Below are 72,089 nucleotides of genomic sequence, written 5' to 3' on the forward strand. Positions count from 1 at the left end.
TTCCTAAAAGCATAATATCTGGAGCCATTGTGTCAGCACGGGTGCAGGCACACAGATTGGATTTTGGAACTGAACTGCACTGAAATCCACACAGTGTGCCTGGAACAAAGGCACATGTTGCAATAGCCTTACCCTTAGAAAAATTCCTGGGTTCGATAATTGGCTCAGAGTAAAAACTTTTTAAACTAATTTGTTGGTGGTTGCCTAACATTTTGGCATCAGTGAATTGGCCTCACTGTCTCAATAATTAACTTTTGCCAAACTTACTAATAAAGTCCTTGACAGAATTCTACACATCATTGTAAAATTCCCGTGCCAACAGAATTCAGCTACTATAAATTGCCGCTTTTAAGCAAAAAGACTGTTTCTAATTGTTTTTATATATGGCAAAATGTTTAAAATTTTGAAGATCCTAGCGAGAAGCCATTGTAATTATATGGGAACATGCAAAGAATATGTTAGAAATCTCAGTTGAACTTTGATAAATCCTCCACTATTTCTTCTCTGTCCCATTCTAATTGTGTTTGTTTCTAGAAACTAGCAGTAGTTTAGAACTTTATAGTTCTTCAAATGTTGCAGTCAAATTTTCACAAAATAAACATCACAATTAGAAAATGCATTTTGCATACAGTCAGATCAAGTGTATGTAAATAAAGTCTAATTAAATGATCTGATCAAATCTCTGATTAAGAATCAAAGGTGAAAATACAGAATAATAATAAACAATAACAAATCAAATATGGAACACATAGCTTTACAATAAATGTTGAAAGCTGATATGCAATTATTTTCCCATACTTTGTTAACCACAGATGTTTATTGAGCTAAGGTAACAAAAACAAATCAGCAACAATGAAAACAGAACATTCGTACAAGCATGTGCTTTTATTACAAGGCAGATTTATTGCACATTGGAATTTTTGCTGACCAGTAACAATGTCTACAGCTCAGAAAAAAAATGACCAGTGCTTTCAGATTTACCAAGCACTTCCATGCACTGCAACGATTTGTTTCAACATGGAAAATAACTTTTTCTGAATCATTAATCTCCCATTAACTTGCATTGATAAATGTGTCAATTCACTGAAAATATTCCAGACAGTAAGGGAAGTGTTTAATTACTGTTCTAAAATTCAAACTTCTGCAAATGCATTAAGATTTCACAATTTAAATGTTTTAAAACCCATATCCCTAAGTAACAGTGGTGCCAAAACTATAGCTCAAAGATTAGGGCAATGCCTAGGTGGTATCTGTCTGAAGAACAAGTAGTGTTACATATAAGGGCTCATTTACTGATGGGGGGCTAGGTACAAAATGTGAAAAACAGACACAAGCCACCATGTTTTTTTCATTTTGTACCCTGCCACACCATTAGCCCTTTTCCTGCAGGTCTTGTATTTCAGAATGAGGGGCAGGCAGGGGGAAGCAACAGACACCACCCCCTTACTCACTCCCAAAATTGAGTGTCATTTAGACTACCAAGGTAAGATTTTTTTGTATCAGTATGTTCATAAGTTCTTAACCCCTAAGTTAATAGCACACATGGAGTATTTCAACCCCAGAGAATTACTCAAAACCATAACTGGGGCTTAGACTGATGTAAATAGCCAAATATTTTCTGAATGGAGCTGCATTATAATTAAAGGTAGTAACATTGTACATACCATTGTAGGTGTAATCAAAATGCTCTTGTACCACAATCCTTGTGTTACAGAAAAGTGTATATATAGGCATGGGATCTGTTATCCAGTATGCCCAGGACCTGGGTTCTTTTGCATAGGGGGTCTTTCCATAATTTGCATCTCCATACCTTAAGTCTACTGAAAAATAATTTAAACATGAATTAAGCCTAATAGGATTGTTTTACCTCCAGTAAGGATTAATTACATCTTAGTTGGGATCAAGTACAAGGTACTGTTTTATTATTATAGAGAAAAAGGAAATCATTTTTAAAAACGTAAATTATTTTTTTAAAAAAGAGTCTATGGGACATGGCCTTCCCGTAATTTGAAACTTTTGGATAACGGGTTTGCAGATAATAGATCCCATACCTGTATTTAAAAATGCCGATAATAATAACAGGATTCTGAAATATTTATTAAAATGCTAACCAATGCTCTAGCTCAGCCTAGACCTCTGGGGCAAAAGACCTCTGATCTGTGGTCCTCCAGTTGGATTTCACTGGTCTTGCCTGCAACCTTGTGTGTTTAAGGTTGGTCTAAACCCTAACAGAAAGTTAATATAAACTCTAAATTTTAGACTGCTAAGACAGGGCTTATTGGCTACCCAGCTCGATTTTAGAGTGTCAATGAAAGAAGGTGACACCTAGTCAGTTTGGGTCACTGGTATTCTGTTGAGCTGTTGAGCAACATCTCCTATCAAATCTTAGAAACAATTAAAGGAGAAAATTAATGTAAATTGCAAACAGAGGAGCACTTGGGTTTAGATCCCATTTAATAAATTGCAGGCCTTCCTAAACAAAGTTTATAGGGGTAGCCTTTCATGACAAAATAAAAAATATATAAGAATGTTGGAATTTCCAGTTAAGGATTCTTTCAAACTGTAGTCATTATTATTTTTAGCATTCTGTATTACTCAGTAATGGGACCAACTTTATACTGCTGATTATGAATGTTTTGTGTGTAGATAATAGATCGTTTCTGTTTTACAACCCACAAAACAAACAGGGAAGTAACTGCTGAGGGCCCCAGAGTATTAGGGGCCTTGGTGGGACACTTACCATTATTGTGTATAAATATGAATAATAATGGCTTATTCTCAACATTTAGGTGGCCCTAAAAAGTTTTAGCTGTGGGGGGGCAGTAACTTACAGCTATGTCCAGAGACTCCACGTTTGAATATTTGCAAGCAGCAATTGCCCCCATGAACAAGTTCTTATGTCATGCCTAAACCACTGGTTGCCAAGTATGCTTTGTCAAAGAACACAGAGATTTGATCTGTCACATTAACATGCCCATCCCCACCCTCCATCCAGCGCTACACAAAAACACCAGTGACCCGGGAAAGCCCCCTGTGTCAATGGGGAACTCTAGGTGACCTCTTCCTCCACTTTATCACACCCCTCCGGAAAGTGAAACTCGAAGTCAGTTGTCTTGCGTGTCACCTCAGGCATGTGACGGAGCATGACTCAAGGGGAAGTCATTTCCATTCAGGCAAATAAATAGAATGTGAAATAAATACACGGATACATCCCTGGCTTCGTGTTAAATACTTCAAAGTGCACGGAGGCAAGGATGAGCTGCTTTCATGGTGTATTTCAAGTACAATGTACAGGCAGTTTTCAATGTTACTGTGGGAACTGTAGTTTATTGGTAGACTCGGCTTGAGGGAACTCTAGAGCTTGTTGTCGCTATAAAGTCCCACAGTGCTGCTTGTTAGATAAGTGTAACAAAGCCCGCGCCTGTCAGCACGTTAGTGGAATGTGCCCAACCCTTCTGTGAGAAAGCAATCACAGTCACACAGGAGCCCACCACCGTGTGGGAGGAGGGAAGTGATAGACACTTCTGCTTCTACCCCTGTGCAGCCTGCTTGTTACGGAGGGACCTATGAGCGTAAAGCACCTGTTGCTTCGACTACTAATAGGCTGGTTGGGATTTCCCACTGGGTAGTACCCGAACAAGTGAAGGGATATTACAAGGGAATACCATACTAAATGAAAGTAGCTGCTATAGGAACGCTGAATTATATTTCGGGGTAGAGTTTAACTGCAGGACTGTGGCTCTTCATGGAAACTAGCAACCAACTAGCAACTTGTAGACACTGGCGACTATAAATATAATTAGAGTTTAGTTCTGCAACTGTCGTTATTGTAGCGCACACTGTTAGTAACATCGGGCTATACACCATTGGAAGGACTCGTTATAATTCGCATGTTATTTTATTACTGGGAAGATCAAATCAACTATACTAAAATACGCTACGGCTTTATTATGCGCCCCTATAAATAACGGTTGGACTGGCCCTTTGATGTTCTTTCAGTAGACGTATTTCTTACTTTTGAACATATACGGGACTTTCCCATTATTTTACTAAGGGAGGAGGAGAACGCAGGAGGTCCGCTTTGTCTCTCCCCATGCCGTGCTTGCGCGTTTACACGCTGGTCGCGCCCTTGCAGGTTCTCAGCTGAACTCCGAGGTCCTGCAGCGCCACAAGCAGGACGGCATGGGGGACCTGCTGCCTATACGTGCACGCGTGCGCGCTCCCGCCCTGTACACCGCCAGCTGCGTGTGAGAAGCATATACTAATAATTCTCTCGGAGTTGGAGGCAAAATAAAAACTATTTCCAGTAATATACATAAATGGAGAAAAACCATTTAGAGTGAAATACATGCCTGAAGCAGGAGTATTCTATATGCGTTCCCCAGAAAAACTCATTTAGGAATTTAAACTAATGTAGTAGTTCAACATCATGCAATTGTATCCAATAGAGAAGCTTTGTTCCGAAAATGTTTAATAGATTAGAACAATCGTATTACCACGTAGGCTAACCATTTCTCTATGCATGTTTTGGAAATAGCAGTATGGTACCCCCAGCTTTAATCTCTTATTAGTTAAAGGCGAGACAAGCTTATAGTAAGTACTATTTATGTGTAAGCCACGGGTGCTCGCTCTATATTGTAGTGGGACTAGTGCCCAGCAATTACTAGTTGCCGGAACCGGACTGTTGCTAACTGGTTGGCTAGCAACTGCTAAACTTGGTGGCCCCGAGTACGCGCTTTGTGCCCCGCACATTCTAGCAAGTGGGTTCCAGCGCGTTCACGGTCCACACGGGGCCGCGCCTGAACCGGTTAGCTTGGCTAGAGAGGAGGGAGTGAGTGGTAATAGGGGAAGCAGCCGTCAGAGGAGACAGACAGTCAAGTCACAGGGACCAGCGACTGAGGAACTGAGTGCTCCTGAGCTAACATCCCGCCGAGACAGCCCGCCCTTGTGCATCCTCTCTGCGCTGCCACCTGCCCGGACCTACCATTCCCACCCGCGGCTGCTGTTGCTGTGCGAGAACTTCTCTCCTGAGTGGAAGTTGGTTGCGCTGCTTCTAGAGGGATCCCTCAAATTCCTTCCAGATTCTTTCGTTGGGTTGTTCTTTTAGTTATTTCCCCTACCTTTGTGAATCATTGCCAGGAGCAGCCCTGCTGGGAAGGGCAGACTGCGTGCCTGTTTGGGGAGTCTTTCTCACAGCGAACTGCCAGGGTTACTGACTGGCACTTCATTACCGGGAGCTGCCATTTGATATCCGGGCCATTTCAGGTGTAGGTGGCCCAGGCTAGGTTGGGCAGCTCCTCCAGCGTTGGCATATCGGATCTTGGAATATGGAAGCAAGTGCAAGGACCTTCCTGGTCGTGTGTGTGCTGTGTGCAGCCACCCTAAGGACAGGTAATGTACAGCACATGTACATGCCAGCCTCTGTATGTTGCTTATGGCATGTAGTAGTAATGCTGGGAGCATCTGGTCCCTACACAAGACTTTGGATGAAATAATATGATGTATATAAGATCCACTCTGCTTGCCTGTTATTGTGTCCCTATGTATAGATATATCAGTATGCTGAATTTTCTTGCTCATTGTGATATATTGCTGATGTTTCACGCAGAGGTACCTCAAGTCTTTATGTGTTTATGACTAAATATATCATGGTAGCAATTATAGGTGTCAGCTTCGGGGCCCCCACTAACAACTGATGGATGGAGGGCTGGAGGTTGGACATCCCTGTTAATATCACTTGAGAGATTCCTTTCCTGCTACTGCATTCACTTTCATAGAAAACACAATCAATAATAATACAAATAATTCCCCTGCACCATTATTTGTATTTTCTAGCATTTTGCTCCTCCCTATCTCTTTGCCATTCATCCCATAGCATTAAATGCCTCCCTATAGCCAGCTAGTATGTTATTGGTATTCTCAGTTGGTTTCTGGACAGAACTGTAAATGATCCTGCACATTTGTTATGGGATGTGTTCCCATAATTAACCTATTTAATGGCAGATTTGGCTATTGCTTTGACCTCCAACATATGAAACATCTGAATGCAGAGTTGGTGTGTGATCATACTTAAACTCAGGCTGGCTAATTTGGTCACTACAAAGGTGCCTACTTACTGTCTTATTTAGTGATGTACAGCAAGGGATCCTTTTTTCTAACATGCATAGCCTGAATAATACTGCCAGAAACTATAAGATTGTGGGTTTTTTGATTATGTTTCCTATCCATTTTCTTCATTTTTGGCAAATGGCAACAACAGTCTGTCATCTTGCTGTGTTAGATTTAATTTGATGCAGAATACATGAAAACTTCACCCCTTGGCCTTGAGTAATTATTATTAGAGCTCCAACATATTTTGCAGTGCGCCATTAGTCAGTGACTGACATGACTTTAGTTGTTTCATAGGTCAGTGATCAACCCCCCCCCCCTTTCTATCTGATGTCTTCCATATCCTAAAGGTGCATACACATGTATCTAAGAGCTGAAGTTACTGTCCAGGATTGGAACATTGTTTTCAATGTGAATGCATATTTGGTGCCTCTACAATCCCAGAGTTCTGTTTTTATTTGTTTTTTTTTCTCGTAACTGGACAGTGAATGTTCTGTTGTGCAAGTTGCTTTTATACACAGGGCATGAATGCTGTTGAGCCCATAGAGGCTGTTTGGCCCTTACTGGTCCTGGCAACTCATAGGGGCTCGGGATAGGGGTAAAGAAACTTGACATATAATTTTTGTATGTAGCACAAGTTGTAACAGTCAGTGTTGCTTTTTGTGTTCCTGTAATTATTTGATAGTATTATAGTCTAGTCATTGCATTTTGTGAGAAGGTATAATTTGATACATAGTTTCAGTTGTGCATGTGGTGGTTTGCAATGGCAAATATTTGCTTTGAACACTATTAAGCAAGATGTTTGCTTTTCTCGTTACTGGTGCTTTGAAACTGCTGTGAAACTGGTCAAACAAAACACCAATGGAAACCTTAAAAAAACTGATAACTAAAGTTGTTTTTCAGGTTTTGATTTAATTGAATGCATCTAAGGCATGGTGCAAGTAATCTGAGTCTGAAAACTGTATACATAATTTTTTTTTTTCAATGTTGCCTGAAGACCATTTTTTGGTTTAAATATCAAGTTCTAAGAGACTGGCAGTGGCAGACCTATCCGAGTATCACTACACTGTAGATTTTTCATCTTTCTGTTTCCATTTATTGATTTACTAGTGGGCTATAAGGCATTTTTTTTTCTAGCGTGTAACAGCAGATTTTATTTCCTGAGTATTGTAATGTCATCTAATCTGCTCAAATATTTCTGTGCCAGTACTGTATAAAGTTATGTTATGGTGTATAATCTGTGCCTTCCAAGGATACAAGAACAATTTGGGGAAGTTGCAAGCACTTTGAGTTTTCATTGTTTACAAAACATTGCTACATTATAGTTAAAAGTTATTTTCCTTCAAGGATGTCTGTACCCAAAATGAACCCAGTTAAAAGGCATGCCTGGTGGGAAAAATGAAAATGTATATAATTAAGAATTTTGGAATGCTGTGATTTCCATTTCACGTTTGGTAAGGATGCTGATCTCTAGCCTGTAATAACAGTGCCAACTTGTGGAGATTGGTTGTATTACATTTGGTTTTCCTACTGGAAAAATCATTGGAAACATGCTAGTAACACTGTAGCAGGCAAGTTTTTTTTAGTGTAGCATTAATTCTTATACCTTTATACAAGCAAGGTTTACATTTATTTACATACGACCTGCTAATGCCTCATACAGGGATTTTTTATGTTACTGTGAACCTGACTAGAAATCAGTATATGTCTATACACATACATAAGTATGTTCATTTTAAACCGTAATGATAATAATCTTAATGCTAATTAAGGTCAGTTTACACTCGTTTGTACAACATGACATTCTACTTTTTCCTCTGCATATGAATTTGTTAACTGACAAAGAGGACTTTAAAAATGAGTCCAAATTAGACCTATGGTCCGTAAACCTTTATTAAGGGGAAGTTTGCCTTTGCATAAACCTTTAGCATGTTATAGATGCACCAGTCTAAGCAATGTTATCAGTAGGTCTTCATTATTTCTTCTGTATGTTTTTCATTTATTAGCCTTTTTGCTCTACATCTTTTTAAACTGCAACTGAAAATGTTATCAGGTTGATGTGGTCTATGACCGCAGCAACCATGTTACAGACTGTGAGGCTTTGCTTTTATTGATAATCTTATTTTTTTGCTTATCTTTTTGTTTCTTTGGTACTCTGCTATTTGTGCACTCTACTGATTTTAAAGCTGCTTCCTGGTTGCTGTGGTAAGTTATGCCTGCCAACCAAGAAAAAAATGAATAATTAAAGCAACATAAAGAATACCAAATGAAGGCCAAAAGCAAATTGCATTAGATTTCTGCTGTCTACACCATACTAAAAGAAAGTTTTAAATTGGACAGCCCCTTTAAGGAAACAAGCTAACTAGATTAATGACTCCAAGCTATTTATGACTTAAAGTTGAATCTGACTTTATTGTGGCTCACTGATGTGTGAACAGTTCCTTTCTTCACTTTACTCTTCCTCTGCCTTAGCAGGGGAGAATATAAGTGTGAAATAGCCAAGCTCTGGCAGTTGAAATGGTTTCTATTACAATGCTGTTGTAATTAACTGTGACAAAAATGCCAATACAGCTTCATGGAAATGTAAAGATTAAATCCAGCTCTGTGCAGTAATGTGACAGTTGTAACTAAAACATAAGTAGATGGACAAGGGTATTAATTTAGCAAGTCTTTTAAAGTGAGAGAAAATGATTATAAATTGCACAACGCATTTATATGAATAGATTTATTCAGAATTGCTGAATAAGCTCTCAGTATTTTGGCAGCAATGTTATTGTATGTCATTTTATTGAGTATATGATAAAATGGGGGACAGTTGGCTTGCTGTTATTAACTGAATATTAAACAGTCTAAATGTGAGTTGTAGTCATTTGCTTTATGGATAAACAGCCTTATATTATTAAAATTCTTGGAGCATATATGCCAGGCTACACTACAATAGGTGAGCACACCCTTATTTTGTTTGGTCTAATACATTTTTAATTTCTCAAGTTGCAGGTTTAGTTTAAATGCCTTTTTCTGTCATAGTTGGATTGATTCCTAGTCTGCAAAGATCATTTAAACCAATGTGTGCTTTTCATCATTTGCCTTAATGTTTTGCAACCTATGGTTTTGAAACACACATATTTTTCTCTCAAGTTAATATTTCGTAATCTCACAGAAAAGTTAAATAGCTTGATACCATCAAGAGAAGGCCAAATCCTATGTTTTGCAATGGCTAATTTATTTTAGCTAAAGATGTAATGTATTTAGGTTCATTAGTGTATTTTATTCCATAACCCAATATCCAGGAAACTCCAAAATACAGCAGTGCCATTTCCCATAGTATCATGTTTTAAAAAACCTGTTCTTCATGAATGACTGATATGGTCTTTTCTTCATATAATAACAAGAAGGTACCTTGTTATCAAAGGTAGCAGAAATCCAAGGCAAGGCAGTCTTGCTGGTTTTATTAAATTGTTTTTGTTATTGTTTTTAAAGGACATGTAGTCCCCCCCCCCCCCCAAACACACACACGCTGGTTGTTCAAAGGTTAATAGTAAGGTTGCAGAATCCCCTAAATCACTTAGGATTCCTTCTCCTTCTCTAACCCACTCAGCCCCTTCCTCAGGAATTTACTTTGGCTTTGGCTACTGAGCATGCTCAGTTCTACTCAACTCAGATGGCAAATGGCAGCAGGGTGAAAGCTGCTTTTTGTTTTAGGAAAATGTGATGGTGCTGGTGAAAAGAGGGGATATATGCAGCACAAATGATACAGTTCAGGTAGGGGAGATGTGCCTAACTTATAGGCATTGTGCTACAGCATATGTGTATGACATTTATGCAAGTCAGAATTACTTCCCTTTTATACAATGTAATATAAGGGAAGTTTTGTTCAGTGCTCATTTTTCCTGTAGTCTTTGGTTCTCATCACTTGACTTATGCAGTCTTACGAAATTCACTTATCTTTAGATGTGAATTTAACCGCCTTTTTAAGGTCATGCCACAACATCTCAATAGGATTCAGGTCAGGACTTTGACTAGGCCACTCCAAAGTCTTCATTTTGTTTTTCTTCAGCCATTCAGAGGTGGATTTGCTGGTGTGTTTTGGGTCATTGTCCTGCTGCAGCACCCAAGATCGCTTCAGCTTGAGTTGACGAACAGATGGCCGGACATTCTCCTTCAGGATTTTTTGGTAGACAGTAGAATTCATGGTTCCATCTATCACAGCAAGCCTTCCAGGTCCTGAAGCAGCAAAACAACCCCAGACCATCACACTACCACCACCATATTTTACTGTTGGTATGATGTTCTTTTTCTGAAATGCTGTGTTACTTTTACGCCAGATGTAACGGGACACGCACCTTCCAAAAAGTTCAACTTTTGTCTCGTCGGTCCACAAGGTATTTTCTCAAAAGTCTTGGCAATCATTGAGATGTTTTTTAGCAAAATTGAGATGAGCCATAATGTTCTTTTTGCTTAAAAGTGGTTTGCGCCTTGGAAATCTGCCATGCAGGCCGTTTTTGCCCAGTCTCTTTCTTATGGTGGAGTCGTGAACACTGACCTTAATTAAGGCAAGTGAGGCCTGCAGTTCTTTAGATGTTGTCCTGGGGTCTTTTGTGGCCTCTCGGATGAGTTGTCTCTGCACTCTTGGGGTAATTTTGGTCGGCCGGCCACTCCTGGGAAGGTTCACCACTGTTCCATGTTTTTGCCATTTGTGGATAATGGCTCTCACTGTGGTTCGCTGGAGTCCCAAAGCTTTAGAAATAGCTTTATAACCTTTACCAGACTGATAGATCTCAATTACTTTTGTTCTCATTTGTTCCTGAATTTCTTTGGATCTTGGCATGATGTCTAGCTTTTGAGGTGCTTTTGGTCTACTTCTCTGTGTCAGGTAGCTCCTATTTAAGTGATTTCTTGATTGAAACAGGTGTGGCAGTAATCAGGCCTGGGGGTGACTACAGAAATTGATATTGAAATTGAATGCCAGCTATTTATTTTTTGCTAAACATTTTACATTTTCAGCTTAAACTTTCCAATAATGTGAATCATCCTCACCTAAGGGGTCCAAAATAGTGTTCATTGCTGGAGGGACTGTCAATAATAGACTTAGGTTAGGACTTTTTTTGCTGTCTTGAATATTTAAGGACTTATAGCAGCATGACTAAAGAAACCCAATGTTTTCATATAGACGATAAGAAGGCTGGACAAAAAGGGTGATTGGTCTTGTACTACAAAAGTAAAATAAAAGGTCTGGCTTATTCTTACAGCACACTAGGCTATTACTTTATACACACACACCTCTACAAATAAAAGGAATATGCCTTAAAGGACAAGGAAAGTCAAAATCAATTAAGCACACTATTCAATAGTACTACAATCGCTATGTAGAAACGCAATATTTCTGGATTGCCTAGTAAAAGATTTACAGAGATACACTTACTACATACTAAATACTCATTTCAGTGAACGGCGCCGCCATCTTTTTCCGTCACTACTCTCTACTGCACATGTCCCCAGCCAGCCTACCCCCCCCCGCTCCCCCAGCACCTGCAGGCTGCGTCTGTCCAACAGCACCCCCTCCCCGCTCTGACTCACACGCCAACTCCGAAAGCCACCAGCACCCCACGTCCACACTGCGCATATAAAAGGTGGCAGGGCAGCAGGAAACCATCATGGAAAACATCCCCACCCCCGCTTTGCTCCGCTCCCCCAGCACCTGCCGGCGTCCTCTTCCTATGCCCCCAGCTCGCCGCTGCTTCCACTTCTTTTACAAGCGTCACCATGGGGCACCTAGACACTCCTGCTTCTGCGCATGTGCTTGCTAAGAAACTGGTCGTAGTGTCTGTGCAGGAGCGTTGCATTATGGGAATCTTCCCTACCCAGCTCAGCGTTTTTTCTTCCTGTTTGGCTTCTGATCATCTGAACTACTGAAATATGGGGAGACTTAAGGGCAGTATTGAGACAACTGAAGGTATGCCTGCAGCTTGAGATTAACTCTTTATTAGCCTTTCCTTCTCCTTTAATGGTTTACTGAAAGTCCCCAAAACCTTATCAGCACTGCCCATCTGTACCACTTCCTACTCCCTTTTGCCGGTGGGATGGCATTTCTGGGAGATTAGTCCCCCGCGACAAGGGAGATTTGTTGCGCGGCGACTTATCTCCCCGTGTGCCACAGCCCTTATGCTGTACATGAGAACATGTGGTATTCAGCACTTTGAACTGTAGGATGAAAGCCAAGCAGCAGCTATGCAGACCTGACAGCAAACCGCAGTTTGTCTTTCCCTGCATGAAGCCAGAGCTGTGATTGGATGCCTACAATACCTCCTATTTTTCTACTGGGGAATAGACCTATAAGGCATGCCCAAAACTTTTTTAACTGACAGCAGATCACTTGTATGGTCATAGGCAGAGAGAAGATATGGCTGCAAAGTGACAAAGCCAGGTGGGGTGGGCAAAAGACAAGTTAGTTAAAAGTGATTGAGGTCTTCTTTAAAGGGGCTCCTATCAGACAGAGAAAATGATGCAGTTTGGGGGGGGGGGGGGGGGGGAAATGTGCCCAACCTAAAGACATGGTAAAGATTTATAGGGTTTACATGTCCTTTAATTTTACTTTTGTTTTATTAAGTTGCATACAGCAAGTTTGGGTGCCTTTGCCTGGCAATGTCGACCCATATGTTTTTATTACCTTGGCCCACATAAATAACTACATTGAGCTTTGCACTAATATATATATATATATATATATATATATATATATATATATATATATATATATACAAAGGATGGCACACTGCTACATAACATACCTCGGGTGCTCGGTAAAGGGGACCGAAACGTTACGTCGGCTGTTTATGCTACTTTGAATATATGTTTTAATTTTTCACAAGAAATCCCGGAGTTGCTGGTCTTTTTTTATACTATATATATATATATATATATATATATATATATTAGTGCAAAGAAGATAAATGTGCATATACAGCTGTATACATGCCTGTATATGCACATTTAAATATACTTTTTTGATTTGCACAGAAATCCCAGTGTTGCTGGTCTTTTTTGTATGATGTGTTATATTTTTACCGTGCACCTGGGTATATAATTAAAGTGGTGTGCCACCCTTCTGGTAATATATATATATATATACATACACACAGGTATAGGATCCCTTATCCGGAAACCCATTATCCAGAAAGTTACAAATTACAGCAAGGCCATCTCCCATAGACTCCATTTTAAAGAAATCATTCTAATTGTTAGAAATGATTTACTTTTTCTCTGTAGTATTAAAACAGTACCTTGTACTTGATCCCAACTAAGATATAATTAATCCTTATTGGATGGAAAACAATCCTATTTGGTTTACTTAATGTTTAAATGATTTTTTAGTAAACTTAAAGCGTGGAGATGCAAACTACGGAAAGATCCCTTATCCGGAAGACACCAGGTCCCAAGCATTCTGGATAACAGATCCCATACCTTTATATCTTTTTTTTCAAGTCTATATATACAACTCGTTACAAGTTTACAAGATACACCAGTGATTTTGCTCATGCTCACTTTACAGCTACCTATACTCTCTGATTTTTTTCTGTCCAGTTACCTGAGCAGCATACAGATTCTGGTTATGCTCCCCAGTATTTATCATTTGGGGTAGAAGGTGCTGGGAATATCTTTTATATTCAAGTTTGAAAGTTTACTTCAAATTAAGAGTTATGAGGGAATTTTAGATTTCTCTAGTAGGCTGATCTATTTAAATGGAAAATATACCCTTGTATTTTGAGTTCATTTAGTTGGGCTTATTTGGAAAAGGTTAATAAACACTATCTGAACTGCAAAAAATAACTTTAAATGTAATAGTTTACACAGACATATCTGATTCCACAGATTTGAAAGGAAGCCATTAATCTGTGGAACCAGGTAGGTCTCTAGTTATTTCCTGATGCTATATTCGGGAACAGTTTTAACAAAAATGCAGTTTTGGTTTAATTTTGTAATTTTTGCAAAATTACTCAATTCATGCGGTTCCACTGAATTCCATTCCAACATAAGAACCTTATCCCATCTGTAAAACATAGCAGCAGTATCATGGGCAGCAGTTTGGGCCTAGTGTGCTGCCTCTGGACTACTATGGCTTGCCATCATTGATGGAATTAGGAACACATAAGCCAATCTACCAAAGAATGGTTAATGCAGGGACAAAGTTAATGTTTTGGAATGGCCAAGTCAATGGTTAATGCAGGGACAAAGTTAATGTTTTGGAATGGCCAAGTCAATGTCCCAACATGACAGTAATCCTATACAAATGTTAGGGAAGGACCTGAAGCGGACAGTTAATGCAAGGAAGCCCAACAACATATCCCCAAGTTTAAGCTGTTTTGTAAGGAGGAATGGGCTAAAATTCCTCCAAGACGATATGAAGGACTTATCAACAGTTACTACAAAAAAAAAATAGTTGCATGGATTATTTTCTGCAGTAAATAATTGAACAACCATTATATTTTTTGACTCATTTGTTTACTAGGGTTCTCATTTTTCAATTGCGTGAAAAACAGATCACTAGGTCATATTTATGCAAAACCATTTAGAAAGGATAAAAACGTTTTAAATTTTAACCACCCCTGTAAAACACTAATGCGCATGAGGCCTTAGTTAATTCTGCAGTTTGGATTGTGATCACCCCTTTTGGACCCATTGCGTATAGTGTTATCATGTTACTGCATCGTCCTTAGTAGCAGCTACTTGTGAGGGCTACAAAACACCAGAAAATTCCCAGCCATAGACAATACTTAGAATTGCCTGTGCTAAAACACACGTAGAGACAATTATCAGTAAATGATCAGTATTGTCTATTTTAGTAGCCGTGACAAGTAGCCATTACCAGAAGCTCCATGTGTATTCACCCTTAAAGTATCAGTATGCTGCAACTTCAAGATAAGCACACAGGGGTCATTTTGTCACCCACTTGTAAATCACCTCCAGTATGGGTTACAAAATGTATAAAAATACATTCTTCCAAGCAACCCTTGTTGTGTACCTACAGAGTATAGTAAACTCAGAACATATGCTGCACTCCCTATACACCAGCCCAAGTAGTGTGTATTTTTTACAGAAAAGGAGAGCCAAACTGGGGTAAAAAGTTTATTACTTTATTCACTAGGGGATGCCAATTGGTACCTCCCGGTGAAGTACAGGATCCCTTATTTGGAAATGTGTTACTTAGAAAGCTCAGAATTACAAGAAGGCTGTCTTACGATAACCTGGGCCTGTGCTTCTGATAGCAGAAAACTGTCCTAGACCAGGGTACTTCTGGTACTTCTGTGCAAGCAATCCTCTTCCTGCTTCTTCTTTCTTCCCACGGGTGTTCACATGCAGTAGAGTGAAAAGCCCAACTGTAACAAAAAAAACCCCAGCTTTTTCATTCAGCTGTCCATGCTTTAGCCTCAGGATTTTGAAAAGACGCAGAAGATGAGGATCACTCTGTGGTGCTCAAACAGAAGTACTCAGGGCCAGTGCAGTTTTCTGCTAAAAGTCTCAGGGTATCAGGTAAGTGATTACAATCACTGGGGGTGCCTTATATTTGGCACCCCCCCCCCCCCCAGTGATTTAAGGTTTTCTTCTCTTTTAAGCAAATAATGTGTTTGCAAATTATTTCCTTTTACTCTATAATAATAAAACTTCACCTTGTACTTAATCCAAACTAAGCTGCATACATGCATACTGGGGGCAAAATAATTCTATTGGGCTAATTTAATGTTTACATGATTTGAAATGGTTTTGGCAGACTTAAGATATGATGATCCAAATAACTGAAAGATCGCTTATTTGGAAATCCCAGGTCCCAAGCATTTCAGATAATAAGATGTAGACACTATACCTGTACTATAATAGTTAATTGGGTTTATGATAATATTTACTGTAAAAACTATTTGTATAGAAAAAATTTAGTACACAGTGATATACTTCATTTAAATATATGTGTGGGGTGCATAAAACAGCCTGTAGACATGACGAAATATAATCAGTATGGTAAGCCAACATCTTGCTTCTGCTTTTAGTTCTTTGTTAAACATGATTGTATCTGCATGTCACAGCAGCTAATGAATGAATGCAGAGAAGGGTTAGGCAGCAGGCATTTCCTTTCTTCTTTTTGGCTCAGTACATTATTTTTCAAAGGCCACCCAGCATTTATAGCTACAGAGAATTATTCGGAGTGGTTTTGTTTTTCATGGATGAAATCTTTAAGAGCTAATTTGAAAGCTCATGGGATACACTTATGAATATAATGGAAGATCATTTACAACATGTTTTGTGTAGTGTTCCTGTGCTTTTAAACACAGATAATGCTGTGCATATTTCAGCACAAAGTTTTGTGTATTTATTTATTTTGAATCTCCTCTGCTCTGGAAACACTTTTTCAATGTCAACATGTCATTGAAAACATTTATACCTTCTTTAGAAATATAACTAAAAGTTAATTGTTAGGGCTCCACCAAATCCATTTTTTCGGGTTGGGCCGAACCCCCAATTTCCACTTCTGTGTTAACATGACAAAAAGTAACGGATTTTTAGGATTCGGATTCGGTTCAGCCAGGACCGTGGATTTGGCCGAATCCTGGCCGAATACCGAACCAAATCCTGGATTCAGTGCATCCCTATTAATTGTAACACAAGCTGATTACTTGTATACTGCAGCCCAATCTTATTTGCAAAGGTGAACAGCATACAAAGGGGGTTGTGGTAGCATGAGAAACAACAACAGAGGGAGCTCTTCAAGTGCTATGTTAAAAAAAATTTATTGGAGTTTGCAAATACACCTACAGTGCATCAAATGATCAAGGACTTATTGTACATCAAATTCCCTTGAAATCTTTGATTGATAAATTGTAAGTGTAGTTTTAAACTTTAAGAAATTGTTTTTAACACCGCAATTTGAGCGCTGTCCTTGTTGTTCTTCAACATAGGAGGAATAGGAGGTGACACTGCTGTCTCCTGTTCAGGTGACGCAGCTCCCAACCAGGAAGTTGGCAAACCTCTGATGAAAATGTCAGGCATGCTGTTTAAAGTCTGCCGTTTGTATATGGTAGTGCTCCAAGGCAAATAAAAGTAAAGTACATTACTTTAGATTAGAGCAACAGAGCTTCCATTTGAAGCAGCGTAAGTGGTTTTTCACGGTGAGGGCAGTGAGGTTGTGGAATGTCCTTTCTAGTGATGTTGTAATGGCAGATTCTGTTAATGCCTTTAAGAGGGGCCTGGATGGGTTCTTGAACAAGCATAGTATCCAAGGCTATTGTGATACTAAAATCTACAGTTAGAATTGATGTTGGTATATATATTTATGTATGTGAGTGTATAGATAGGTCAGTATAGGTTTGTGTGTGCTGGGTTTACTTGGAAGGGTTGAACTTGATGGACTCTGGTCTTTTTTCAACCCTATGTAACTACTGCCCATGTTTGTTTCAGAGTATAAAAACTGATTTGTTCTGGGTAAGTGCATACATTGTTTTTTAGTTACAAGTTTATAATAAAGTTGCCAAAGCACTATATTATGTCATTGTAAATTCCAGTGTTTTGCTGTGTTGGCTTCTCCCTGTTTTTTGCATTTGTTAGGAAACGTGTCTGCTGCCTTAAGATTTGGTCTTAGATATTGATCATGCCCTGGATGATATGCTTAGTGAGTGGTAAGTAAGTAACTTGCAGGAAAAATAGAATTTATCAGACCTGGGAACTGATTACAGAGCAAAATCTATAAGTGGGCTTATTATAATAAAATATGATTCAAGATAAAGTTTGCTTTACATTCCTGATAAGAATTTACTTATAAGTGAGTGTTTTTGAGATACTGTAGAATTTATTTAGGGGTGAAGTGGAAGTCTTGGTTGATTATCAACAAAATATAACATTACATTTATTTAATCAATATCATACATTAAATATATAAAGCATATATTAAATTCACACACATCCTCTATTATTTTTAAACATTAGGAGCCTTGGTTGCTTATGCAAGGCTAAACATGCAAGATGAATCACTGACACCTTGGTGGATTATATTTTCAACTAATCTGTTGGAAAATTAAAAATAACAGAACTTTAATATGCTGAATATCATCAAGCAGTAACAACCTATTGGTTTGTTTATACAGTTATTATACAATTTGCTTAAAAAAACCTTTAGGCGTCCCAAACACTAGTGTTTCATGGTATTAGTGTCAGCTACAGTACTGTGCTATAATAAGCTTAGTTCAGTAGGAAAATGTTATTTTATTTGGCCTTCTGTAAATAAGATTTTTAAAGCTTTACTGAATATAAATTTCAGGATGGCACAGTGCCAGCAGTCAAGATAATTTGCTTTTTATCTATGGGGGCAGACAATTCCATAACTAGGATAGATAGGCATTTTAAAGCACTCTGTTTTATACTTAAATATCAATTATGTTTACATTTGTTTATAATATGTAATCAAGAATAAATAAAGTATGGAAAAGTTCCACATGAGGAAAATGAGCTATCAAGGCAAAAAAATGCAAGCAAAATTAAAGAGGACCTGTCACCCAGACTTAAAAAGCTGTATTACAAAAGTTGTTTTCCAATTATTAATTAAACCCACATTTTTATTTTTTTAAATGAAACATCCATATCTGTTATGAAATAATTTAACAATCTCAGCTATCAATCATATTGTGCCTTCCCACCTCTATGCCTGCGACACAATTACTTTCACTTTTTCATTTCTGTACCTCCTTGATGTCACTGCACTCCTCAAATAACCCCTTCTTCCTCACTGTCTATAACTTCATAGCCTATGCATGGGCATGTGCATCAGTTCTCCATTTCTTGTGCATACTTGATATTTTGGGATTATTCAAAGCTTCCCATGATAACAGTTTCCACAAAATGGTGCCTACCTGCCTGGCTTTATTGTGGATTCCCAAAACAAATGAAGTAAAAAAATGTATATAGCGTAAGGAAAGTTTCTTTTGTTTGATTAACACAATAAAATAGGATTTGAAATTATTTCTTGTTGTTGCATGTCCCCTTAAAGATGTCTTCATCTTTTTTTACACAGAAATCTGCCCCCTAGCTGATTCTCCCTTTCATATTTAATTTCACTTGATGAAAATTCAATAGTAAATCAAAATTGGAATTGATCAGAATTATAATTGTTGCAAATTACATTGAAACCTCAAGGCATCTATTAAGCATACTTGATAAATCTCAAGGACTGTAGTACATTCTATATAAGGAAATCTACAGAAAAGAGTTCCAACATCCCTCCCATAAATTCATGTAAACTGGAATGACAGAGCTGTACCTAGCTTCTCTCTGATCTAAACAACTTGCTGTAAAGGACGTGTATTTGACTGGTTATTACAGAGCCACAAGCTTTTATGTTATGTAAAATTGTTAGTGTCACATAATGGACATATAGAAGCATAATTTTTTAAATTTAAACAAAAGTTAGCAAGGGCAAATTTAACTGCTCTGACAAACTTGATGGCTTTATAACATTTGTCTCTTGTACTTTACTGAACATTTCCTCAAAACCTTTGCTAGCTCCAGTTAGTTTCACTTTTAAGCTTATCTTGGCTTTCCCTGTCCAGACCAGCCATGTGATCCCTCCAGATGCATACTAAAAGGATCCTCTGTTAGGTCCTAAAGCATCCATCTGTAAAGGTTCAACAAGAAGGTGCTCATCTGTTGAGGCAATGTTAAGTTCAAACATCCTTTTATTTATTCATTGTTAATAAAAAAATAATACAAAATCACAGCATAAGGGTATAGGCAGTCACCTGACACTTCCATTTTGACTTAATCAGAGGTGTTTGTAAGGATGCATAAATATAAAGGGATTTTTTTGTTAAACCACTACTTCTGAGGATGCCCACCAGTCCTCATCTAGTGAGCAGCCAGCCAGCATCTAGCCAGACCTGATATGTAACTGCAGTTTGTCTTTCCCTGTGTCAGGGAAGATCTTTAATTGGCTACCTACTGTACATCTGCTCTTGTTCTTGGGAAGCAATGTTAGAACTGATCATTTGTTGCAACACAGACCAGAGAAGATCTATTGGAAGCTTTGATAACTAATTTGTATATGTAACTATAGATTTTAACCCACATTTAAATTAAGATTGTGTGGTAGGTACTGTACCGCATAATTGCAAGCTTTAAGGTGGATTTTAGAAATGTTATATAAAAAAATAATAAAACTGCAGCATAAATGAAAGTAGAAAGATACATTTACCTCTTTAGTGAGTGTGTACTTTTCCACAAATATATGGTTTTCTTGGTTCAACTGACTTTTAGAGTCTCTAACAACACATGGCTTTGTAATAGACAAAGTGTCTGACGAACATGCAAAAAGTACCACATACTTTGGTAATCCTATGCATATTGGGCATTAGACTGTTCATTCATGCATGGCATTCATATTTAGGATGTTTTATCTATCTTACTTTGGAATGCAAGCATTGACAAGCTTTAAGCAAAGCTTTGTGGTTTTGTAGTTTGGAGAAAAAGAAGCATAAAACCATTTTGGATTTGTCAGAATGTACATTATGAAAAAATACATTGTTTACATGTTTTCTGGAATCAGTTTTACTTTTTTAGTCTTTTATCACATATAAAAATTCACGGAGTAGCTGAAAGCCATGGCCATTCGTATACACTACACTGTTTTAATACATGTATGAAACCCTATGTGTACCTAAGAACATGTGCCAGATTTAGTAGTGGGATTTTTGTGTGGTTATCCAGACATTTCATACAACTAAAATAATAAGTATACTCTTCTGGTGCAGTGCATTCAAAATTCATTAGTGTCCTAGGCAAAAGTTAAGCAATTTTTTAAATTTTTTTGTATTTGTAGACCTATTGAAAATGATGAGTAGAATACAAATTCAGTACATTCATGTTCTTTTTTACAGTTTTATTTGATTTTTTTTAGATTGAAATTTCTTTATAAATAAGCAAACATTTGAGTTTGGTAAAAAATGTAGTTTCAAAAATTCAAATTTTGATAAATTGGTTTCTAAATGTTATTATGAAAATGCACTTTGTAGGTATTTGTAGTCCTGTATCTTAATTGGAATTAAGAAACATTCATGCAGATTGAAAAAGTTTATGTTGCAAACACAGAAATAATTGTTCACCTGTGGGGTATGTATTTCTTTTGGGTCAAAAATATTTTTGGTTTTCTCGTCTTGAACAAGATGCTATAATGGTCTTTAAACTGATTGAATATGATAAATCAATCTGATTACTGATGGATTTTATTGGCAATCAGTTTTATTGTGTAATTAAGTGTCACTGCAGGCTGACATACTGCAGTCTTGGGCTGAGGATGGGTTCTGAATTATGCATTTGCTGTTTGCTAATCTTTTTTTTTATTTTTTATTTATTATACCTAAAATAAAAATCAGAGTAATACAGTTTAAAATGTATTGCATCCATAGACATCATGGTGTGTTGAAAATAAGATGCAGGTTTCTTCTGTTCATTATATTTTTAATTTAAGGAGCATTTACAGCACATAAAAGATCTACTTGCACTAAGCCAAGTCTGGATACAATGATGGTTCAGTTAGAACTAACAGTGAAGCATTTTCCCAAGTCTGCTCAATGCTAGTCAGAGAAAAGTCTCAGGATACAGATACAATGATTTTTTTCAGATCTTTGGCATCTGATGGTGTATCTTATACAAAGATATGTGGGTGCTTTCTATATAACATAAACCCAATGTGTTTTTTTACTTTATTGGATTTGGGTTAGTGTAACAGCTTTTAGCATTCTTTAATAAGGAAGCCATCATTTGTTTTAAATGATTAGTATGTTTTTCCAAACGTTTTGGATGAACTATAGCTGCAGCTTTTCAGCCTTCCATTTGTAAAGCTATATTTTATGTTGTGCTTATGAGTTTTGGCTGTATATTATTACATTGTCCAATATATCACTTATTGAGTAAAGAAAGCAATACTTTTGTGTGCTACAAATACTCTGGAATACAGTAGAATTAGGCTTATGTTTTAGTTGGAGCATTGTTATTGTGTTGTATGCAAGTTGTATTACAAATGGATATAAAGCACACTGTGTTACTTTAAGTTACATTTCCTTTAGAAACATTTTTGTGACCTAGGCGTCATATGGCATGCCATGTGCAAGTCAAATACCAAAAGCTATTGCTTTGAGCTCTTACCTGCTCTTCTCAGTGAATGAGTAGGTGTGTATGATATTCATCCAACATCAGCAACTTACTGCCACAATGTGGTGTCTACGTTAGTGGATCTGAGTTAGCCACCCAGGTAGTGTGCCAAATTGGGCTGATCCAATTATTTTCCCCATGGAGAGCATGAACGGACCTGTTTAGGATAGTTTGCAATCAAGGTCAGAAGTGGCCTGATGAAACTTTCAAATGTTTTCTATCAATATCTGATTAAGCCCTGATTAGATATTTCTTAAAGCGGCTGTTTTGGCCCTAAATGGACTTTTTAGATTGTACGCTTTATGAAGCAGGAACGTTCCACTTGTCTCTTTAACACTTAATCTTTAATGGAACTATACTTAGTATTTATTCATGTTTACTTCTGTTTGTTCTGTCAGTTTATCGTCCTGCTGTGCAGAGCTGCATGCATAAGCAGTACTATATAAATAAAAAAATACATACATTAAGGCACCAACTTTTTGAGGATTGGCTGAGTCTGCAGTCACTGTGGCACTGTGCATGGCCATTTATAAAGGGATTCTGTCACTGGAAAACATGTTTCAGTTAATAGCAGATTTGTTTTACATTTAATTCTGAAATCTGACATGAGGAAAGCCATGTTTTTATTTTTTCAAGTGCCTCTGCCAAGTTACTTGTGCTCTGAGGGCAGTGACATACTGAGCTACTTGTAGCCAGCTGCTTGTTGTGGCTACAAAATAGACAATGCCGATAATTGTCTTTATGTGTGTTATAGCACACATTTCTCAGTATTGTCTATGGCGGATTATTTTCTGGCGGACTGTAGTCACAACAAGTAGCTCCATGTGTCATAGCCCTAATACAAACTTTAATCATTCTTTACTGCGCAAGGATACCAAAACTCCCCAACCAAACAGAACACATAGGGGCTACTAGCAATAGGGGCACAATAGCACAACACGGGCTAATCGCTATAGGGGCTAATAGCACATATAGTAGTAAAATGGGTACCTGTCCTACCTTTAATTTTTAGGACAGTGGTAGATGGAGCAATTTGTCATCCTTTACTTTTGAATTGCTTTTAATGTGAATCACGAATAGAAAAATGCAGAAGGTATTACAGCTTCTAATAATATGAAATGCACTGTAGCCAATGCACAAGGAGTGGTGACAGGTTTAGGTTTGCTTTTCACTGCTCAATGTTTGTCACTAAAGGTGCTTTTTGTTTAATATTATCAGGAGTGGTAACAGGGTGCACTGAGTGCTGGCAGAAAAAGTAGATAGTAAGAGCACTAGTCTGGGGAAAAACTTTGTGACTGAATTTACTGGGGGTGTCTAACATATTGCACCCCAAGTTAATTCTTCTTTCCTTGTTCTTTAATAATGTTTGTTTTGTATTTTTAGCCTTCCTATTCTCTTCTTAATAAATGACCTTTTTTGTTGTGTGCAAACAGATACTAAAAGGTCTGTAGCAGTTTGACAAAGGAAAAGAGAAAATTTATTTATTAGTCTGGGTGCTGTTTGTAGACTTGCTATGCTAATATTGGCTGTCGCATGAAAACTTTATAACCTATGGCTTATACATTACATTATTCTACAAATTCTGAGAGTACATTGTATATAATCTTTGCAAATGTAATTGAGTTTTTATGTTTTAACTGTTAGCCTGCCGTTCCACTACACATCCTTACCAAAAATGGATTTCAATGAAGTTCAATCAGTCAGTAGGGGGCAGATTTATCAAAATGTGAGTTTAGAGCTTAATACATAAAAACTCACCCATGTTCTATTCATTCCTATGGGATTTAAAGAGTTGTATTTATCAAATGATGAACTTTAACTTTCACCCATTGATAAATACGCTACTAAAAATCCCATAGGAATGAATAGAACATGAGTGAGTTTTTATGTATTAAGCTCTAAACTCATATTTTGATAAATCTGCTCCTAGGGGGCTGATTTACTAACCCACGAATCCGACCCGAATTGGAAAAGTTCCGACTTGAAAACGAACATTTTGCGACTTTTTCGTATATTTTGCGATTTTTTCGGATTCTGTACGAATTTTTCGTTACCAATACGATTTTTGCGTAAAAACGCGAGTTTTTCGTATCCATTACGAAAGTTGCGTAAAAAGTTGCGCATTTTTCGTAGCGTTAAAACTTACGCGAAAAGTTGCGCATTTTTCGTAGCGTTAAAACTTAACGCTACGAAAAATGCGCAACTTTTCGCGTAAGTTTTAACGCTACGAAAAATGCGCAACTTTTTACGCAACTTTCGTAATGGATAGGAAAACTCGCATTTTTACGCAAAAATTGTATTGGTAACGAAAAATTCGTATAGAATCCGAAAAAATCGCAAAACATACGAAAAAAACGCAAAATACCGATCATTACGAAAAAAACGCAATCGGACTCCATTCGACCCGTTCGTGGGTAAGTAAATCAGCCCCCAAGTGTTGGGCGCAGTGCTTATGGGCTGCCCGGCTTTTTGGTAGCATCTTATTACTACAGTGTTACTGGTAATATGTGCCATTTGGGTTAGTGTCTGCTTTAACTATGCTCACTGGATTATTGTGTGCTAACAGAAATATTTCATGGAGATATATGCTAAAAATTCCACTTCTATTGGATATGTATATGTTGGAGCAGTGGGAGGGCTGTATATTGTGCATAGATGCAATTAGGGTTGATTTCGTTGCTAAAATTACAGTTTTCCCAAAATATAAATTTCCACATGGGTACATCTTTATGAAAGTGGATTGTATTGTAGCAACTGGAAATTAAAAAATAGGCATCTAGATAACCCACAAACAAAAACTTAAATACCAAACCCCTTCTTAATTTTAGGCTTTGGGCTACATACAGTCAATGCAGTTTATGGAGAAACGATTATTATACCATGTGGTCATGAAACAATCGATGATCTACTGTTTGCAAGCTGGAAATATGTAAGTATGCTTGAATGCATTGCATATTGTATATTTTTTTTACATTTTATTTCAATTTTCAAAACCTTATTAGGACATATAATATCTGTTATGTACATGTTAAATAGGACATCAATAGAAATAACTAAATTCAACCTCTGCTACTAGTCATTTAATGCAGAATTAAAATATGCCCACTGTTAAAACAGTGCACTACATATGCAAACTTTTAAAAGTGCAGTGAGTCAGCAGCCACTGCATGGATAGCATACTTTGACAGGCACAGATCATATCCTTGATAATGTCTTGGGGCAATTTTCCATGGTAGCGCCTGAATAATATGCCGGGGGAGTAATATGGATTATGTATATTGCTTTACAGATAAGATATTAGCGACATCAGAGGCAATTTTTTGGGGGCCACCAGCTACTGTTACACATGTTACACCCCTTAAAGCATAAATTCAAAGCAGAACCTAGATACTAGAGAATGGTAAACAGAGTCCCCCAGGAGGCAAGCTACCAATGATGGAAACTTTCATATGACTGCCTCTTTGCTGATGGTGAAGGCAGCTTTTATTCATACCCTGATAGGTATCCATGCAAGCATTTGCTATGTTGTATGCCCACTTAATTATAAGAAATTGAATCAAAATATGCTTAATTGATACAGGGAAAATGGTGCCACAACCTGTATATTTGAACTCCTTTTTTTTATGGAGAAGAATTATTATTTTGTCATACCTTTCCAGACCTTTGACCTACTAAAAGCATGCCTCTTTAGAGGTTTTGTAATGTTCTGGAAGTGGTGGAGATGGGGTAGGTAAACATAATTTACAATTTAGGACCTAATGGGGATATTCCCGTTTTTCCTGTAATAATTGAGTAGGTTGCACTATTCTACCACCTTTTTTATATAAGCTCATTTAGCTGGGCTTATGTACAAAACATGCATTATCAGTAACTGTTTTGTAATTAAATATATATATACACATACACACACACAACTCCTTATTTTTTTCCTGACGCTTTTTTACTGCTTGATACTGATGTGGCTGTTTAGCAGCATGTTTATTCCATCACTATATGGTTCTCTATACATAGACTTCAATCCAAGGTCCCAAGCAGATGATCCTTAATCTATTTGTGTAATAAACTATACACAATCTTTTTGAGATACTATTCAATATAATAGCTTTTTGCCTCCACTCATTTGTGTTTTCATAACTCCTAACTTTTTTTTTCAAATACATATTACATTTTGTCCCTAGTCCCTAGCAATAAAAGTGTAAGCCATAAATGTTTTTTCTGTAATAAGATAGCATCTTGTACTTGATTTTAACTGAGCTACCATAAATCAGTTTTGTTGAAAAACAATCAGGGAATGTTTTAATTTTGCAATGTAACCAAAGTTTTCAATTTCACACCTTCCAAAAGTGAGGAATAAATCACAAGTATAGTGCTGTTGTTTCCTTTTTCACTATTACAGATAAATTACTATGTTGGAAGAGTCCCTACTGTGTGTGTCTGGTTCTAAATCAGTTATCTATGCTTTTGTATCTAACAATCTATCAGTGTATGATTAGTCATTTTTGTTCAGTAATCCATGTGTTGACATGTTAAAAATTTTACTGAATCACTTTTCTAGGATGCACATGATGGAACTTCACAATTTTTAGCTTCCCGGTCTGCAGTGAAAAACAAAACAACCTATGGTGATGCTCTAGAATACAAAAATCGTGTGGAAGTGTCAGAAAACTATACATTATTTATCGCAAATGCAGTAATAAATGATGAGAGAAGATTTGTGTGCATGCGTGTAACAGCAGACAATGTTTTTGAAGACCCAGCGGTAGTCAGAGTGTTCAGTAAGTATAACCTTTTGCAGGGCTGTCCAACTTGTGTGGTACCGAGGGCCGGAATTTTTCTGGCCTATATGGTGGAAGGCCGATAATGGAAGCCAGTTTTTACCACTCCCCTTTTTAAACCACACCCACTTGAAACCACACCCCTGTTATCACATGACCATACCTTTATTAATGGTGGTAGTATAATGCAGGGGAATTATAGCCTGAATGTGGGGCATCAACCATGCAGGGGGCCAGTTAATCACAGTACTGATACCATTTAAAGCTTACACAAAGCATCAAAGCAGCCAGACAGGTGGGGGGCCACACAGAGGGGGGCTGCAGGCCGCACTGACCTATTGTAAACCCTGTAAATGCATATATGGTTATTTTTGCAAAGTATTTTATCAGTATCCAACCTAATTAAAAGAAGGAACATCCTGTTCTGAATCATCACTTTTCATAAGGACAAGGGCCGTGGAGGTAAATCGAGAAACTTTCCTTGGGTGGCACTTTACTAAGCATGGCAAAAAGCCATCCTGGTAACTTTAAGCAACAATGCATAGTTTACTTTTTTCTTTAACTGGAAAAATGCTCTTCTTGTGCAGAGAGTCCAAGTTTGAATCCTACACAAGTGATGTGGGTCCTCTTGTTATCTAGACTAATCTTCTGCAAAAGAAAACAGTGAGCATGATAGACAAAGAAAAGGTTAATAGATTAAGAGAGAAGTAAGAAATAGACCAAAGCTGGAGTAAAGATGTTGTCTCACATAAGCAGAGGATGTTCGACTATTTGTTGTGTTGGAGCCCCTAACAACATTTTTAAGGTTCCTCTTAGCTCATTACCAGGTTCATGAAATTATATTAGTTACTTTATAATGTGTTTTAGAGTCTATAGAACAACAAACTAACTTTTACTTTAGTTCTTATCCTGATTGATATTAAGGCTTTATATCCACCATTCTGTTCTTTAGGCAAACCTGCACTAAAGGCCATTTAAAAAGAGCGGGAAGTAGAAAGCACAGTTTTAGGTTTTGTTTCTTTGATGTGTGAAAAAACATTAGTTGGTATGTGTCTTTGTGAAAACTATTAGTATTTTATAGGCTGATGTAAGTGGTCATTTATGAAGTTGTTCTCTGCCTTCCACTCTAGTTGAATTGCTGCAGGTCTTTGCCCCCTTTTTTGAGCCCAGAGACCTGCGGCTATAATTATAAATCCAGATCTTCAAAAACTGGGCACAAGTTGTAGAATACAGCCAGACCCCAGGAAGAACACTAAGGGGCGTGCTCTTGTTCTTCTATCCACAGTTTTTGCAACTGACGACAGAGCCTTCTCTGTCCAGTTTTCCTGTAGCAGAAAAAACAGTGAAATATAACAACTAAGAATGAAATGTTAATTATTTTTTATTCTTTATTGCAGAGCCTGCATCGAAACCTGAAATTCTAGAGCAGCCAAAAATCATGGAGACAGGAAAGATAAATAGGGTAATTGTTTTACTGTCAGATTATATTTATGGTATAGTATATATATGGTAATTGCTATACTCATTTATTTATTGATTTGCAGGTTGGAGTCTGTGTTGCCAAAGATAGCTACCCAGATGGAAATATAACGTGGTACAGAAATGGCAAAATTCTTTTGCCAATTGATGGAGGTATATATTATTATATTGTATCATGTATTATATTATACATTAAAGTGTTGTTTGACTAGTGGAAATTACCTATTTGAAGTACAGAATATTGTGACAGGCATAGATTTTTTATTTATATACATTTCATAGAATGATTTATTGTTACATTTGTTTGAATTTCAACTTAAAATATTTAGTTTTCTTTACTTACCTTGCTTTCTTTTCTGCACATCACTAACCTGTACATGAAATTAGAGAGCAAATTAATTTGTTAGGTTTTTATTGCTTTTGTTAATCCTTACATTATATGTTCAGATGATCTTCCAGAGTGTTTGCAGCAGGTCCCCAAAGAGTAATTTTCCCAACAACATCTGTCTTTAAGAAAATGTAGCTTTTTTTCCAGCCAGCAGCATTACAGGCCAAATAAAGCAATCAATATTATTTTAACAAACCTCTGAGGCCTCTTTTATAAAGTGCAGGGCAGAGTGTAAATTACAAAACTGGGTGCAAACCACATTATAGGCTTGATTTATCAATGTTTGAATTAGAATTTTTGCTGCAATTTTTTTGTTGCAAAAAACTTGAATTTGAATGATGGTTTCAAAACTTGTATGTTCATTTATTAAGCACAAAAATATTTGAATGCACAAAAAACTCAAATGTAAAACCTCAGCATCTAAAAACTTGCAAGTTTACATAGAAGTTAATTTACAGTTTTGAATTTTGATAAATAAGCCTCTATGGGGCCGATTCACTAAAGGTCGTTAACAAGCGTGAGATAAATAAGTACCGATTCAAAGTAATTGCGCGTTAACACTCATATCGCATATGCAAAAAAACGCATTATCACAAAGCGTTATTTTTATTGCCTTGGTTGCAATAGAAAATATTCGCATAGAAATAATACTAACGCATGATTCACAAACACATATGAAGCATTAAACGCGTTAAATGTGGCGATAATTACTGTGAAACTTAACACCTCCCAGAAGTAGGCGTTACTGAACAAAATTGCATCTGGTAATTGTCTGTGGTGACAAAATGGAGTTTGCAGTCAGATTTTTTCAAGTATGTGATCTTCCTGGAGTGATGCTTGCTTGTGTTTTCAGGGAAATTATATTTTTCAGAACAGTAGTTTTCAGAAAGTAACTGCTATGTGCATAATAGCATGCGCTAATATCGCGTGCTACGAAATAACACATAAATATATCGCATGGTTTCAAATATCGCTTAAAAAGAACATCACTTGTTAATTATCACAAGTGCCCTTTTAGTGAATCGATCGTTAACTCTAAAAAAATAAGAAGTGATAATATTTTTAACGCATGCTATAAATAGCACTTGTTTTTCTTTAGTGAATCGCCCCTATGTGTTTGTACCCTGCTTTTGCACCTTACCCTGCATTTTTCCCCACTCTTGCCAGGTGGTAAAAACAGGGCTGTCTTGTGGCCGCTGGCACTTTTGACCTATAACCTAGACAGAGATGTATCACTAAATTAGCACTGATATGCTTGATGTTGCCTCCTTTAGTGCTGTAGCGCTTACGTCCAGGGTATCTGTAAGTGAGGCCCATGTTGTCTTGCACGATTAAAGGATTTTAGCAGAGCACAATAATTCAAATTTTTTCTGTGTGTTCTTAGCACATCTATCTCTTAAAGTAAAACTGACTCACCTAGGTTTTTAAACTACCAATTAATCATACACAGCTGACCAGCCTTTGGCTTTTCACTCCAATAAATAGTGTTTTACAAAACACTTCCTACTTTTTAAAGTATTGATTAAATTACCATAGTAGTCAGGCCCCTCATTAACTACACTGGACAATATGATAACACATTTTGGGAAACTCTCTGGATTGCAAGTTAATTGGGATAGATCTGCCTTCATGCGTGTAGACCCGACCCCCCTCCCTGCTCTACCACAAGACATCCCCCTAATGACAGTAGATTAATTTAAGTACTTGGGAATCCAAATCCACCCAGACCTAAACACCTATATGACAAGAAACCTTGATCCAGTCATATCCTCCCTAAATAATATCCTACCCATGTGGTCCAAACTTCCCCTAACACTTTGGGGGAAAGTTAACATTTTTAAGATGATTTACCGGCCACGCTTTCTATATACATTCCACAATTCTCCTATTCACATCCTCAAAAGCTTTTTAAAAGCCGTTAACCAGACCCTAATACATTTTATATGGGGAGGCAAAACCCCTAGAATTGCTTGGAAGAAACTAACCCCCCCCCCCACCAAAGAAGGGGGACTGGGATTACCAGACTTATACCTTTACTACCTAGCTAGTCAGTTGCACTATATTAAATGGTGGTTTGACCCCGACCCATACAACCCAAATATGACTCTGCAAGCAGTAACAGTAGGGTCAGTGGAGGGCGTTAGACATCTCCCATATAGAGCAACCACAGACCAAAAAACCTTCCAGCGGTAATGGCAACTCCGAGGACAGTCTGGAACCTAGCACTCAAGATGTATCCACAACACCCCCCAACTTTAACACCCAATATACCATTATGGGCAAACTCTTGACTCCCCCACTTCTATAAGTTCCCTGATTTCTTGTACTGGCCACGCAAACAGATCAGGTGTCTGCAGGACACACTTGATGGCTCTACACTGGGAACATATGAGTTCTTTAAAGAGAAACTTGCAGAACCCACTCTCTCCCAATTCCGATACTTCCAATTTAGGCAGGTATTTCAAGCACAGTTTGGTGGAGTTGACATACAAACCTCCCAACCACAGTTTGAAACTGCACTCTGGTCCCCCACTTTAACCAAACCTACTTCGACACTGTATAAAACTGTACTACAAACAACTCCATCCCCATTCAAAACAGCACACCGTAAATGGTTGTCCAATGTCCCAGATCTTACAAAGGAAGACTAGGAAGAAGCAACAGATAGAGGGTATTATTACTTATTTTCAGTAAGAGATAAACTTGTCCAATTTAAATGGCTGCACCAATTTTATCTCACGCCTATACGACTGAGCTCCATGGGACGCAACCCCGATGCACAATGCCATAGATGTGGAATGGAGGAGGCAAATTTCTTACACATGGCCTGGTCGTGCCCCATGTAGCCAAATTTTGGTCTGAGGTTATATGTGTCCTAGCAGACAAACTAGAATTCCCCAAAATTCTGACACCCCAGGTGTGTATACTGGGAATCCTGGATTAATGAATAACTAACAACCACGCTAGAACCAGATATAGAACACTCCTATACTACGCAAGGAAAATGATTGCAATGGCTTGGATGGGACCTGAACCTCCTACAGTTCAAAACTGGATTACCCTGGTAAATCAAGTTTTGCCCCTCATTAAACTTACTTTGCTAGCCAGAGGTTCCAAAAAGAAATTTGAGAAAATTTGGAGCCCATGGTGGGAGGCAGGCCTAGGTGGACAAGGCTCCTTGACATAAAATGCAACACCCCAGTCTGCACATACAGATGACCTTAATTTCCTAACTAGACCCTTCACGCAACAGTCACTTACTTAAAAACGTCCGCACTACATGCAAGACCTAGTATAATATAATTGAATGGATCGGCGCTGTACAATTGAGATCTTTGTCATACCAACCGAACCTATTTTATTATATTACTTTTGCCATAACAGAACTGAAACATGTTTAATATGTTACCGCAATACTGTAACCAGTTATATATAACCTCCCTCCCTATTTTTATTTCTTTTTCTCTGCTTTTTGTTTTTTTCTTGTTGTTTTTGTTTTTATGTATGTTGTTTAAAACAATAAAAGGATAATCTATATAAAAAAAAAAATTACCATAGTAGTTTTAATAAAAAAGCATATAAAATAAAAACAAATTCTGGTAGAAAATCACTATTTACCTTATATTTAGTTACATTTGAGGTGAACAGTAAGGTAAAGCTGGAACTTTGGGCAAGTGAAGATATATGTAATTGTATGTTACAGTATGGATGTAGGGATTCCCCCATTTTTACTCTTTTGCTTGGCATTCTCGCTGATAGTGTAACCCAGCAATTCATCTTTTTCTTTTTTGAGTCATCCCAAACCTCTTTTTTAAGTGCATCCCTTCTAAACCTAACTGGTTAATTCTCTACCTGTGTTTCACCATGCATGCTTCTCCTTTTTATTCCTGGCAACAACCAGTGCCATCTGTTTAATGTGTATTCTCTCTTTAATCCTCCCTTTCCCTGAGCAGTGCTTTATCTCTTTGTTAAAGCACTGTTTGTCCCATCAACAGAAAATATTTCCTGCCACAGCAATGCAAACTATCTATATCCCACATATCATTATTATATCTTACCATTGTCACTGTATTCAACCAAGGCTATACCCACACTTCATCCAAGATATCCATATCCAAGCAACCTACCACCAGTGCCGTGTGCTTCATCAGACAAGCCACCCCCTCAAACAACCCCTAGACAGTTTATCCTTTATTTACTGATGTGTGTGCTCAGGTCTTGCAAATATAAGTAAGGCAAATTTGTAATTTGTCTCATGTATTTTATTTTTTTGCCTGTGTATATTTAATATGGTTACTGGGGTCAGAGAATCCATAAATCTGAAAGCAGCATAAGTAGGAGAAACACTGTTCACTAACTACACTTTTACAGCATAAAGTTAGTGAAAGGGTGCAGTAGCATAGAGCTAAACCAACTGTTCTTGATTTTCTGTGTATTTTTTGTTTGTGTACATTGAGGTTTTTTGTTTTTGTTTTTTTTTTAGCTGTGATTATAGATTGGAACAAAGAAAACAATTCTTCTAGCGGTCTTTATAGCATGCAGTCATCACTTCACTATATGGCAACAAAGGAAGATATAAGAGCTATTTTCAGCTGCACCGTAACCTTCTTTATGCCAAATGGACAAGTATCGGCCGTATCTGACACTGCTAGCTTTGATATTTATTGTAAGTTTTACAATGCAATTTTCCCTTTCCCTTTTTTCAACTTGGAAATTTTTTTTTTAAAAAAACTGAAAACTTGCCTGAAAATGATTTACTTATATTCGTTATATTGTGCTTGCATGTATTCTATGAATTTTCTGGCCCTCACTTATTTTTCACCTCTTGTGAAAAAGATCTGCAATGCTTCATGACATTCATGGGATTCTTAAACTCGGGGCCAGAGCAAGCTTTTATGAGCCTGTGCTGTGTTTATAGTCTGATGCCAGGTCTGTTACTGATTTAGTGATGAAAAGATAAGATATCTTAGCCAAAACAGAGCAAAGAAAACCAGAAGAGAAATTTTTGAGTGATGGCACACGTTGCAATTAGTTGACCGGGATAAATTTGTTCTGCTGTGTATAATTCACACGTTTGAATTGAAAAGTAATTACATAATTATGGTGTACTCCGACACAATTGTTTTAACATGTCTATTCTTTCTATAGACCCAACTGAAAAGGTAACAATTCAGATACAGCCATCAAAAAAGTACATAAAGGAAGGTGATAACATCACTCTCCAGTGTAGAGGAAATGGTAATCCACCTCCACAAGAATTTCTGTATTACCTTCCAGTAAGTTTGTAAAGCTTTGTTGCATTATGTACTTTGAACTGAGGAGCAGTGTTAATTCAGTTATAGAATAACTTGTGTGAATGCCTACTGTCCAACACTGTTTTTTCTGCATCACCAAATAAGCTGTGAAAGGAATGCTGAGAATACCAAAAGATAACATGAATGGAATGTATATTTTATAAATAAATGACATTCATTTTACGTTTCCTGTTTATAAATAGATGTTTCTATGCCACAGAAATCACATTCTTCTTTTATATGTGGTATAAGGGTTTTTAAATGTTAAAAATCTTTGCGTCATACACTAAATTTAAAACAAGTGTTTTATACTTATTTCAAAATAAGAACTTGTTGGATTTTTATTTATTTAATTATCTATTTTGCACACTAAAGGGTCAGGAAGAAGGTATTGTAAGCTCAAGTGCCTACCACATAACCGACATAAAAAGAAATGCAACTGGGGATTATAAATGTTCTCTATCAGATAAAAACATGATGGCATCAACCACAGTTACCGTTCATTGTAAGTACATTTGATTTTAAGTTATTCAGCAATAAAAGGGAAAACAATTCTCTTGATTTAATGATATAAATTAGTAGAAAAAATCTAGATCACAGAATCTACAGCCATACATTAAGTATGCATTTAGCTTTGTTTAAAAAGAACACCTAATGAAATGCAAATAGCTCTGTTTAAAAGAAAACCTAATAATCTTGTAAAAAAGAACAATACCACCACTAAACATTTGATTGACTGGTGTACCTTAAAGTTCTCTCCTAGCTTATGAATACAACAACCTACATTTCTGTCACCCTACTGCTCAAGTGCCTCAACTGGGTTTGCAGGGCTTAACACAGCAGTACAGCAGCCCTATACATCTAAGGATTGCTATCTGAGATACACACGCATAAAGATGCATGCTTGGTGGAGCTAACATTATAACAATGACTACTTTCTTTTGCAATGAGCTGGTCATATTAAGCCCATATAGACATTAGTACAGAACTTTTACTTGTTGCTTGCTTTCTGCATATTTCGCCAAAGTATACAGAAATATAGAAGATCTTGTTTTCAGTACATTAATCACAACTAAATTGTTTTAAGTTGCATATCTTTATAGATTCTTGATGATATGCTACTTTTCCTTGCATATGTATCATTGTGTTTCTGACATACAGGGACAGTGGGGGGCACCTGATATATTTCTCTGTATGTATTTTTGTCTTCCAGATCTAGACCTGGCTTTAACACCAAGTGGAGAGGTTACTAAACAGATTGGAGATACCTTTTCTGTGTTGTGTGTTCCATTTGCAAGTAAAAATGTATCAGTCATGTTTATGAAAGTAAGTTGTCTCCTAAATTAGAATTATTTGTATGTGATGAAGCTTTTGCCATGTTTAATATGTCTGTTAATTATGCTCTTAAAAATGTAAATCTCTTCCCATTATTGTCAGTAAATTGTCACTACTACTTCATTATACAGATTCTAACTTTGCATTGCAAGTAGTGATATTCTTAAGTTGTTGATCTTTTAAAAAATACATTTTCATTTTTTTAAAATGTACTCATTGCAGAATCATATTCAAGTTACATGGCTTTTCATTAGCCAAAAGAAACTGTTTGACTTGAGTAATCCCAGTGTATTGTTTGTGTGTGTATTAAAGCATTACGTTTACAATCACACTTGTGTTACAAGAGCATTTTACTTTTTTCTTAACAGGACAGTAAAATATTGACAGCACTTCCTTTTAAGAACTTACAGTATCGTGATTCAGGTGTTTATGAATGCTTGGCTAACCTGGAAGAAGAAGGTCTAAAAAGTCGGAAAACATTAAAGCTTACTGTAGAAGGTGGGCAAAATATTGTCCATTCTATAAACCATGTCATTATTTTATTTCATGATTTGTGACCTAAACACAGGTGTTTTTTCCGCCTATCAAACTAAATTTTTGTCACACATATAAATCCGCATCATCAATGCTTATCTGTTCTTGTATGGCAGGTCAGCTTTTTCAGCTTGACAACTTAAGGGGCCTAAAGTCTACAGATATTGAAAGAATTTAAAAAATTGGCCAAATACACTGATAAGGTTTCCTGCTAACATAAAACTGTATGCTCTTTGCCAAAGGGATCTATCGCTCTGTAATACTTCTTCAGGCAAAACACCTAGGGGGTTATTTATCAAAAATGAAATGTCCCTTTTTTCAATTTGAGATAAAACACAGCAAAATAACCCAAATGTGAATACTCGCGCAAGTATTTTTTGAAACTTTGAATAGTCCTCAGAAAAAACTTGGCAAGTAAAAGCTGGCAATGTCCTATAGAAGTCAGTAGGAATAGTCTCAAGCAATTTATTTGAGTTTTTCAGCCTCATTGAAAATAATTGGAGCAATTCTTGCTGGTCCACAACTATTTTCCGTAAAAATGGAAACTTTAGCTATTCGGTTCAAGTTTTTTCTTAAATAAACTTTGATTATTTCAAGGGAAAAAAACACGAGAAGTGTTGGGGGTGTTGTATCTGTGTTTTTTCTTATTTTCAAATTTTGATAAATTGGCCCGTAGTGTGCTTTTGTTGCACAATGTTTTATAAAAAGATTGTAATAAACAATGCATAGTGTATCAAAGTGTTGCAATTCTATACCTTTATATTGGTAAAAAGAACACTAAAGGGCTCACTAAAATAGATGTGATTTTTTTTTTTACATATTGATGCCAATGTAGTTGCATCCAAACATTTTCCTTGCAGTTCTGCACCATTGCACTAAGCACCATTTCATCTGTCCTTCCTCTTTTGCTGAATCATGTGCAAGTACTCAGGAGCCACCACCCCCATGAATGTGGCAGTAATTACAGGGTTATCACAGAGGTTTGTGTCAATGGGCCCAGCAGATTTACATGAAATCCCAAGTATGCATCATTTCAACATTGAGTGCTGAAAGTGTCACAGTTCTATTGAAAATGTTAGCAGCAACATGCATCACACACACATTTGGTTTGATGCATCAAATGCGGCAGTCACAGTTCTCCACACAAGCACAATTAATTAGAATTCTGGGGAAATTGTTATTTATTCACATTATTTATTAATAATTATTATTAATAATATGTTTTATAGGAAAACCAAGACTAAAACTTTCTAAAACTCCGTCCTCTGATGGGAAGACTAAAACAATTAGTTACGAAGTTGAAGGCTTTCCAAAACCAGAAGTGTCCTGCTCAAGCACAGGAAATTTAGTCCACTTAAACAAAGTACGTTATCTGTATTTGACTTTGCCTTATATGCCTTATATGCTTTTAGACTGTGGTGTAAATACTGTGGTGCAGATTTATCAAAACATGAGTTCGAATCCCGAATGGGAAAAATTTGGATTGTCGTACTGAACGATTGTAAACAGCGGCAAAACCGATCCGATTTTTTTTGCGCTAAAAATACGAAAAAGTCACACAAGCGTCAAAAAAGTCGCGCGAGTGCAGAAAAATGGATAAAATACTGCTAAAAACAAAAACATATGTTGTTTCTGAACAAGGAAGATGTGTCATGAAGCACAGCATGTTAAAGCATTATAAGGCATCCCAACCTGTAAAAGCTTAATCTAAAGTCTTTTGTGTACAGAATGGAAGAGTATAGCTGTGTCAGTATTACTGATTACAGCTTTGTTTAAAAAATGCATAGCCCCCTAACCTAGCCCCTCGGTTAGTGTTACCTGCTCATTCTGACACTCTTGAGTGCTGAATCTGCTGATCACACTGGCTGGAGGTGGTAGGATATTCTGGTAGGTTCGAGAGTACAAGCGCAAATTCCATCCTAGGGCGTGCTTAGGGGGCTATATTAAAAGCAATAAAGCTGTTGGTGGATCTTTCCAGATGACAATGAATTAAAACATGTCAGTATCACTTTAACTTGATTCCTACTGAAGAAGCAGACTTTAATCAAGAGGCAGTGCTATTACTAAAGAATTACAACCTAAAACTTGTATACCTGAACATTTGTAGAATTCTAAAACAGGATTGTGTAATCATAAGATCAAACCAAGGTCCAGATGATTTTTTTACACAATTTAGGCATACATGTGTGTGTGTGGTGAAAAAGCACTAAAATCATTGCATGTGTAGCCACCTTCATTTTAAAGGGTTCTCTTCCAATGTCCCTAACATACATACATACATTTGCTCTTTTAACAGACAGACGAGACAGTGATAAGTAATATAAGGTATTCTGCCAAGATCATTATCTCACCAGAAGAAAATACTACTGTAATCTGTGTAGCTGAAAACAAGCTGGGAAAAGAAGTTCGAACACTAAATGTTTCAGCAAGTAAGCAAATTAAAAAGATTTAACTTTTGTCAGAATAGTATTGTAACTGTGACTTGTGTTACTTTGTTGAGCAACTGAGCAAAAGACTCAGTCTTGTTTACTTTAACAGCAAATCATTGCATTTATGTGTATTTCCTATTGTTTCCTAGGTGACCTCAATAATGCTTTTATATACTATAATATAATGCTTTTATATACTATAATATACAAATAAACAAACTGTTCCACATTCCATTAGCTTTACACATAATGGTTAGGTACTGTTTGGCATAATTTCTTAAAAATGATATTGGTTTTTGGAAATACAAATTTTTGTAATAGGACATTATGACATTATTCATGAATTTGTTTCCTTTAAGGCTCTTCTGAGCATACTAAACTGAATAAGACTTTGTTTAGACTTAAGTTATAACATGGTTGAACACAGCAAACTGTCTTTCTCATGGCGTTGTTGGAGTCAGATTTTGATGGACGGTTAGGTCAAGAACATCAGTGTTGCGTGTTACCTTAAATAATGTATAGGAGCTAACTAAAGCCTGCATGTAGAGAGAGACAGATTGAGGACAGGGGGACAGTGAAAAGTAGCTTGAATTGTTAAGAAATGTTATGGCTTATTTGATTATGTTTTTTATTTCAAGGTTCTATGTGATATCAGAAATGAGATAGACAGACAGATAAAATACAAGTTGTTAAAGATGTGTTACTCGGTTGTGTCTGAAATTTGTGTGTCTCCATACATGTGTGCATGTAATTGTTTTCATGTATGTCATCTAAATTCTTTTTTCGAAAGAAAAAGTATTTCTTTAAGCTTTCCTAAAGTCTATGCTATGTATATGGCATAAGAAGAGAGTTAAACTGCTGCAGAAAGAGTTACAAGGCAACTAAATTTCCAACTGTAAAAAGAAGTATCCTGCCTTAAAGGATCAATATTATTACATATGAGAATTATTTTTGTTATTAACCTAGCCAGTGTATTTAAATAGGGATTCTAAAAAGGAGATTATCCATTAAATGCTTATTACTTCAAAGAAGTAAAACATTACCAATTGTTTTACTTGCACCAAGGGATAAGTAATTTACTGCTAAAAATTACAGCACATTATGATGGTGAAGGTGACTTTCATACGTCATCAAAATGTGTTTTTTTTAATTTAACCTCTCAATTCTTTATTTCAGTAAGCATCCCAGAGAGAGATGAGCAAAATGATAGCAGTGGTAAGTTGTAGTGTAAGGCACTTTTTCTCTTCCCTGAATATCTAACTTTCCAAATAATATCCTTCTTAGTAATTTTCCACTAATTTTTCTATCAGTCTGATTATAACAAGATGTTGTTTAGGCAAACTTTTTGATTCTGAAAAATATCTTTCTGTTGCACTTTAACTCCTAGAGCCTTGTCTTTCTAATTCACATGTTGTTTTTATAAGTCAGAATAATGTGTTTGGGAAGGTAAAAGAAATATATTAATCATCGGGATGATTTGTTCTGTTGTGGTATGTGCATATATCATTGTGGCAGTGTTGTCAGGCACACAAATCACTAAATCTACAGGAAACCTACAGTCTAAGTTTCATAAGAATGACCTGATGCTTTAAAGCCATTTTAAAGCCATCCTTGTACTTCATTTGTTAATGGAAAAGCCATTGGTTTAGTTGGTTTAGTTAAGATGGTACAGCATTGCTTTCTGACTTTCAGTTTGGAAGAACATGCATTAAATGCTTATTCAACTTTATATATGTTATAAAGGTGTATTCTTTCTAGGATGTGGTTCTTAATATTGCAGGAACTTTTTTTTTATAGATGACAGTAGCGATCATGCAAAACTCATTGTGGGAATTGTCGTTGGCCTTCTCCTGGCTGCACTTGTCGCTGGAGTAGCCTACTGTATATACATTAGAAAATCCAGGTAGGTTTTGACCTTTTATATATCTTTCAAGTTTGTTACATTAGTGTTTCTACTTTTAGAGAAATACATAAACATGACATGACCACATAGTTCTACTACATGAAAAGGTTTTACTGAATAATGTCGGAAATGGGTTTTAGAATGTGTATTACTCAGTATTAAAAATATACCTGAGGTTTTTTCGTGGTTCTTACATTTGATAAATAAGCAAAACTCAGCCCCTTTTTCTTTTTGTCTTTATGTTGCTTGTTTTTTGTGAGAGAGGTTTCCATGCTATAGTTTTGTAGAGATTCCTGAATGGCATTTTCCTATGTAAGATCTTACTGTGAACTGAAACCGTTATATTTTTCACTGCTTATCGTTGATCTGCTATGTAAACTTGGGCCGTTTTAGCTTGAATTTCTGAATCAAAATTGCAATTTTTACCAGTGTAAGTTATTTTCAAACTGAGGAAAGTCCTAACTATTCCACATAAATACTGGTTTCTAATGCATTGTTCTATAGGGCGTTAGAGCTTATTTTGCATGGCAGAAAAATAAAAAGTGATTAAGAAAACAAAGACTGTAATAATTAAGTGGTAAAAGAGCAGCAATCCCATATCATTTATGGCTTTCCATACACCTTTTAAATGAAAACATTTCTAATATAAGTCTTGTCAAGAAATATTTTATTTTCAGGTGTTGGTCATACAGACAGAAATATATATTGAACTAATTATGATTTTTCAGTTGAGGCCACTCATGAGTCATATTTTTAGCTACTGCCTGCTACTAAATCTCAATTCACTCCCAGCTCTCGTATTCTTGGTATGAAAATAATCACATTGCAGCAGGATAGCTAGATAGGATCCTCTAGACTTCTCTGAATCTTGCCAGTATCAACAGTATCCATGGATTTAAAGCTAATGCCTTTTTGCCTATGATTCCAAAAACTGATATTTCACAAGCTAGAATCGGCTAATGCCATTAGCAAGGTGAAATTGCAGTTGTGTTTATTCTTGGGTATATATATATATATATATATCTTTTCCAGTGGTCAAAGTGGAGTGTGTGGTTATTACTAACCCCATTATATAAGGGATGCATATATTATATATGGGGTAATGATATGAGTTGCTTAGTCTACAACAAAACTGGCTACTCTGGGGGTTCACTCAAACGCAGGCATGGCATTACCTTTTACCCAAGCAGGTGTGTTTTAGTGTTTTACTCTCAGCAGGGTTTTACACAATGCAGGTCACTTTTTATAATTCCATACAGTATGTGCAAACAAACAAGCATGTGTTTTCTTATGTTCTGGATAAAGAGATCACTCCCCACCCCACCTCTTATTTATATATAATGGATCATTTTTTTTAAATGTGGCACAGAGCAGATTAAATTTCTCAAAACATTTTCTAACTGGCAGAATTGGTTTTGTGTCTTGAGTTCAATATTCTTTGCTGTGGAGAACTACAGGTTATTAATAATTACAATCCAATACGATAATTTGTTTAGACAGATGAATACATCCTTTCTTAATAAACCAGTAATCCTTTAACATTCGAATGTGTTGTAGCCCAGGAACGAAACATGTAGGAAAAGAACTTGGAAACACGGAAGAAAACAAGAAGCTTGAAGAAAATAACCACAAGTCAGAAGCCTAAGAATTCTATAAATTGCAAAGAATTAAAGGTTGGAATGCATTGTATAAATCTTTTGATTTATCAAATTAAATAGTTTGTACTCCTTGTAATTCATTTTCTCATTTTCAATTTCAGGATACTTTTTTCATTTATTCTGAATATGTTTTTATATATATGTACATTATAGCTAATATATTTTGCATACTTAAGTATATTAGTAATAGTAATGATTGAAATTTCAGTTAATAAACAGTAGGGTTATTACTTTGACCCTGTACAGAAGTGCAAGAGCACCAAGGTCCACTTAGTGCTCATTCAAAGAGCACTTTTATCCACCAGCACTCCCTAACATGCATGTCTGAATGATGAATACGTTAGGGAGCCGGAGAGGAGATTACCAACATACGTCCTCCATCTGTCCTTCATGAATACAATGCTGTCTAACACAGGCAGCAATGTATTCATTTGGGGGACATAAGTCATAGACCTGTGACAATTCTTTTTATGTATCACATATTCTTAACAAAATTATTGTGGCAAACAAAATCTTTTGTATTACGGTTATAACCTTAATTTACTGTTTATGTTGGATGTGTTATTAAACACCTTGATTTATTTTTATTTTGTCGAAAAGCAGAATACTGCAGAACAGTAATGAAAAACTTCACTTTTGTTGATAGCTTCTGATGTAGAATACTGCTACCTCTAGAAGATTTGATCATTGAAACATAATCGTAGTGGAAAGAAGTTCTTTTTCATGAAAATTTTTAAAAAATATTTGTAATACAGGTACTTTAAGATTTTGCCTAAAAAAATGCCAAGCAAATGTATCTGGGCAGATAAAAAGAAAATGCAGGTCAAAGTGACTTAACGGGATATAAGTCATGTAGCACTTTATGGAGCACTTGATCTCTTTGTGTTTGAACAATATTTGTAATAATAAAACAGGTTTCTTTTACCTGTCCCCTTTTTTACTGTAGTTTTAGAGAAATATTTTGTAAAACTGCAGATTTTGTCCTGTAGTTGTCTGTTCCTTTCCTGCTTTCTGTAAGGAAGATGACACACAAGGAGATTAGTGGCCCCGCAATTAATCTCCTCTAGTGGTGGCGACTTATCTCCTTGAATGCTTTCCTTCCGGCAAGAATGAAAATCGATGGTAGAAAAACATATGTGTTGCTTCGGCTTTCAAAAGTAGCTTGAAGCGACTTCAGAAAGCTAAAGCAACACATATGTTTTCCTACCAGCATTTACATTCTCACCGGTAGGAAAGCATTTGAGGAGATCACCACCGCTAGAGATTAATTGTGGGGAGACTAATCTCCTTGTGTGTCATCGCCCTAAAACTACATGATTTAGCTCCAGCAGCTATAACACTATAGCTGTTTTAGCACAAATTTCCAATTTTTATTTAGGGTGCCTAGATCTAATTTTTACCCCTTGCTGCCTTTACTCACTTGCCAAAAAAAACAGTAGTTTTTTAAACAAGAGTTTACAGAGGAACTTTACCTTGATTTGGGCAAACACCAGTTTTGAAGAAGAAATTCATCTTAGAATTAACTTTTAGTATGATGCAGACATTGATATTCTGAAACAATGTGAAGGGTTTTTTTTCTGTTATTTTCTGGTTTTTTTTGTTCTACTTCCCTGTAACCTGAAATATATATTTTTAGCTTTTACCAGGTATTGCTGACCCTACCAATCACCCTAGCGATTCATTTTCAGGCTAGAATTTAATTGCTACTATCATGTTTTATTACGTACATTTTTTTAGATCATTTTGATCTTTCATTATGAGATTTAAATTTCTGCATGGTTACTAAGGTTACTGGGATCCTATCAAGCCTATTTGCAAATTGCATTAGAATACCGCTATCTACAAAACATTAAACGTGTCTGTCTTTTAAAGGACATGTATGGGCTCTGGCACACAGGGAGATTAGTCGCTCGCGACAAATCTCCGTGTTCGCGGGCAACTAATTTCTTCTCCTCCACTTACCTACTTGGCCCCCTTCCCTTTTGGCTCTTGGCTCTTAGGCATGCTCAGTTCTTCTTCTCTTCTGGGTGTCTGCTAATATTTTTTCTCCTAACCCCTGAACTCAGCTTAACCATTACAGTTCTCAATCAAAGCAGAAATTTATATAAAAAGGAAGTTCTGCCTGTGTGAGCCTGCATGTGTGATGAAATATATGCTGTATTATGCTATATTTGCAAACAGAATAGGTGCACAGATTAAAATGTAACTGATGATGTGTCAGAAGGGAAATGTCTGCCAAGTGAAAGCTGCCATTTGTTTTAGGAAAATGTGATTGCAAACAAAGGGGATATATGCAGTACAAATGATGCCATTTGGGTGGGGATGATGTGGCCAACTTATATATATATATTGTAGGAAAAGGTAGGGTTTACATGTCCTTTAAGGTAAACTTCCTAGGCATGCAGTCCACTGGATAAAATGTACATTACAGATACCCTCCCATTGACATCAACGACAGTTGGCTGCCCTGTACAATAATAATTGCCTGTATTTTGCATGAAAATCTTTAAAGACTGATTTTCATTCATGTCACTGAGAAGAGTGTCACAGAGGTTCAAAAGTGGTGTGGTCACTGCTGCAAGTAAAGTAGCAGCTTTCACAAAATGCCAGATACTTACCTTTATGATAAGTAAGAGACAGTATTTGTTAATTGTTAATGGCTGTATGTCTATGAAGATTCTCATTCATCCAGGTCATGATATACAGTATCTAGTAGAATTAAGTCTAAAACAACTGGACTTTTCTGAGTTTTTCTTGAAAACGTTTCACCACTCATCCGAGTGGCTTCTTCAGTTCAAATGACTGGTAGTCATTTGAACTGAAGAAGCCACTCGGATGAGTGGTGAAACGTTTTCAAGAAAAACTCAGAAAAGTCCAGTTGTTTTAGACTTAATTCTACTAGATACTGTTAATGGCTGTAGTTCTATCTTTGTATATACTGTCTGTGAAACCCAGTATTAGCTGTTTACCTAAATGTATTTCTGTCCCATCATTTAATAACCAGATATCTACTGCCCTTTCAAAAAAGTAGTTTTTTTGTGCGACCCACATGGTCCTATATCTGTTTTTGCACACAGTCTTAATGTACTGCTTTTGATTTTCTATATCCAATTCAGACCAGAGTATTATCCTTAAGGACTTTAAGGGGGCAGGGGCAGAGACTAATGTGATCTAACTTTGTAAAGCACTGTGTAATATGTTGTTGGTCTGTACAGAAAGGTTATATTAAACTATATTGTCACCCCATTTTTTAATTGTTCATAAATTAACTGATATCATTTATATTCATAGGAATGCTGTAAACACCTGTCTAAAGAATGGATGCGGATTGTAATTATGGAGATAAAAGGAGAAGCTGCAACTAGTCATGGTTGAAGTATTAACATTTGTACCAAGTTGTCCCAGGATTATAAGGAATAATATCTCAGTACCGGATAAACAAAAACTGTTCCAACAGCCATGATGATAGCTTACCATGTTGTGTTTTGTTATTTTTATGTAAATGTCTGCACTGAAAATTTGTTTTGCCTTTTATGTAAATTTTTTTACGTAGCTATTTTTATACACTGTAAGGCTTTGTTCTGGAGTTGCTGTTCTCGGATGTAAAGCATAATGTCATTGTTTTTTTTTTTCATATTTTACACTGTTGAATGCACAGGTAAACATGAAGTTCTGGTTGCTATCAGTAAATGACTATAATAACCAGCTGGGACATTTTGCCATTGCACAAATTATGTTTTTGTCAATATAATTTTAATTAATGCCCATTTATTAACTAAAATAAATGGCAGTTGCCACTACCATTGTATGATTCTGCTTGCAGCGACATAGTTGATAAACCTCACTACATGAATTCAAATGCTGTTACTGATAGCATATCAGATAGAACTGGTTTCTTATTTTTCCATAATTTATGAATGACTGGAATTCATGTTGTTCTATACTGCCTTACATTATCATAGAAAAAACACTAAAAGAATGTGCGCAACAAGGGGCAGATCAAAGGGATTATTTAAAGAAAGAATCCCAAATAATTTATAAATTTTTATACGCTTCAATACATTATGTATTTAATTAGAAGTTTCTGTTATTATTAGCATAGACTTTTGGAAAAAAAAGCAAGAATTCACTCTTCTTTCTGTCCTTGATCTTTTTTTCTATTTTCTGGTTTTATCAAGACAAAACGATTGCAGCTATTTGCACCATTTAGCCCATCCCCTGATAATGAAATGGTACAAAGGGGGGTGAGGGGTTTTGGTAAAAATTGGTGGAAATTGTACAATTACAGTAAATAGTGCTTGTCACCTTTTTTAACCTTCATCATTGCCCCTGGACTTGCAACTAAGGTTTACATAAAATTCTGTGTGATTAACACTCTTGTCTAATGGTTGGGATATGGCTTGTGCAAGCATATTTGGCTGGAAAGGTTGTGTCACTTTCATACTGTATTTAAGAGGAAGGCCATGGATCTAGTTTTTCTTATGTTTTGAAAGTCAGAAGCTTTTATGTTGTGAAGAGCTTTTGTTTCACAGCCATGCAAGTCAGTATTTAGCTCTCCAAGAGCTCATATTCACTTGTGCTTTTACTTGCATCCATTGGGTGCTCTTTTATGTACCAATTTTGCATGTGCTTAACTTGAAGTGTGAAGTGCTACATACTTAAAGTTTCAGATGGCACAGTATGAGCAGAAAAACAAAGTCTTTCTGTTACATTGCTACTGCCAGTACTTAAGGGCACATTTTATCAAAAATCATGTTGTCATGTTTTATTATATCCTGTAATCTTGAGTAATCTCCCTTGTGGCGATTGATGAACTGGTCTTGAATTTAATTGACTCTGACTGTAGCTAGGTTCTCAAAAGTACTGGAATAAGTTAATCTTTATTGAGTTTGATCCAAGAAATTATATTTGTTGCAATAGTTTCCTCATCACAACATTTTATGTATTATCCTGCCATTTAAGGGGGCCGGTTGACACTTGAATATATTGTAACATTTGAGTTTTCAAGAAACAAGTCAGTCTGAGCTAGAGCATTTTTTATAAGTGTTGAACATCAGGATTTTGGCATCACAAGATTTTGAATCTCATGCCATTGATAGACAAATCAATAATAAATAATGGGAAAGCTCTCATTAGCCCTATTAAACATGAACCTGAACCCTGAGCATTGATAAATGTGCCTCTTACAGTATACCCTTGCATCTGGCTTGTGTTTAGCAAATACAAAAATATGATGCACCAAAAATACAAGTAATAATAAGCACTAGGAAAATCGTCAAGAACATTTGTGGATATTAATTTCGTTCAGTGAAAAGTAAAATTGGCCATTCAGTCTGCTTGCAATTCACTGTAACCTGCTGATGAGACACAATCCTTTATTTTCTTGCTTTATGTTGCTGATCTGCAAACTGAAAGGGGTCAAGTTAACTTTATTTTGCTTTTTCTTTTGTTTCAATTTCAACAGGTTATAAATGCACCTTTATACATATTTATGTTATCTGGTACATAATTTATGAATCCTTGTCCACATAATAAAAATACCTAAGTATTTTGTTTTTTTTATTTTACAACTATAAAGAACTGTTCAAAATCTGTTATATTGTTCATGGATGGCAACTGTAATGTGGACAAATGCAGTAATCATCACAAGCTTTATGAAGTCATCTGTAAGTCTGTTTTCCGAGAATGTAATTAAAAAAAACTATTTACTACAAAAATTCATTGTCTTTGATAATCTTCAAGAAATGCGAAGTGGAAACAAATTAATGTTGATGATTATTTAGGGCAGTGATCCCCAACCAGTGGCTGTGAGCAACATGTTGTGCCCCAACCCCTTGGATGTTGCTCTTAGTGTCCCCAAAGCAGGTAGTTATTTTTGAATTTCTGACTTGGAAGCAAGTTTTGGTTGAATAAAAACAAGATGTACTACCAAATAAAGCCTCCTGTAAGCTGATAGTGTGCATAGAGGCTGCCTAATAGCCAATTTTAGCCCTTATTTGGCACCTCCATGAACTTTTATGATGCTTGTGTTGCTCTTTACATATGACTGTGGCTCACGAGTAAGAAAGGTTGGAGACCCCTGATTTAAGGTAAAATGATTTGAATGAACTTAATGAAACATTTTATTTTGATACATAATTTTGTTGGTTTCTGATTGATAAATGTCAAATAGAACATGTAATGGCATTTAAATACATTTGCCAATATGTGTGCAGATGTGTTTCTGTTAATTGGACATCTGGCATAACTTCTGTAGCTTATATTTAGGAACATCCTATGTTTGAAATGTTGGTGTAATAATAAGACTTGTAACTGAAAGGTAAATCTGTTACAATCAAGTAACTTATTTGATGGTGTATGTCATTTGAGGCCCACGGCACCTATATTTTATAAAAGTGTGATATTTGATACTTAAATGTATGTTATAGGAGGCCATGTTAGATACAGATAATAAAAGAACTTGGGTGGTTGGTGGAAGGGGTTGATCACAAGACAATAAGCATGAGTTACTGGACTTACAATGTTGGTGGATGATTTAATATTGTGTTTAGGTAGGGCCAGAACTAGGGGTAGGCAAAAAAGGCATATGCCTAGGGCGCAACACTAGGGGGTTCTAGGCACATACCTCTTCAGTCTGCCTACCCCTATTCCATTCCCTTGACCCCCCCCCCCCCCAGCCAGCTTACTCATCCTTGTAACCTGGGGCATAGTCTTTGCATGTTTGCTTTCCCCATCACACTGTCACCACACATGCATACACTTCTCCCTGTGTGCGGGTGGAAGTTGAATTGTGCAGTGGGCAAGGCCAGCTGGGCCCCCCACTGTGTTTAGGATTGCACCAAATCCAATTTTGGCAAAATCCCAAATCTTAAAAAATGGAATTGGCCGAAACCTGAATAGAATGCTAGCCTTAACCTTGCAATTTTGCAATCTAGTGACCTAAAGTCCTTCACTCTCTTGTGCACTAAGCACTAGATGTACCATATTACAGTGTGCATAGCATACATGTATGAAAGTTTTTCTCTCTCTGTCTATTAAGAGCTAGTGCAGTACTGTCTAACTGGTGGCCCACAGTACAAATTGTTGGACTGGTCATGATCAATTACTTGTCTAGTCATGATAGGTTTCCCTGCCTACTCTGCCTGCCCTTTGCTGCCTGTATGTGCCATACTCTGCTTGCCCTACACTGCTTGTTTGTGCCATAGTCTACCTGCTGTATGCTTCATGTGTATGCCATACTCTGCCTGCCCTATGCTGTCTGTGTGCCATACTCTGCCTGCCTTGTGCTGCCTATATGTGCCATACTCTGCTTGTTTGTGCCATACTCTTCCTGCCCCCTCTACCCTGCCTGTGTGTATGCCATAGTCTACCAGCCGTATGCATCATGTGTATGCTGTACTCTGCCTGCCCTATACTGCCTGTGTGCCATCTTTGCCTGCCCTATGCTGGCTGTGTGCCATACTTTGCCTGCCCTATACTGCCTGTGTGCCATACTTTGCCTGCCCTATGCTGGCTGTGTATGCCTGCCTATGTTTTCTGTATGCCATTTTCTGCCTTCCCTATACCCTAAGTTATTTCCTCCGCCATGTAGGCCAGAAATATTCTTGCTCTCAGTACCACTGAAAATGAACAGCACTGAGTTAGTAGTTTACTTAACAATTCTGCTAGTAGAACTACCTCTGAAAGTAGGCAACAAAGCTCTTTATAAATACTTACCAAGTCATGCATTAATGCCATATGACAAATTAGTTATATTTGAAACTTAACCAATTTAGGCTACTAAACTGCATAGAAGAAAATTTTGAGATTTGTAGTTGTGAACCCAAATATGGACCTTTGTAGAATGAAAGCAAATATAATATAAATATATACTTTAAATATACATTCATTCTGGGCAGAGAGGCAGGGCATGATATCACTGGGCAGGGAAATGACATCACATGGGGGTGGGTCACTGTCATCACGGGGGTGGAGCTATGGCTTGGCGATTGGCCAATCGCCGCATCAATTTTCAAGAATCCTTCCAGGTAGGCAGTTTTGACCCGGACAGCCCTCCCGAAAACCGGGCTGTCTGGGTCCAAACTGGACAGGTGGAAACCTTAGCTCTCTTCTAGCTAGTACTCCAGTTCCCAAAATGCCTTGCATGCTCTGTCATTAACAGACTAGAGGGTGAATCGCTGAAGTGTGCAAGGAACTGTGGGAATTATGTCTGTAGGGAATAGCAGAGGGCAGAGAGCATCCATTTTAACTTACAAATAAATAATAGCTAATGTGTATTGAAAAGTTGCTTAGAATTATTTTTTCTTTCATTATGCAAAATAAAATTGTATTTGGGTTGACATCCCCTTTAATATCTTCATTTGTTTTAATACAAATAATATCAGTTATCAGTAGAACGTAACATTTAAGATAAGCTGTTTTCAAAAAGCTTGCATGCATTTTTAAATCTCCCTTGTCCCTGTGTTTCTGCTTAATAGATTTATAAAATATTTAAAGTTTAAACAACATTGCCAAAAACTTCAAGTAATTATTACATGCAAATATGTTTACAGCATCCCAGAAATCAAGAAATGGAGAAATTACTTCAGCATTTTTTTTTTCAGTAAACCCCTAAAATCCTTAAAGCTTCTTTGCTCATCTCCTAAACTGCTGCCAAGGGAATAATACTGGAACAGACCGTATATTAAAAAAGAATAAGCAGAGTACCACAGGAAACTGAAGGTTGTGGTTGACTAGTGAGGTTAATAGCTTGCTGTAACATTTACCGGTTTCCAGCTGGATGCATTAGACAGGCTGCAAAATTTCAGTAATGCAAGATTAGAATTGACTACTTGGCAATCTGAATTTTGCCACTTTTCACCTCTTTTCAGTACTGCAGAGGAACTGTGGTTCCCTCGGGTAGGTGCTGTGCACAAAAGTATAAAAAGTTATTACCTTTCATTCTAGCAACAGCATTACTGAACTCGGAGTCCCCATGCACTCTGCACTAAGACACTTGCATATTTCCTCAATTTTAAAGGTTTGCACTGACAGTTCAGCAAAGCTTGCTAAATGGCGGCTTTCTAGCCAGAACCTTGCAGCCGGCAGGGATATTTTCTAGAGGAACACTACTTTACACCCTTGTAGTTTAGTCATGTCACGGGAATAATTTAACTTGCAGCAAAATATATACTTTTACTTCCTCTGTAAAATGTGAGGAATTTTATATACAGACTGACTGAGTGGATTCCACTGATGCAAACGGAATGTGTAATCACATATCTTATCACAGGGGAGCAATAAATCACTTTTACCTCTTTTGCCATCTTCTTTTCTGTCAGAATTTCTCAGCCGTGTGAATGAGATTTCTACAATCCCGCATTATTGCTTTGGTTCATGTGGCTGGCTAAACAGTAGTTCATGGAGGTGCATTTAAATGCCCACAAAGCAGTTATGGGAAAGGGGATGTACTTTTAATGTTCGTTACAATGGAACCAAATATAAAATGGAGATATAAAACAAATGACATCTACATCCCCCAAATGAGGTTATCATAGTTCAACGTGATTCAACACTCTTGTCACTCATATTAGTAGTCACCACATGCGAATATGTTTAAATACATCCAAGCTCAGTTGGTCCCTGCTGTAGGTGGGGGACAGCCAATCACAGTCCTGCAGTTACACAAGCAAAGACAGACTTCAGTTCCCTATCAGGTCAGCCTAGCTTTTACACAATGGGACCTACTTTTCATGCTGTGTTAAAAAACAGGATAAAATTCACCACACGTTACCAGGCTTCAGCGTGTAAAAAACTGTCATTTTTTTACCACCAGAACTTACATAAAATAATTATGTTTATTGTTACATAGAATGCATAGTGTCCAACCTGTGTAGCGAGGTTCAACAGTTTCAACAGCAATGTCTACAGCATGTTGGCATGGGCTCCCAACAGCAGTCCATAAACATATTTGTAGGTAACCTGACTTGGGATAAGACTAGTCCAAGTGTGGCTGTGTGTTACAAGGAAAATTAGATTGTAAGTTTCACTGCAGTAGTGACACATGAATGATTACACATTCTTTGCTCTGTATAATACGTTATAGCTATGAAAATGATGGATATCATATGCACTGATTGTTTTATTATGATGTCTTAATTGCTAAAGAATTTATTTACTAACCATGGATTGCATGTAAAATGGCAACCCTTTAAGAGCCAGCATCCCACTAGCAGCCATGTTGGGTCTGTTTTTCCATGAGCAAATAGTAAAAATGTACTGTTTAGAAAATCACTGACAGAAACTACCACACTCCCTCGGTATAGTACTTAAAGGGGAGCTCCACCCAAACACAAATAAAGCTTTTAAGTAAACATAGTTCAAGCAACTTTGCAATATAAATCAATTTAAAAATATTCAGCCTTTTAATGATTTTTTAATGTAATAATATGGTTTGAAACCGTTACCAAAACCTGGCCCCCTGTTCTCCTGCTTATCTGGCTGACTACTTCGAGTGCCAAAAATGTAACAGTAGTCCCCTGTCCTCAGCCTGCCTTAAGCCTTCAACCTCCAAAGCCCACAATTTGCTGCCTATGTGATGTCATTAAGGAAAGGAACATCCATTGTGGGTCATGTAGTTCCTGCATGCTGTCTGTAAGCTGTGGAGATGTTTTAGTCCCTCCTCCCCTGCCAGGATTTAACATGACACAGAAAGAAAAGAACTGGTTTGTAGCTATATTTCGGCATATACAAATCGTATTTATTCATACTTTTTGAAGGAACAGATCACAGTAATACATATATTGGGGGTTTCTGTATTGTGTTGGACTCAACACCCCTTTAATATATCCTTTAAATAATTGATTGCAGTGGAAGGCATTCCAATGAAATATCAGTCTGAGAATTTTCTAGTTGGAATGTAAAAAAAATACTGTATATACGCTAATGACATTGTTATGGTAAAGACGGAGCTGACAAAGGCACCAAGCTGGTAGTGGACATTGTATCATTCAGAACAAGCTATCAGCATTCTGATTGTCATTAAATATTCAAATAAAGATAAAAGCAGCAGTCAGTAATTGCCCACATTTAGATTTATAGAAAGGAGCTTTATATGTGTAATGCTTTTCTGCAGTCTTTGGACAGAAAATGATGTAGTCATTAATTTTTTATCATTATATTTTATCTCTGTCTTTGGGAAAGGAAATGATTATTGGGGGGGGGGGGGGACTTCCTACAAACACACTGATTTTTTGGTTACAATTTCCCTTCCCATGATTGTATTAAATACTGGGAAAGGACTAATGGACTGGTGTAGATCTGAGAGAAGCTGCCTTATGACACCGAAGGAAATGATTCTTAAGTGAGTTACTTATACATGTTTGTGCACTGCTTTATAGAGATTATCAGGCGCAACATTCCCTGGCCCAGTGGAGCCCAAGGTCCCTATCACATTCACACGCACACACTAGGGTCAATTTCATTAAAAGCCAATTAACCTTTCAGTATGTTTTTGGAGTTTGGAAGGAAACCTTAAGAACTATGAAGTGCTTATCTCAAAAGATTTTTAAGTGGAAGGGAGGCTGTAATTGGGGCATTATATACCTCAACAACCAATATTTCACCAAACATCAGTTAGATAATACAATTTTCTGTTCAAAATGCTTCACTTATGATGATAAAACTTATAAGCTTCCATTTATTTCCTTTGAAGGCGTACGCATGTATAATTAATACACTTCATGCTACTACTAATGGATTGTGGGCGTGCAATTGTCATAATTTATTACAGTTAGATAATAAATCTTTCCATTTATTGTGCTGAAATATGCTTTCTTATTACTAATGTCATATATGCTGAGGTAGTTTCCTGATGCTATGCTTGTACTTTTGGGAAATATGACCACATTTGCACTCCAGTAGGCTGGAACAGCACTTGTTAATAGTTACTGATTAAACATTGCTGCCAGGGTTGTCAGCACTCTCTGGAAGATCTATGCACAGATCAATGCACCACTGGTTTCACACTGAGGATCCAAGGGATTGTCTGTCTGGCTCCAAGTTTTGTCCAGTTAAACTAAAACCTGATAGTTCCTATCTGCTTGCCATTATCAGCAATATACTGCCATTATGCTGTTCTCTGAACCCATATGAAAATGTAATCCTGTTAATAATTTAATTTTTTTAATTTTTACTTTAATATTCTTTTTTCCATCAACACAAAAAGGGCATATGTACATCCACATGTGCATTGAGCAAAGTGCAATTTCAAGCACAATCGTCCTTTTTTCCCCCACGATGCAGCATTTTCCAGAATTCCGTCATTGTGATCAAAAAGGGGTGATGCTTTTGACGCAATTGTGCTGCACCTGCAGCAATTGTGTATGATTGCAACTGTATGTTTTTGATACATATCCTGCATTGTTTCCAGTGTTTGGTGTGAGAGTGATGTGGCAGGCCACTGAGGGAACCCCTGAGCTATGGCCTGGTCCATAGGTGGCCATAGCTCCAGGGTTCCCCTTTGTCAATAGGCACAGCAGTGCTCAATTCAGAAGAAAATGCAGGAAGAACACTGAGCAAATATGGTTCCTGCTGAATTAGTTATTAGTTAAAGGCCTAAAATGGCTTTCAGGCAGCACTCCTTTTGTTGGCAGTTATTGGGGGTGGGGACAGAAATCATTAGCATTTTTATTGATAATTTTACCATTAGTCAAAATCCCAGTTGTGCAATAACATAAAAGTAGCAAAGACTTTTGGAAATAGAAACACAATGCAAATTTTGGCTCCTCAGAAAGAACTTCTCCCAGCTATTGTTCATAAGTCAAAGCCATGAGGAATTGAATATTATTGAAGAATGCTTCATAGAAAACAAAAGACAATTCTATACAACAAGACAAACATTTAGGGCCACTTTTTATTTATTCCTATGGGATTTTTAGAAGTGTATTTATTAGTGGGTGAAAGGTAGAACTTATTATGCTTCTAAAAATCCCATAGAAAGGAGTAGAACGTGGGTGAGTTTGTATTTATTAAGCTCTAAACTCACATTTTGATACATTTGCCCCTTAATATTATTTTTAATATACCAGTGTCTTGTTTAGTGCAGTGAATGTTAACAACCTTTCATCATTGCATTACAAATAAATGTGGCCTTAAGTAAGAGCACCCAGCTTCACAGACATTACCTATGTATCGACTTACTATTGAATAGTATTATATTGGAAATAAAATTAGCTTCTTCAGTGCTACACTAAGGGGCTGATTTACTTACCCACGAACGGGTCGAATGGAGTCCGATTGCGTTTTTTTCGTAATGATCGGTACTTTGCGATTTTTTCGTATGTTTTTTTCGGATTCTTTACGAATTTTTCGGATCCAATACGATTTTTGCGTAAAAACGCGAGTTTTCCTATCCTTTACGAAAGTTGCGTAAAAAGTTGCGCATTTTGCGTAGCGTTAAAACTTACGCGAAAAATGCGCAACTTTTCGCGTAAGTTTTAACGCTACGCAAAATGCGCAACTTTTTACGCAACTTTCGTAATGGATACGAAAAACTCGCGTTTTTACGCAAAAATCGTATTGGTAACGAAAAAATCGCAAAACATACGAAAAAGTCGCAAAATGTTCGTTTTCAAGTCGGAACTTTTCCAATTCGGGTCGGATTCGTGGGTTAGTAAATCAGCCCCTAAGAAGCCAGCAAGGGGATGCATATTAATACTCCACACAGCCATATATGTATATAACAGAAAAGCAAGTTGTTTTTTTGTTTTTTTTCGATTTTTTTTTTTTTATAAAAGACCTATGAGCACAAGAAATATGACTTTGTCCTTAGTGTAACTCCTAGCTTTACTGATACTTGGTTCTTTAGTGAGGTTGCTTCATGAGCTTGAACAGCTGTGGATGTTATTACAGGTTGTTCATCAATTGTTGAAACAGGTCAGTTCCCACCCTGGTCTGGTGGATAAAAAATGGGCTATTGGCTGCCGGAGAGGAGAACTAGTGGCAATTGCAGACTGTAGCATTAGCAGCAGACTCCTGCATTATTACACTAATTTCCCCAGAACAGACTGAAGATTAACCTGCAGTTAATGAAGGATAAAAATAGATCAATATATGGATTTGTTTAGGCAGCTATACATATTATCAGACTCCTAATCTGTTCCCATGCAACTTGGAGCAGCATGAAAAAAGGCTTTATACTTGTAGATTTTAATGAAACAAAGATGAAACCCTTGTCCAAACTTAAAATAGAGGACATGCCAAAATTGTAATTATTTTCAATATGTAATATGTCATATCAGTCTTAAAATGTGTATTCCCTTGTGCAAATGGGTATTGCTTTTACCAGTTGATGTAGGACCATGTTGTGGGAGAAAGTTTTAGTTTACCTAGAAAACTATATCTTTTTTGTTTTGTTTTCAGATCCTAAGCTTTTGAAATCAGTCTCAATTTTTATGTAATTCCACCTAAGCAAAATATATGACCCTATATAATGAAAAAAAGGAAAACAAAAAATATTTCTTATAATATATATGCCCTCCCCTGTAAACAAAATTAGATTGTTTGTCTATATACAGTATATATATATATATTATATATTCAGGCTGGCCAACTACATCAAAGTCTGGCCAGTCCTACACTCACTTTCATCTGATTCATAAAGAATTCTACTGCTTCATTATACCTTTTTACAGGGACTGAAATTTACCTGCAACTTGCTCACTTTCAAAGTTAAAACTCCCAGATGGTTGCCCTTTTATTGCCCTTTTATAGTCCCTGTGAAAAATGTATAATGAAGCAGTAGAATTCTTAATTCTACTGCAGGTAAAACTAGGTGAGTTCATGTTTTAGTAGCTTAATGCACAGAATGTCTTAATGTCCTATATAGAGTGATAAGCGGTGAGTGCAGTTGACTTTTTGTCTCTGTGTATAGTATTATGAATAATGTGGAAGCTCGTTCCCATGCCAATACATATACAATAATATAACAATTTAATTGTGATTCCTGCCTTCTATAAATCAAAAACCCACAGCAGCCCAATAGGAAATTTCAGTAAGTTGCAGCACCAAAATTACCCTTTACAGTAAGTTGACCACAGAAAACAACATTTTTATAAAGTTTTGGCAAATTCAAGATGGGTAAATATGTTTTGTTTTTTTTTACAATTTACTAAACTGCTAATATATCGATTAACACTTCTGGGCCCCTGTTGCAGTCACATACCAGGAGCCACTTCTCTTCCCACTCAACTTGTTCAGCACTTTCCACCAAGGAACCATTGCTATGTTCCTAGGTAGTTTAAATGTTTTGATCTTTAGCAGGTAAGCTGTTAAAGGGGTTGTTCACCTTTGTACAACATACACAAATCTAACCGTTCACATTAATAAAACATTCTTTGCCATATACATAGGCAACAAAAAATGTGTAGCTAAAGAGAGATTCACTTCAGAATCATCCCTCTACTGATCCTTCACTTCTGCACAGGCCCTGTGCTGAGGGGTCAGTGATCCCTAAAAACACTACAGTTGCTTTTTTACTTCCTTATATAATGCTAAACATAGTACTGGCAGCAGACTTAACCTCTATTGGCTGTGTCTCCTGTCAGTCTGACACTGCTTCCTGTGACGGAGTGCTGTAAATCTAACAACAGTACGTTAGATTTGTGATATGCTGAGTCTGTTTTTCTATCTCTTTGCAAGGGAGAAATAAACCAATGGCCTTTCACTTTATGCAACTGGTTAGAGTGCACAAGCAACCAATGAATTGGTCCAGTAGGAAAAAAGAAAGGGCAGAGCCTGGATATGATGATGTAAGCATATAGAAAGTTCCCAGTGTGTCAGGTTCGAAATAGGCCAGTCCCATCCCTTCAGAAAACTGATAGGAGAGACAGAAGAACTGATTTAACAGGTATCAAAGGTAGCTTTTACAGTGGGCTTTTTCATTTTTTTATATAGAAAATGGATTCTCTGATATTCAGAGCATTGTTGGTGGTTTAATAAGATTTTGACACTGAAGGTGAACAACCCCTTCAAGGAGTAATTAAGTTCATAAGAAAGACATCATAACATTTGAAAGATTAATATAAAACATTTGTATTGGGCAACTGAAATTTAGCATTACATAAGCAAAAATATGGTATACAGTCATCACAGATACCCCTATTTATTAACTATAGGTAGCCCCAAGTGACTTTTGCTGGCTTGCCACATATTGCCCACAGAGTTTTTGGAGATGAAAAAATGCCTTTTTCTACTTCAGTATATATTGTAAGTTTCAAAAGAAGAAATAGTATGCCTATAACAAATCTCAACAAATTTTCTGGCCTCGCACAGAGTGATGATCATTATCTGAATTTCCATACTATCTTCTCATGTAGATGCTCCTCTGGCTGTTTTGACAACCTGTTTTGTATCCCACCAAATCTCAGTTTATAGATAGATAGAAACAAATTCTGGAACAATTACAGTGTATTGTAGGTTGTTAGAGTAAAAAAAATGTCTATATTTTAAAAGTGTATCAAATAATATCTTTAAATATTTAAATAAAACTTGGATGCACTCTAACTGCTTGAGCAAGGAGAAGAGATGCCTAGGTAAATGACTTGTAAACAAGGTTGGGTGTATGTAATTGCTTTTAAATACTTATTACCTCTAATTACTATATGCATGAAGGAACATTTTCAGTGCTTTTAGTAATATTCACATTTCACACTTTGAGTTTATTGTTGTCCATGAAACTATTAAAATGAAATATTTTTAAATGATGGTTTCAGTTCCAAGACAGACACCAAGGTCTCATGAAATTCTTGTTTCTAAGTGGAAATATACATATCATAATATCAGTATCACTTGCAACATCACAATGCAAAGAAAAGCAAGATAATATACAATATAATGTACAAAGATTACAATTGATGAACAATGAAGGTAACAGTCTCTTACATTAAGAAGTTCTGGATTTTAATGTTCATCAACAAAATAAGACAATCTGCTGATTGAAGGGGTCCTCAACTGATTTTTTTTTTATAGGCAATAGCAATCCTCTGTGTTTTCTTGTGTCAACTGTACAGTATTTATTTTCCCCAAAATCTTTTTTTTGAATCCACAACAGGGCTTTTTTTCACCAGGTTTTAGGTGCTAGGATTTTGTATTTTGAAAAAATACAATCTCGGAAGAAAAAGAAATAATCAATAAAAATATTTACCAGTAGGTCCTTCCAACGGACACGAGGGCACCAACTCCGTTTAGAAGAAGGGAGGTTCCGCTTCAAGGAGAAGGAAAGGCAAAGTCACTTGGAGGTGCCTAAATGTTAGGCACCCCCAAGTGACTTTAATCGCTTACCTTGTATCCCGGGCTGGTGCCCCTGTTCAGCGAAAACAGCACCAGCCCGGGGTACCTGTAGCACTTCCTCCTTCGTTTTCTAAAATGCTAGCGGTCTGCGCATGCGCAGTAGAGTGAAAAGCCGACTTTTCTGTTAAAGTTCGGCTTTTCACTCTACTGCACATGCGCGCACGAGAAAGAGGAAGAAGGAAGCGCTGCAGCTACCCTGGGCTGGTGCTGTTCTCTCCGAACAGGGGCACCAGCCCGGGGTAAAAGGTAGGCGATTAAAGTCACTTGGGGGTGCCTAACATTTTGGCACTCCCAAGTGACTTTGCCTTTCCTTCTCCTTTAAATATTCGGAAAGGATTTTTTACTGTGAGAGCTGTGAAGTTGTGGAATTCCCTCCCCGAATCAGTTGTGCTGGCTGATACATTATATAACTTTAAGAAGGGGCTGGATGGATTCTTAGCAAGTGAGGGAATACAGGGTTATGGGAGATAGCTCTTAGTACTAGTTGATCCAGGGACTGGTCCGATTGCCATCTTGGAGTCAGGAAGGAATTTTTCCCCTCTGCAGCAAATTAGAGAGGCTTCAGATGAGTTTTTTTGCCTTCCTCTGGATCAACTAGTAGTTAGGCAAGTTATATATAGGCATTATGGTTGAACGTGATGGACGTACGTCTTTTTTTCAACCCTACTTACTATGTTACTATGTTACTAAGTCACAAGTTAAATTAAGAATGTATGTGCTCCTTATGATATGCCTGAACCCAAGCTACAAGCAATAATGAATCCAACCCCTTAATCTTGCACGTGGATTATCTTAGGTTTAACATAGTTTCTGGGTGTTTTTTGTGAAAGGTTATTGGTATTCCATACATTATGGCATGTCCAAGTTTACCTGCTCCCTCAGCTGCTTCTGCACTGCCTTTTCCTCTCACTGTTTAGCTAATATGAAACAGCTGTAGCTGTAGTGTTCCTACTTAGTCTTGAAATGGAGGGCTTTATAACCTCTAAGGGCAATGTCAGACAAGAGGGTTTCATGTTCTTTGTCTCTATTTTTAGTAGCTCAGGATGCAATGGCGAATTAGCTGAAAGGTCACTTGGAAACATGGTAGTCCATGCAAGTAATTTGAGGCATTTATCTTCTGGAGACATGAAGACATCCACCTAAATTCAGGAAATAGAAGGTTATTTTGAGTTATTGTCACATCCTTCTAAGCTACTAAAAGTCACTGGCACAAGGATCATCTTCTGTGCCATTTCTCTTATAGCTATTCCACTCGTCTGGCTGCCTCACCATTCATTACCATTTGTATAACCCTGTGCCCCTCTAACAAGACTATGTCAGCCAGGCTTATCAGGATACCTTTATGTTTCTACCCTAATGTAGCACATGCTCTGTATATATGAATTTGTGCTCTTCAGGAAGATATTAAATATCTACATATATGTTTATAAACATAAGGATGTTAAAAAATGCAACACATGAATGATTGTGTACTGCCTCTAAAATACCACTCTTTGTATCCCTCACTCATATTTTGGGGCAGATGTATTTTAACAAAAAAAAGTTATTACCACATTCATTTCCAGATTTCCTTACAAATTCCAGTGCCATTCTAATTAATAATTCTAATTAATAATAGGGCTAAATTATTTCAGATTTTTTTGTCCATTTTAAGAATAAGTAAACATTTTTTGTAAAAAATCTCTAAAATTACTCTATAAAGTCCATACCTTTCTTCCTGCCCAGAGCATGCCCAGTAAACAGGCTCTTTGAGGTCTTCATAGTTAGAGAGAGGAGTGCTCAGAAAGCAAAAGGGGGTGGAGCTTCATTACAGACAACGAAGTAAGTACAAGAACTGCAGTTCGGCTCCTTTTAATAGAGAAACAACATACATCTGCATGCAGGGAGAAAGGTGTGTTATTCTGGTGGCTGTTTAGTGTTATTTTAGGGGATTTTAAAATAAAAGGTTTACTTATCCTTTAAATGTAGCCCTTTGTTTGCTGCAGATTTCATACCTTGAGACATCTGCTGCTGCATACACTTTAGGATTTGTTGACAATTAACCTAACCATGCACTTTTAATATGTAAATCTCACATTGAAGAAGCTCAAATCAACATGCCACTGATATTTTTACAATTTAATTGACTTGTTATACTTGTTCATGACAAGGTTTGTTTTTCTCAACTTAAAATAAAGGATCCTGCTGCGCAAATGTACTGTATATAAGCAAAAACAAAGATTGCATTTTTGAAAATCCAAAATAACATGAGAGGTTTATATTAGGCTAGTGCACATATTTAAAAAAAAGGATAAATCCCAGCATTACACGTGTGCATTATTCATCAGTAACTTACATACTGTGACACAATTATAAAAAAAATTGGGATATCATAGGCAATGAGTTCATCCAAGCTTCCAGAATAGTGCATACAGGTATAAATAGGAGAAGACATTTCATTGCAAATGTATGCGATTGCATAAACCCAGTTTCTAATTATTATTATATAATTATTATTATTGGATCCATTGAAAGGGAATTCTCCCAAGTTAGGTTAGTCAGCAACTTAGAAATTAACAGAAATGTGTTCCTTAGGGCTCTGGCACACGGGGAGATTAGTCGCCCGCGACAAATCTCCTGTGTCTCAGGCGACTAATCTCCCCCAAATGCCATCCCACTGGCGAAAATGTAAATCGCCGGTGGGATGGCATATGCGGTGGCGCGATTTCACCGAAATCGCCCCGCCGCGTATGCCATCCCACCGGCGATTTACATTTTCACCGGTGGGATGGTAATCCGGGGAGATTAGTCGCCCGCGAACAGGGAGTTTTGTCGCGGGCGACTAATCTCCCCGTGTGCCAGAGCCCTTAATGTTAGATTAGAATTTGTTCTTATCAGATCAGTTAGATTATATATAAACTCTTCATAATAGCAGAGACACTTCACTTACCCAGGCATTAAGTTGGGCACAGTTCCAAGCCAGTTCATCACAACCAATAGTCTCCCTAAATTGTTTAAAACAATGTATATTTGATAAAGTTAATATGATTAAAATTAATTTTTTACCTTTCCTACTATATGTTTTTCATACTCTTTTTATGGAGCAACAAAGAAACTTGTTTAAATATCTCTTCTTCAGTTTCCGGCAGACTGAAAGAAAGGGTAGGTCTCCAAGACTGTCCCAATTACTACTGGACAGCAAATCTTTAGCAGCTATTGGATATAACGTTTGGGTGGACTTGTAGTGGGTCCCAGTAGATGAACTTCCAACCTTAAGGCCCGTAACACAGGTCCATTTGTTGCCCTTCCAGCTTTAGTAGATCAAACTGATCAGTGCCAACATTGACAATGGACAATTAACGCTAAGAAACTATTTAATGACTCACATGCCCATATTCACCAAGCATAGTTATGTGTAAACACTACGAAATTAGTCATTTTTAAAAAAAAAAAAAAAAAAGAGAATCCGCATATAAAAACTATTCCCCAGATACCACCAGCTTTTTATGAGACATTAGGAGGAACCAGGACATAAACCAGTGATCCCCAACCAGTGGCTCGGGGGCAACATGTTGCTCACCAATCCCTTGGATGTTGCTCTCAGTGCCCCCAAACCAGGTAGTTATTTTTGAATTCCTGACTTGTGGGCAAGTTTTAGTTGAATAAAAAAAAGATTTACTACCAAATAAAGCCCCTTGTAAGCTGATAGTGTGCATAGAGGCTGCCTAATAGCCAACCTTGGCCTTTATTTGGCACCTCCATGAACTTTTATGATGCTTGTGTTGCTCCCCAAGTCTTTTCACATTTGACTGTGGCTCACGAGTAAGAAAAGTTGGGGACCCCTGACATAACCCATCATTGATCTGCAAACTTTACTAAACAGGGTGACTCCTTCAATATATACATTTACTATAAGTTTGCACAGTGTTAAAATGTTTAAATACTACCTTTTACTTGTGTTCTTTTCAGTATGATGAATTATTGTACTGTATTCGTTTTGCTAGAATGGGTTGATTTACCGGGAGTGAGTGAGAATTTTTATGGTTAATTGCAATGTTATGATTTAAAAAAGCAAAATGCGGGTGTTAGAACAATAAATATGCAATAACAATTATTTTTGTGTGCCCTGGATTTTTGAAATAGTACTAATGTTATGCTAGTTCACATATTTTAAACATGGTCACATACAGTTACTTTATTGATGAGTTCTAATGTTTATTTTTGGTCCAATTTCATGGGCTGACCCAACCACCCTAAAGAATATTTTATTTTGAAGAGATTTTCAAGACATACAGGTTTCCACCCCAACCCCTACGTTAGTCTTTTCATAGGTGGGATAGAAAACAAAATATTTTTAAAGACATGCATGCTCCATTTACAAGGGTATATATGGTTTGGATTATTACATTGAAGTTTATTAAGACAGATTGTGAGAGCACACATTTCTAGTAGCCGTTTTTAAAATATTGTTGAACACATATTTGGCACATGTACCCGAGCAAGTAATGAGAAAGACACTTTGTGATAAATACAGTTCCCTAAGTGATTTCCTGTTTTCATCATTCTGTATTTCAAGAACAGATGTCCCATAAATGATTTCATTTGAGAATATCAAGCCAGGCCTTCCCTGATATTAAGTGAAATACGATCTTAACAATGCCAGGGCTGGATTATTGACTTTCTAATGCAGTTAGACCAATGGAAGCAAATCACTAATTGATATAGAATCGTACACTGGTAGAGTACTGTGCCCATGTTAGTGAGTTTTACCCAAAGAGGCCTATTTATCATACAGTGTAAGACAATTAACAATAGAAAAATGGTGTAATAAACTCTGAATGGTGAATTTATCAAGTGGTGCATTTTATTTTACGCTACTCAAACGCCATATTTGACATTGGAAATATTGGAAAAATACAAGCAGCAAGTTCCTGCATTAAAAAAAAAAAAAAACGTGAAAAAGACGCAAAGAATAAAGGCCATATTTTCCTATAGCATTTTCCAAGGGCTGCTTCTGTTTACAGTGGATTTTTACACAGAGGTATTTGATTGCTGAAAATCAATGCACAGCTCAATACACAGTGATGTCTGGTGATGTGTTGTGTATTTTGTCGCTGTTTTTATACACATCATAATAAATAGGCCCTTTAGGGAAAAATACAGCTTTTCATCCATCGGGTTTATTTCCTGCGTTTTTTTTTCTGTTGGAATTTATTTGCCATTTGAATTTTTCCTATTGACTTTAATGAATCAAACAGGGTCCAAAGTGGTGTCAAATCCGGCTTTCAGACGGCACAAAATAAAACACACACCTTGATAAATTGACTTTTATTAAACAGCTTTTGACACAGTTTTTCTGGTGTTAATTGTTTTACACAGTATGATAAATAGGCCCTGTAATGTACAAAGATGACCTGTTATTAATCCAGTAAATCAGCCCATAAATTGTTACATATGTAGCCCACTTTATAAACGGTTGTGGCACTACCTGCTGAATTACTCTGTTTTGGCGCTTCCAGGAGTCCTGAGCCCCGCTTACTATGGGGGAAGCAGGGACTTCTCTGTTAAATGGCGTGCCTCCACCCAGGGCTCTGTTATGGGAGAACTACAACTCCCTCCCTGGGACTTGATACTTTGGTGTAGTGCTGCCTGAGACCTCACACAAGCCCCCAAAGGGAATCCCCTCCCTGGGGCATTCACTTACTGGTATGTAGGTGCTCCTAGAGGCAGACACGATGAACACACAGTTGTGATGAAACAGTGGGTTGTTTATTAGGCAGGACCTCTCCAGGAGTGGCAATACAAACACAGTGCAGGGGACACTCTCCTTCCTTAAACCTTCAGAGTACCTACCCCTGTTGGGTATCTTATCGGTACTCCCGCCAGGATGATCCCTTCTAGATGTCCTCCCCGGTACTACACGCCAAGAGACCCTCTCTAAGGGCTCTCCCCGGTACTCACGCCAAGACGGACCACCTCCAGGACTCATCCCCGGTACTCACGACTAAGTACCCTCAGAGTAGTACCCCTTCTAGCGGCAGCCTAACCACCTACCTAGACTCTTGGGTCCCTACACTCCAGCTGATGTAAAGCTGGGGGAGCCTACTCCCTCTACCACTCCTGGAGGGGCTATTTCTGCCCATTCTAACTGTGCCCTAACTACATCTCACTCCTAGAGTGATCTAACCAGGGCCGCCATCAGAAATCACGGGGCCCCTCATAATAAAGTTTTCTGGGCCCCCCCCCTCCTCCCACACCCCAATGGCCCCTCCCCAAGTGACTCCTCCCATCAATACAAAGGACATAAAACTTTGGTAGCCAGGGCCCCCTAAAACATTGGTGTCCAGGAGTTACATTTTGCATTGGTGCCAGGGCAGGTACCCCCTAAATCATTGCTAGCCAGCCCAGGGCCCCCTAAAACTTTGGTAGCCAGTGCCCCCCTAAAAAGCCCCCCCCAAAGCATCCTCCAGCTTCCCCCCCAAAGCATCCTCCAGCTTCCCCCAGGCCCCCCCAAAGCATCCTCCAGCTTCCCCCAGGCCTCCCCACAAGGCATTCTCTAGCTTCCCCCAGGGCCCCCCCACAAAGCATTCTCTAGCTTCCCCCAGGGCCCCCCCACAAAGCATTCTCCAGCTTCCCCCAGGGTCCCCCCACAAAGCATTCTCCAGCTTCCCCTAGGCCCCCACCCCAAAGCATTCTCCAGCTTCCAACAGGGCCCCCCCACAAAGCATTCTCCAACTTCTCCTAGGCCCCCACCCCAAAGCATTCTCCAGCTTCCAACAGGGCCCCCCCACAATGCATTCTCCAGCTTCCCCCAGGGTCCCCCCCCCAAAACATTCTCCATCTTCCAACAGGGCCCCCCAACAACGCATTCTCCAGCTTCCCCCAGGACCACCCCACAAAGCATTCTCCAGCTTCCCCTAGGCCCCCACCCCAAAGCATTCTCCAGCTTCCCCCAGGGCCTGCCTGCCTGCCTGCCTGCTGCCATGGTGTCCTCCGATATGTGCCGTGGCTCCCAGCTACTTCGGCGCTTTTATAAGGTTGCGCCCCGTGCGTGTGACGTCAGTGCGCACGGGCGCAACCTTATAAAAGCGCCGAAGTATCGGCACATAGCGGAGGACACCGCCAGAGCCGAGGAAGCGAGGGCCCAGACTTGATTAAAGGGGGCCCGAGCTAAGATAACTTTAGCGCGGCCGGGCCCCCTTTAAAGCTAAAAACGTCCGGGCCCGGGACGATTGTACCCTCTGTGCCCCCCTGATGGCGGCCCTGGATCTAACACAGGGAAACTACTAACTCACTGGGGAGCTCCTCTCTCTAGAGGCTCCCAACTTAAGATGGCTCCCAGCACATGGCTGTTTCCCTTATATGGGCCTATGAACCACCCTGTGGCCATAACCCGAACTGCGGGGATACTCCCCATTAACTATAGATATACCAGGCTATACCCATTGTACCTTAACCATTACCCTCCCGGGGCCTATCCTAGGGGTATACATCCTGTGGGGCAAACCCCTACACATATTATGTCACCTTTCAACCCACACAAATGGCCAAATTACCCTGTCCAGTTAACCTTAGCCAATAACCTAAACTAGAGAACTCATACAATGTGCAGAGATGCTGTGTGCTTCCTTTATGTCTGCATTAGCTAATGCTCCATTCACCTGCTAGGAAGGAATATTGGCAGACAAACATTGGACAGACCAGCAATTGTTATGCAAGATGGTATGTCAAAATGCCCATTGGGGTGCCATAGATACCCAGGTTAGGTTGCATTGTCAAACATGGCCAAAATGCCTGACCAGTTTTGGGCTTGCAAGACCAGCTCAATACTACTTGTATTAGGAGTATTTGTCATAATCAGCAATGGAAGTTCTACTTTTAACTTATATGATTCAATGCAGATCAAAGCATGTATATTTAATGTGGTTTAATCAATATACTGTACATGCAATGAATCTATAATACAACCACTTATTTTTATAGGCAATGCATCTATGGCTTGGTTAATCTATAATAAATGCAGTAAGCTTTGTAAATTGGACTAATTAGAAATATAGATACAATATCATCTTTCAACAATTACACTTTAAATAGGTACACTCAAAAATGAATCACAAAGGGAAGTGCTGGCATTTCTCCAGTCCATATTTCTACACAGTGCTATAATTAGACTTAGAAAATGCAGAATGAATTTCAGCATAGACTTTTTGAGGTGTGCCTATTTAAAGGGATACTGTCATAATTTTTATGGTATACTTTTTATTTCTAAATTACACTGTTTACATAGCAAATAATTCACTCTACCATTTAAAATGTTATTCTTGAACCAACAAATGTATTTTTTTTAGCTGTAATATTGAGTTTAGGCAGCCATCTCAGTGCATTGTGCCTGAGTCTGAGCTTTCAGAAGGAGCCAGCACTACAGATTAGAACTGCTTTCAGGTAACCTATTGTTTCTCTTACTCCCATGTAAAGGTGCCCATACACTATAAGATCCGCTCGCTTGGCGATGTCGCCAAGCAAGCGGATCTTCACCCGATATCCCCACCTACGGGTGGGCGATATTAAGGGACTTAAAAAAAAATAATCCGATCGTTTGGCCCTGGGGCCAAACGATCGGATTACATTTGAGTTTATGGGGCAGTTGGTTCGGGGACCGCATCAACGAGCCGATGCGGTCCCCGATCCGACCGGATTTTCTAACCTGGCCGATCGAGATCTGGCCAATTTCAGGCCAGATATCGGTCGGCCAGGCAGCTCTGTTCTGCCCATACACGGGCCGATTAGCTGCCGAATCGGTCCAAGGGACCGATATCGGCAGCTATAGTCGGCCCCTGTATGGGGACCTTAACTTGAGAAATCGTAAGCCAGACATGGATTCCTTACTATTGAGTGCTATTCTGATATCTACTGGGAGCTGCTATCTTCCTACCTTCCCATTGATCTGCTGATTGGCTGCTGGGAAGGGGGGTGTTATCACTCCAACTTGCAGCTCAGCAGTAAAGTGTGACTGAAGTTTATCAGAGTACAGGTCACATGGTTGTGGCACCCTGGGAAATGAGAAATATGGCTAGCCCCATGTGAAATTTCAAAATTAAATATAAAAACAATCTGTTTGTGTTTTTAAAAAACTGATTTCAATGCAGAATTCTTCTGGAGAAGCTCTATTAACTGATGTGTTTTGAAAAAAAAAAAAACATGTTTTATTATGATAGTATTCATTTATTTCAGCCTTCCAATTTGTAAGCTGAAGGCCATGGCCTGTGGGCAGATAAGTTGTCTGTGGTTAAATCTCGGCTACCATGGACGACTAATCTCTCCAAAATGCCTTCCCACCGACAATAAAGTAAATAATTGGCATACGTGTTGCTTCGTTTTCTGAAGCTGTGCAAAGCTTCCTGTAGGAAGAAACAGCACAACTTCAGAAAATGAAGCAGCACATATGACGTTTTTTGAAAAGGGGCATTGATTCGCAGGAGGATGGGGTTATTCTTCCCCCATCTAGAATATGCCATGCAGTTTTAATCTCCAGTGCTCAAATGGGGCATTATTGAGTTAAAGAGGGCCCAGAGAAGGGCAACTAAGCTGGTAAAGGGTATGGAAAGTCTCAGTTATGGGGAAAGAATGGCCAGGTTGGGGTTGTTTACACTGGAGAAGAGGCGCTTAAGGGGTGATATGATAACTATATGTATAAATATATAAGGGAATCATGTAACAATCTTTTTAATGCTTTATTTATAAGTAGGCCCTTCCAGCAGACACAAGGGATTCCATTCCGATTAGAAGAAAGGAAGTTCTGTGTAAATATTCATAAAGGGTTTTTTTACTGTGAGAGCTGTGAAGTTGTGTAACTTCCTCCCTGAACCAGTCGTACTGGCTGATACATTATATAACTTCAAGAAGGGGTTGGATGGCTTTTTAGCAAGTGAGAAAATACAGGGTTATAGAAGATATAGTACAAGTTGGACCAGGGATTGCTTGAACTTGATGAACATGCGTCTTTTTTCAACCTAACTTACTATGTTAATATGCCTTCCCACCAGTGATTTACTGCTGGTGGGACGGCATTTCAAGGAGATTAGTCGCCCACGGTTGCCAAGACTAATCTCCCTATGGGCCATGGGCCATATGGAGCCGAACCCCTTTTATCTCTTGTATTAGTGTATATTTGTATGTAATTTGAGCTTCACACCTATCTATTGTACAACACTGCAGAATATGTTGGCGCTATATATATATGTTAATAAAACTACTAATAAAAAGGTATGAATGTTAAACATATTCTTTTCTTTTGTATTATACTTAGAGGGGATTTTGAATCTACATGGGCACAAGATACATTTGTTATGGCTACCTGTCAATTTAAGAAAATAGAACACAGGTTAAAGTCTTGTGTCATAGGTATAGTGCAGCTACACTAATGAAATCAGTCACTTCATTGGTTGCTGTATATTTTTGATTTATTCACAGTATGTTACTAACCCATCTCCAAATTGTTGCCAGCTGACATTTTCAAACTTAGTAATGGCCGTTCTTTAGTAACCCTAAAATTACTACAGAAGACTTGTAGGAGTATTTGGATTTGCTGAAGGACAAATGGAGCAAGAATTGGATAGAGGAATCAACTCAGCTTTCGTGCTTTTTTTCTGTTCAAGTCGTTCAGGAGACCCCAGCAAAGAAAAAAAATCTACACAAAGATAGGAATTTGCCAAAGGACAAACCAAGCCAACACTGAAAAAAAAACGCCTTCTTGTTTTGATTTCTGCAGAAGGTATTTTAGACATGCCAGCAAGGGAAAACCATTCTTCCCACACTTCTGAGGAATGCGTGTCATAGAAGAAAAAACACCTGCATCAGATAATCATTTAATGCTTTCCAGCAACATTATTATATTTATATACGTTGTATGTGTGTGTGTATAACCGTTTAAGTTCCAGCATGGAATATTAAAATAGTTTGTTATGCCATTGAAAATACAATATATTGCTCTTTCCCCTCACTGGAGCTTGGATCACCCTTAAGCATATTTAAGACAGGACTCCAAAAGATTAAACAACATGCCCAGTGTCCCTAGAATTGAAGAATGAAATTTTAACAGCATATTTCCTATGATATCTAGCAGCAGAATTAATAGGGCTTATTTACAAACATAGCTACTAAATTGTACAAGTGCTGTTGCCAATAGCAATCAGTCAGGTTTTTGCTTTCAGATCTTCCAACTTGTAGTAGAGGATTTAAAACTTACTGCTGATTGATTGATGTTGGCAACTGCACTTGTGCAATTTAGCATCTATATTTTAAATTAGCCCCAACACGGATGTAGTTTCAAAAACACAGTATTTTGGCTGTATGCAACATAGTTTTCCCAAAATTATCCCTTTCTAGGAAAGTTTTAATAGAACTATGAGATTTATTTATTTCCATCAGTTGCCTCCACTCACAATAGGTTCATTGTTTTTTTTGTTTCAGACTTGAGTGTTAATGAAGTCCACAGGTGGGAAGCTGCTATGGTGAAGTCCTGTACATGTATATGTGAGGAACTTCCTAGAGAGGAGGAAAGTCAAAGGTAATTGGAGTAATGGAGTGGTTGATTTGGAGAATATCTGAATATAAGGCTTTAATAGCTAAACGGCACAGGATATTTTGTAGGAGGGTTTCATGGGTTGAAAAATAATGGGAACAAGTGATGAGTAAATTACACGAAAGATTTGCAATCTGACACGAAACGCCCGTTGGAAGAGAACACTGCATGCTGCGCTTGCATCCAACAAGAGAAAATCTGATGGTATCTGAAAGATTTTTTCTTCTCTTTGAAATACATTGATTGGCAGATGCAGGTTCAGAAATAAAGTCTGACCCACAAAATCTGATGAAAATCTCTTGTGTTGTTTAGCCCTTAGGTGGGATATTGTTAAAGAAAGCTTTGTAAGTAAGAAGTCAGGAGTTATATTTGAGGCAGCCAACACAGGGCTATGAAAAAGAGTTGGTTTGAGTGTGGAAGATGAGTCTTGCAATAACCCACATATTTATAAAGCGTCAACATAAATGAGAATTAGAAAGATCAGGGAGATTAAGATTTGTTTTACGGATTGAGTGGTTTATACTAGCTGTAACATGGGCGAAATAGTCCCCTGGCGCTGCTGTAAAATCCAACTTCTCTGCTACCCCCACTTCATGACATCAGGTAACATAACAGTGATTGGTCTTGTGGAATAGCAGAAGCCCAATCAAAGTGTTGGAAAGAAGGTTGTCCAAAGTCTGGATTCCAGAGGAGGAGGATGTGACAAAGCACCATGTAAAGGCCTTCAAACACTAGTCTTAACAAGCACCCATTAAGGACAAAAGGGAGACAAAAACAGAGAACCTAACAAGTTGCCTGAAGCTCAAGTGTATTACCATATAGTAAAGGTCTGTCTTATCACCTGCTTGGGGCTGTGCTATATATTATAAGGTTTATCTGACAATGAGTACAAACTAAGCAATTGTGCTCGATGCTTCCAAGCCAAAATATGAAACTGTGTTCCAGGCTTTCAAAACCACATGGGGGATTCCGAGGCGCGCCTGAATGTAGGCAGATGCCCTCTGTTATTTGTGGCGCAAATCTGGTGTCAGATAATGGGTTACATCTGCCCCTACTTTGCTGTTGTTTGTGTGTTTCGTAAACAGGAAAGATCTTTGTTACTCTGCCTACGAAATA

At 37.6% G+C, this 72,089-nt stretch overlaps 1 protein-coding gene across 2 annotated transcripts; it reads left to right on the top strand.

The window, feature by feature from the left end:
- The first annotated feature begins 4,661 nt into the window (after positions 1-4,661).
- On the top strand, positions 4,662-47,802 carry alcam (activated leukocyte cell adhesion molecule). 2 transcript variants are annotated; one of them, XM_012957314.3, is made up of 16 exons: positions 4,662-5,391; positions 25,119-25,219; positions 26,846-27,065; positions 28,463-28,527; positions 28,610-28,697; positions 33,416-33,598; positions 34,081-34,208; positions 34,602-34,731; positions 35,440-35,552; positions 35,930-36,059; positions 37,325-37,458; positions 38,392-38,524; positions 39,701-39,739; positions 40,322-40,427; positions 41,985-42,100; positions 45,377-47,802. In XM_012957314.3, the coding sequence occupies exons 1-15, from the start codon at positions 5,328-5,330 to the stop codon at positions 42,070-42,072; spliced, it is 1,722 nt and encodes a 573-aa protein (XP_012812768.1). In that variant the 5' UTR covers positions 4,662-5,327; the 3' UTR covers positions 42,073-42,100; positions 45,377-47,802.
- The last annotated feature ends 24,287 nt before the right edge of the window (positions 47,803-72,089 follow it).

This window comes from Xenopus tropicalis, chromosome 2, assembly GCF_000004195.4.
Source record: "Xenopus tropicalis strain Nigerian chromosome 2, UCB_Xtro_10.0, whole genome shotgun sequence".
In the NCBI taxonomy this organism is placed as follows: Eukaryota; Metazoa; Chordata; class Amphibia; order Anura; family Pipidae; genus Xenopus; species Xenopus tropicalis.

Excerpts from the sequence above, each read along its gene's own strand:
- alcam (XM_012957314.3), top strand. The coding sequence starts at position 5,328 with ATGGAAGCAAGTGCAAGGACCTTCCTGGTCGTGTGTGTGCTGTGTGCA. Across the intron at positions 33,599-34,080 it reads TGCTAGCTTTGATATTTATT|ACCCAACTGAAAAGGTAACA; the intron begins GTAAGTTTTACA and ends TTCTTTCTATAG. Across the intron at positions 36,060-37,324 it reads ATTAAAGCTTACTGTAGAAG|GAAAACCAAGACTAAAACTT; the intron begins GTGGGCAAAATA and ends TATGTTTTATAG.